Raw genomic sequence first — 72,089 nt, forward strand, 5'->3', positions numbered from 1 at the left:
CAATCATTTAACAAACATTAATTGGATGACAAAACAGGGATCTAACAAGGTGCTCAGCAGGCTGGTGTGATGGGCTGCATCTAGTAAGATAAGTAAGTTATGATTTCCTTTTTTGTCAGGGTTACTAAGCATATTATCGAGGGGATGATATATAATAATTTCCCTTAATTTCTGTGAAACATTTGACAAAATCTCAGATGCTATCGTTATGGAATAGATGGAGAGATATGGAAGAGGAGACAATGCAATTAAGTGTAATCAGACCTAGTTGAATGTCCAGACTTGAAAGTAGTGCCTAATGGTTCAATATTAGCTTAGAAAGATGTCTCTAATGGAATGCCCCAAGAATCTGAGTTTGGTCAGGTGCTCCTCAACAATTTTACCAATGACGTGGATAAAGGCAAAAGTGGAATGCTTATCCAGTTTGAAGATGACTCACAGTTGGAAAGGATTCTATGAATGACAGAATAAATATTCAATAAGTCCTTCACAGGCATGAATGTTAGGTCAAATGAAAGAAGATGAAATCTCTTTTTAATACACCCATTTTAAATAAATGTTTTACCAATGCTTTTTTTGTTTGTTTTGTAAAATACGTTACTTCAAAATAACACTCCTACCAGAAATATCCTTCATAATAAAGAAAAGCAGCTAATGTATTAACTGCATTTGATATGGTATGTGCCATTCAGCACCTATAGTCTCTGCCCTCTGCTGTGGGGGAAAGATGCCTCAGAGGAGATTCCAGTGAAGAGCATCTTCACAGAACAGGAGGTGTGGACCTACTGGGGAAAGTGGGGACCTCATGGTGGAGTTTGTGCTTTGGGAGGTCACCTTCTCTGAAAGAGACCTGAGCCTCCATGGGCAACATTCCACCCAAGAAGAAAGAGTATGTGAGTTGCTGGGGCCAGCTGGCATCTATAATACTGAGTGGGTAGGGGGAGAGAGCTAGAGGTGAGATCACCCATACCTGTTTGAGAACATGAAATTAAGTGAGGATAAATGTAAAGTCTTACACTCTTGGTCAAAAAAAATCAATTTCTTATGTATAAGATGAGGAAGATATGGCTAGACAGCAGTTCATCTGAAAGAGATCTGAGCCCTTTAGTGGACTGCAGACTCAATATGGCTAATGTGAATTTATGCTTTATTAAGAGAGACATAGTATCCACAACCTAGAAGATAATAGGTTCATTGTACTCTGCCCTAGTCAGACCATATTTGGACCATGTTGTATAGCTCTGGGCACCACATTTTAAGGACTTTGATCAGAGGAGCGTGATGAGGAATGAGGAAAGGCTTCAAGACTATGGCATATGCAAATTGGTTGAATAAACTGGAGTTGTTTAACCAACAAATGAGAAAACTTAAGGAGGATGTGATAATATTTCAAGAGCCAAGTATTTCAAGGCTGGCTTAGGTAAGAAGGAATTAGCCTTATCCCCTTGGTCCCAGAGGTAGTAGCAGTAAATAGAAGTTGCAACAAGGTAAATTTAGGCTTAATGTCAGAAAAAATTTCCTAACCATAATAATAATAATAGTTGATGTGTATATAATGCCTACCTACTATGTGCCAGGTACTGTGCTAAGTATTTTACAATGATTATTTTATTTGATCCTCACAACTCTGTGAGGTATATGATATTATTATCCCTATTTTACAGGCGAGGAAACTGAGACATGCAGAGGTTAAATGACTTGTCCAAGGTCACTGTAATGTTAATGGGGGTGTGTGTAAGATCTTCCTCACCCATTAATAGGCCTCATGTGGAGGGAAGCTCGCTTATAGGAAGGCTTGAACACCTTTTGTTCGTAAGCTAATATATTGTGAGAGATGAGCTTTTGCTTTGGGGACTCACTTATGAAGAAGATGTGATTCCCTGGTCGAGGCTCTGAGTGGCTGTATGTTCAGAAACCCCGACTCCTCAGAGGTAAAGGCTCTCTTGATTCAGTGGGGGATGTAAAGCTTTGATTCTGGCAGTAGAGCCCTGTCTGTTGGTCTTTATTTCTCTTTGTATTTTTTCTATGTAATTAAAGAAGATCATTGACCCCTTTTAAGTTGCTATAACATTAAGGCAGAATTCATGATTTCAAAGATAACCATGAAAATGCCTGAATGGTCCAGAATCACAGGATATAAGGAATTCTCTAAGTAGAAGGCAGAGGAGTTAAAGCATTTATTGAAGCTCCAAACTAGCATACCCACGGACCAGTGTCCCCAATTTGACATCCTGGCAAGAATCTTCCAAAACCAGTATGCTCATCTCACAATAATGACCAGGAGGCCACAGAAAAACATTATGGAAGCAAGCCAAGCCATACTGGTGCTTCCCACCCAATGCCAGGGCCCTCCAGCAAGAAGACCACCCACTGGCCTCAAGCCCCTGCTCAGCACTCTCCGGTCTGCATGAGGGTCAGTCCTGCTTTTTGTAACGCCTGCCACCGTCGCCGCCTCGTCCCAATTTCCAAGCTGTGTTCCTTCCCCCTACACAGTCGCCAGACATCATCACGTCAACCAGAATGTCATCTGAGCGACCAGAACTCAGGTGCCTGTCATTGGCTCCAGTCCTAGCCACTCCCCCCAGGACCCTGAGAGCAGGAATGGCTGGGAAAGATGTTCCCATTCACTGATTGCCTTTATAGTTGCTTTCCTTAGTAAAGCAGGTCTAAGAACCTGCACTAGAAGCCATCCTGGGTATGCCATTGTGGTCACTGTTACAGTCACACAGTTAATAAGTGAGCTAGGATTTGAACTCGGGTCTTCCTAATTCCAGACTAGGTGGTCTATGTACTGTGCCACCTAGTTGCCCATAGTGACAGCTGTCCCAAGTACCTTGGGAAGTAGTGGATTTGCCCTTAATTCAGGTCTTCAAACAGAGGTTGGATGATTTGTTGAGTGTGTTGTAGCAAGGATTCTCTTTCAGGTATGATATGGATGTAGTAAGCTCTGAGGTGCCTTCTAACTCTCTCAGATTCTAAGGTTACATGCTTCTTAAAGGAATAAAGGCAAAATCCTGCACCTAGGCTTAAAAAAGGCAGTTGAATAAGTACAGGAAAAAGGGAGCAAGGCTAAAGTGCAGTTAATGTGAAAAATATCCAGGTAGTTTAGTGTACTTCCAACTTAATATGATTCTGTAGTGAGGTATAGCAATTGAAAATGCTAATGTAAACTTAGGCTGCGTTAGTAGAAGCACGGTGATTAGAGAAAGGGAGGTGAGAGTCCCTGTGTGCTTTGCCATGGTCAGCCCAGGATATCACATTTTAAGAGGGGCATTAACAAGTTGGAACACACATAGAAAAGGGAACCCAAGATGGCAGGTAGAATTGAAACATGTCCTAAGAGGCTTATTTAAAGGAACTAGAGATGTTTAACCTAGATAAGGAAAGTCTTAGGGAAGATATAGTTGCTGTTTTTATCATTTGTAAGGTTGTCACATGAAAGAGAGATTACACATATCTTTCTTGGTCCTAGGGGATAGAAGTAGGACCAGTGTGTGTAAGTTTCAAGGAGGTATGTTACAGTTTGATATAAGACATTATTCTTACTCAGTAGAGCTGTCCCAAAGACAAATGGGCTCCATGGAGAGGTGGTGATTTCCCTATAAAATGGAACTCTTCAAGCACAGATAACTGCTTGTTAGGGGTGGTTAGTGATGGGCTGTCCCAAAAATCTTAGTGCCATTTTAAGCTATTAAAGCTCAGTTTTCCCGTGAGTTGGAAAGTCATTTAAATGCTGTGACTCAGCTTCCTCCTCTGAAAAATGTGGGTGTTGAATTAGGCTATTCCTAGGTCCAAATCCTATGAAACCTCAATTCAAAGTCTAAGTAGTATCTCAGTTGATTCAGAAGATAAAATTTCTCCCTGACAATCTAAGAGAAATCAGTGGTAACAAGTTAGTGAGAATATTGAATAGACATTAATTTTTTAAAAAGGTATAAGGTGATTTTCATAGAATTTTTAGAGTTGGATAGGACCTCAGAAGTGATCGAGCCCAGTCTCTATCTTAAGCACAAATCCTTTAAACAGGATGTCCTGAAATTCTTAGTGCACTTTTAAGCTTTAACAGATTTTTTAAAAAATAGACATTTTTAATCTTAATTTTTTTTTTGTAAACAACATTTCAAATGGTTAAGTTTCATCTTGCCCCCTTCCAGGTGTCAAATCAAGGCAAGCAAAAATGAATTGTGAATGAGTATTTATCAACCAGCAACGAGTCCCATAACCCAACATTATTTTTATTCTAACAAGTAAAGATATCTCTTCTTAATTACTGCCAATGACTATATCTGTTTTTATTTAAATAAGCATTGATCAGTTACAGGAAAGAGCCATTTTTTAAGAACAGTACTTTAAGTTTTAAACATTTTAAACTGCCCTAAGATTTTTGGGACATTCTTTAAAAAGAATTTATACTTTAGGTAGAGATTGGTCAAGGTCATTTCTGAGGTCCTGCTGAACTCTGAAATTCTATGAAAATTATGTTTTACCTTTTTAAAAATTAGTGTCTACTTTGTACTCTTGCTAACTTGTCACCATTCACTTCTCTTAGATTGGCAAGGAGAAATTTTATTTGTTTTTTTTCTGAATCAAATGAGATACTTACTTACACCCTGTATGGAGGGTTCATAGCATCTGGAGCTAGAAGGAGCCTAGTCCAACACTCATATTTTACAGAGGAAAAAATTGAGTTCTAGGACATTTAAATGACTCAGCAACTCACACAGCTAGTAAGTAGGATAGTAAAGAATCAAACTTAGGTCCTTCTGAATAATATTCCAGGTACAGAGAGGATAGAATGCCTGACTTGGAATCAGCAAGCCCTGAGTTCAAATCGTGCTTCAAATACTTACTGAGCTGTATGACCCTGGGCAAGTCATTTTTATCTGGACTTCAGTTTCCTTATCTAAGTTACTATTATCATCTCCCATAAAATTATTATCATTCCCCCCAAAATATAATTATCCCCAACAAAGTGGGTATAATAATAGCACCTACCTGAAAAGGTGGTTATGAAAGTCAAAGGAGATAATATATGTAAAGTGTTCTTAGAGTGCTATGCTCGTGCTAGCTCTTTACACATTTACACATTCAAATAGGATATTACTAAATTTATTAAAAGAATCTTTTCTTTAGAATGCAGAAGACTGCAAAGGCACAATGATTTAATAGTAGTAATAGTGTGCTTATACTCTAGTCCAGGAGTGGGGAACCTGTGGCCTTGAGGCCACATGGGTCTAGCCTAAGTGGGCCAAGATTACTACTGTCCCCAATAAGGGTTCTTCCAGGACTAATTCCTATGTATGATAGTCTAGATCAGGGGCTGGCAAATTTTTTTCAGTAAAGGGACAGATGGTAAATATTTTAGATTTTGCTGGTCAAGAGACAAAAAAAGGATTATATAGGTCCTAATATATCAAGAAAGAAAACAAATTTCAACAAAATGTTTATTGTTGTTATATTTTGAATTTCATCAATAACAATCATAATATAGTGCTTTTTTGTAATAGAGGTCTACTTATGAGAAGAATGGAATTTAGGGGGAGAACATTTCACTTAATTATGGTTCAAAGTTGAACTCCAAAATTGATCCCAAATGTCCATCTATTAATACTAATCTATAATGATAATTTATCCCTTTCATCTTTGAAAATGTCTCTTCACACATTTAGGCACTGCCCAATGTTGATATCAATCCACGAACATTTGATTTTAACTAAGTATCTTCATTGCTTGGAAGGCATTCATAGAATTCTATTAGATTCTTCTCTTGATATTTGGCATTTAGCATGTCATTACATTATAGATTAATCACTTTCAATTGAAGGTTAGGTGGTAGCTCCTTAATTGCACAGTTAAGGGATTTTGAAATATCAAAATTTCTTTGTTACTTTGAGGTCCCCAAAAATGCTACTGGAACTGTAGTTGGAGCTCAGAAGTATATTCACTACAAATTTGTGTGGGAATGGAAATCTTGCTTTTTGTAACTTTTGATAGCATGTAAAGTGATTGCACATTATTTATGATTCAAACAATATTTGTTGTCATCAAATTGACTTTATTGCAGTATAAGTTTCACATGTAACTGTTGTTTTACCTTGCAATTTTAGGTCAAATTCACTAAGAAAGTTTATTAAGTCTGCAGGAAAAGTTAATTCCCAGTGCCATTCATTGCTCAATAATAGTGTTTTATCTCATTCAAAACATTTGGCTCTGAATTTAAAAAAACAACAACAATAAACAACTTCTCCACCCGCCATTCTTATTTAGACATGATGGGTAGGCTCTGGTAATATAAAAAGTGAAATGTTGCAGTATGGAGATACATTTGACACTCAAAGTACCACTGAGTTATAATTACATCCTTGCTGTTCGTAGTGCATCAAGCTGTATTGTACATCAGTGAAAGTGCCACATATGGTCTCTGTCACAACCACTCAACTTTGCCACCGTAGCGGCCACAGACAATATGTCAATGAATGAGCATGGCCGTGTTCCAACAAAACTTTATTTTTGGACCCTGAAATTTGAATTTCATCTAATTTTCACTTGTCACAAAACGTTATTTTTCTTTTGATCTTTTTTCCCAACTATTTAAAAATGTAAGTCTTCTGTAACTCACAGGTTGAGTAAAAACAGGCCATGGGCATGGCTGCTATAGGCCACCTCCTGGTCTATATTCTAGGCTGAAGAGAATTATAGACTTGATGGACCTATTTCTACTCTTTTTTTTTGGCAGGGCAATTGGGGTTAAGTGACTTGCCCAAGGTCACACAGCTAGTACATGTGTCAAGTGTCTGAGGTCGAATTTGAACTCAGGTCCTCCAGATTCCAGGGCCAGTGCTCTATTCATTGTACCACCTAGCTGCCCCTAATTCTATTCTTTCTAATGGTACTTTCCCAAATGTATTCCAAAGGACTCTGGCATTTCTCATGATGTGAATAAGGGTTTCCATTAGAAAATGCCAATACCAAGGATAATTTTCCTCTAAAACATTAATTATAAAATTGGAAAGGTATGAAAATGATTTATTATATTGAGATGGGCATGAAAATGGATTGAATTTCCTCTATTTTGCTCCAAGCTTTTCCAATATTTGCCTTTATTTCCAGATATATTCTATACCACCAGCCCTTTGGGATCAGCATCTTTGGGTTTCATAAATATACTTACGTAAAAATTTGTTCCATTGGCCACATTAGTTTGGGAAATGGCACTGTGTAAGACTGGTACAATAAGAAATTGTACTCAGAATTCTTACCTACCTACTTACAGAAATATTAATAACAAAAGCAATGCCCCCCCGCCAAAGAAAACCTCAATGTTTGGAGAAATGTCCATTTATAAGTTGAGGAGAGGCAATATGACACAAGATAGAAGGCCAGCCTTGGAGTCAGGAAGACCTGAGTTCAAGTCCTGATTCCAACACAAATTAGTTGTGTGGCCAAGGGCAGGTCATTTGACCTCTCAGTGCCCCCTAAAATACTCTCTAAGATGCTAAATTACAGCCAAGTTGCTAATCTGTTATGATGCTATTAAACTGGTCTCCATACTTTTTGTTATACAGAACATTTCATCTCTCATATACATACTTTTGCTTAGGCTCTTTTCCCTGGGTAGAATGTTCTTCCTCTTTACCTCTGCCTCTTACAACTGGAGTACAAACTTATCTCCAAACCAAATATCATCTTCTTGTTTTCTACAACAAATACATAGTGAGGAGGAAAGGAAAGAAAGAAGGAAAGATGGAAGGAAGGAAGGAAAGAAGGAAGGATGAGGATGGAAGGAGGAAGGGAAGGAAAATGGAAAAAGGGAAGCAAAGAAGGAAGGGAAGATGGAGGAAGGAAGGAAATTTGACTATGTTTTTTGAATCCTGTTTCTTGGTTTTGGTATAACTGAGTGAGTTATGCAATTACAACTGGAGATGTGCAATGTTAAACGTTAATTCTACCAAAAACTCTCTTTTAAGAGCTTCTTACTTTAAAAAATTGTAGTTTAGCTTCTGTTTCTAGGTTCTGTTTCTTTTTAAGTCCAACAATAAATATAGAACCTATTTTTAAGATTTAAAATTTCATGAAGTAAGAAACTATTATTCTTTGTCACATGTTTTAAGGTAGTTTTGTTACCATGCCCTTAACTTAATCCAGAGAATCTCTGGTATTCAATTAGCAAGGTTCTTGATAGATGAAATAAGATTTCAAAGCTTCCAGTTGGTTTTCCCCACATTCTACCCTTTAGGAAAGCAGTACAATATGATGAGAAAAGAGCTGGATTTGATGTCAGAAGACCTGGGTTCAAATCCTGACTTTCCCACATTTACTACTTGCTTAATGTTGGACAAGTTACACCCTCCGCGGGCCTCAGCTTTCTCATCTGAGTTGGGTTCAATAATCTCTCAGGCTTTTTTCAGTTCTGAATCTATGATCCTATGAATCATAAGCAGGTCCTTGGACAACTCATGAAGTGTAGTCTCAGGAATGATCAGAATTAGAGAGCCATTGTTAATTTTAGGAGTGAAATTCTTGAGCCCTGTTAGTCTTACAATGTGCTTAATGGGATTTTCAACTTTAATTGCCTGTTGTTCACTCTGAAAAACAATTCTTTTCCCCCTCTCTATTTGAAAAACAACACCTCATAGAGCTCTCTCTCTCTCTTTCTCTCTCTCTCTCCTCTCCCTCTCTCTCTCTCTCTCTCTCTCTCTCTCTTTCTTCTCTCTCTCTCTCTCTCCCTCCCTCCCTCCCCTGTGTGTCTCTATATCTCTCCTGTCTTTCTGTTGCTTTCTCTGTCTCTCAGCCAGTGTGTAAATTTGTTTTGCGTGATAATCTTTTTTAAAAGCTCATTTCCTCTCCAAATTTGTAGAATTTTGTTGCCCTAGCAATGAGTTAGGTCCATCTGAGACAAGCTCATTATTTTATGCATGGCCCCAAGCAATATGTTATTTTCTTTTTGTATCAGATTGAATGATGACTTTAAGTGAATGCACAAAGCATCTTAAAGGCTAAGGAAAGATTAGCAGGCTAAACTTTGGAATTGGTTTATAGGTTCTTCACGAAGCTTTCCTTGTAATGATATTTTACAGCCTGTTGGGAAAGGAGATCAGACAAACAATAGTGATGTCACAGTGAGAAAGATTTAAATGCAAGCAAGGACAGCAATCATGCTAAGTTGAATTTGCTTTTGAAGCCAAGTTACCCTTAACCAAGATAGTTCTTAACGTGGTAATCTTAGCACGCTTAATATTGTAGTCGTTTGACTCCAGATCTTGAAAAAGACTCTTGGGCAAAGCTCAGAAATCTCTAGAATCTTCCTTTTCTGTTCAAACTGTCAAATCCAAGAGGTCTTCATGACAAGTGTAAGTACACGACTAGCTTGTGAGCGAGAAGGGACGCTGGTTACTTGAGGTAAAATGTTTGTCTCGAGACATTGCACTTCTTTTTCCCTTTCTGTTCCAAATCAAGAAGCTACGTAGTGGGAAAAGTGACATGCACTGTCAGTTGCAATGACATAACTAGATGGTTTTGCTCAACTGTTCTCAGGAAATATTCTTGGATGAGGGCTTTGTTGGGAGCATTTACTGGGAAATTTCTGTCTCATCAAAACATAATGAATTAACACATTTTGAAAATGGAACAAGAAAATATATATAATAGAATAGAATAAAAATATAATAGAATAAGAAAAAAATAGTCTATTTATCATGAAAAAGGCATTTTTACATAAAAAACAGGAGTTAAACCTCTAAGAGTCTGATGGTAAAGTAAGGAGATACGAAGTATAGCATTGTCAGCCCATCTTACAGTACCAACAAGAGAGTAATTTTCTAAAATATTGCAAAGTACTTTGAAAATAGAAGTTGATATGGCTGGTTACAATAATGTGCTTGTATTGGGAGGTCTGTTAATGACTGCATACTTCAGGCATTGTAATAACTGAAGGTGACTCGTTAAATGTCACTTTCCCCCAGTGTTACAAAGATATAGAATGATCTACACAAGGTATTAAAAAACGACTATTGATTTCCAGCTACGTTGCTCTTCAGAGAGTGTCAGTTAACAAATTTGGGGGAAGCTTGAGTGTATGTGTAGCTCACGCACATAAGTATTCTTAACTAAGTTTTGTTTTTATTTTTAACCAGATTATGGTACTTTATCAAATGCACAACTAATCTGTCAGTAGATGATCAGTGAGAAGAGGGAAAGACTTGTTTTTTGCCTCTGTAAAAATGACTCATCTGCTGGGAGTCATAATTATCTAATTTTTTTTGTGGTAGGTCTCCTTTTGATCAAGAAAAAATGAAATGTTTTGTGTTTAAAAAAAAGAAAATAGAAGTTTATCTAGAAATGCTAAGGTGTGTTGAAACATTTTTTTTTCTTGAGTTCTCTTTATTAACTTAATGTTGGTTAGAAAAGTGGGCTTTTTTAAGTTTATTAAAGAATCACAAGAATAGAGGACTACTTCCAAGTAAATTTTATCTATTCCTTGGATTCTAAATGGAAAGAAAAAAGTGTCCTAGCTAAATAGAAAGTCATTGCAAGTGTGTGGCTATCATTATAGTTCAGTATCCCATTATTATCATCAAGTTAATATATTTAGTGCTCATCTAGCTGTGACTATGGAAAAGGAACAAACAAGCCCTACTGCTTATTTTGTATTAAAGAGCTTCCATCGTATCATTCTCAAAGGTGCTTTGGTTCCATGGGCATGGGATGTCAGAGCAGCAGTGAACAAGGCTTTGGCTTGGCCACTGATTCTCAGTAGCATGCATCCTTCCTGTGCTGACTTCCTCCCTTGCTTCCCCTCCTGGTCCTCTGTCCATCCATGCCTCTATGTGGCACAGCCAACATCCTAGGCCCCCTTTGTAAAGATTTCCCTTTCCTAACCCTAATCCTCATAAATATTATAGCCCCTTTCTTTCTTTTAACAACAGGTAAACTGAAAATCAGCCACAGGGGTGAGGGATAGACAAAACATCTCTTACTATGATTGTGCCTGTGACACCCTCACTCTCCCACCTCCACTCAATGCTTTTTGTCTGAGGTTTTTTTTTTTTTTAATCTAATCACAGCTCTATGGAACAGAAAGTTTGGAACTATCTAATGTTCATCTCAATGAAAAAGAAACTTCTTAACCAAACCTCATGTACTAGTAAAATTATTTTAAAATAGCTAATTATTAGTGCAATTATATGATTAGGACAAGGTAGCACTGTGGATAGGGCCTGGAGTCAGGAAGCCTTGAGTTCAAATGTAGCCTCAAAGTTTATTAGCTGTGTGTCCCTGGGCAAGTCATTTAACTCCTGTTTTCCTCAATTTCCTCACCTATAAAATGGGGATAATAACGGCACCTAACTCTCAGAGTTATTGTGAAGATCAAATGATGTAATCATTGTAAACTGCTTAGCACAGTGCATGGCACATGGTAGATGCCGTATAAATGCGAGTTATTATTATCTCCAATTCATTTGAATATTTGTTCTTTGAAAGAAATGTATCATATTCTGCATCAAAAATGAGAATTTTTGCTCATCATGAAGACCCACTTTTTATTCTATTAGTTAAAATGAAAATTCATGGATAGCATTCCTCCTCCTATATGACAAATATTGCTAAAGTATTTTTAAAACTTATATTTCTATCATGAGAAGCAATGTGGTATGGCTACAGAACTGGCCTTGGAGACAGGAAGTCGTGAGTTCAAGTCCCTCTTCTGATACAAACTGATTGTGTGACCTTGGACAGGTCAATCAACTTGTTAATGCCCCCCAGGCAACTATTTTTTGGGGGAGGGATCAGGGTTAAGTGACTTGCCCAGGGTCATACAGTTAGTAAATGTCTCAGGTAAGATTTGAACTTAGGTCCTCCTGACTCTAGGCCCAGAGCTCTATCCACTGAGCCATCCAGCTGCCTCCCAGATAACTCTTAAGATCAGCTGCAAAACAGGTACAGGTCTCCATTGTCAGGGGGAGTCTCCTAAACTCACATTTCCAGACCCCTCCTCAAAATGTGTCAAATTGATATGAAGTGCACTTTTTTCTGCAACCACATCGGTGATTTCACTCATATAGGGGTTGCCTGGTAAGGAACTTCTAGTGATGCAGATAATAATAGTAATAGCAATAATGAAAAGAATATTTATATAGTGTTTACTATGTGCCACGTACTCTTATATTGTTATATCATTTGATCCTCATAAAAACCCTGGGAGGTGGGTGATATTGTGATCCCCATTTTACAGATGAAAAAACTGAGGCAAACAGATGAAATGACTTGCCCAGGGTCATGCAGGAAGTAAGTGTCTGAGGCTGGATTTGAACTCAGGTCTCCTGACTCCACACCCAGCCTATCTTCTCTGCAATTTATAATTTTAGAATTGCTTGCAGCACTGAAAAGTTTCTATGGTCAGTCATCCAGCCCCAAAACTCACGGCTTCCAGCACCAAGGCCAGTTTTCTACCCTCTACACCAAAATACCTCTGTAAACAGCATTATCGTAGAGCGTGGAGTTCTCAAAGCAGGAAGATCTGACCTTCAGACATTTACTGACTGGGCAGCCCTGGGCAAGTCACAGTTTCCTAGCCCAAGTTTCCTCTTCTATGAAAGGAGAACAACGATGGCTGCTACCTCACAGGGTCGTTGTGAAGATCAAATAAGATAGTACAAGTAAAGTGATTTGCTAACCTTAAAGTGCCATAGAGATGCTATCACCACCATCGTCATCATCACCACCATAATCACCACCACCACCATCATCATCACCATAATCACCACCACCATCACCACCGCCATCACCATAATCACCACCACCACCATCATCATCATCACCACCACCATCACCACCGCCACCATATAAAATGTAGAGAGTGAAAAGGTTTTGGATTTCCATTGGAATCCTTCAAACCCATAACTCATAGACTGGAAGAGACCTTGGAGATCAGATGAATATAGATGAGGAAGTTAAGACCTGGAGAGGTTCACCAATTTACTCAAGGTAATTGATACCTGTTTAATGAGCGAAGGTTTCTTTTTTCCATTTCCAGTGTAACATTTCTTGGATGTGCCCCACCCTCTAAACTTCAGGACAACAAGGAGAGGTCTATCGGCAATGAGCTTCTGGGAGTAAAAGAGGTGAGTAGAGGAATAATGTTCTTTCCACATTAATGGACTTTTGAATCACAGCATCTGGCTATTTTAGAATAGTTTCTTTATTTGCTTTGATGCATGGCACCTTCACTAAAGTCTTCCTCCCCTGCCTAGTCCCAGCGTGGAGACGACCCTGAATTCTTAAAGGCTATGATGACAGAGAAGAAGCTCAGGCAGATCCTCCTGGGCTGGAGATGACTGTAAACTGGAGCCCAGAGGTGGGCTATTGTCCAAGAAGTAGCCTAGTTAAGTAAGACACGAATTGTTGTTATCATTCAGTCATGACCCCATTTGAGGTTTTCTTGGCAAAGATCCTGGAGTGGTTTACCATGTCCTTCTCCAGCTCATTTTACAGGTGAGGAAACTGAAGCAAACAGGGTTAAGTGACTTGCCCAGGGTCACACAGGTAGTGTCTGAAACTGGATTTCAATTCATGGACATGACTCTTCCTGACTCTAAGCCACGTGTTCTGTCCACTGTGCCACCTAGCTGCCCTACTAACTAACTAATGGAATAAAAAGGAAGGCTTCGTTATCAGCAAAAATTCTATCATTTTTGATGCAGAGCCTGACGCGTTTCTTACAAAATATGATATATTGGAACAAAGGTTCAAATGGTTTGGAAATATTGTCATTGCACTAATAATTGCCTATTTAAAAATAATCTTACCAGCACACAAGCTAAATCCAGCCTCATCCCCACATTGATCCCACGGGATCACTTTTTAAGCCGCAACAATTGATAGTTGACCATGGACAAGGTCATTTAGGCATTCTGGTCCCAGTTGGTGGAGCGATGACCTCTACTGAATAAACTACAGTTCTTACAGCATTTAAGTAAAGATTGGGACATATTTCTAAATAAAAATAAAGCATTTGAGGGCCATTTCCAAGAATTACATTAAAGCTTATTAAAGCACTCTTGGTCTGTCACTTAGCATCTGAGTAGCCTCAGACTTAACTGTTTTAGATGAGGGCCCAGTTCATGGGTCCGGACCTGTTTCCCCTTCTGTGAAATAAAGGGGTTAAAATAGTTGATCCCTAAGATTTCTACCAGCTCTTAATCTAGGATTCTTAGGTCTAATGTGACACGACAGTGATAATTCAATGCTCACACAACCTTTGTCAATACTCTATACAAATGACCAATTTAGTTTGTTGCATTATAAATGTACCCAATGCAGATGTGGATTGAAATGTCCTGTAAACTTAGCCATTTTCCATACATTAAAAAAAATCTGGTGTTATTTTAGGCCCCTCTGGTCATCTTACCCAAGGAACTACGTATTTACCTGTAGTGTCTGGGAAAAGCAAGAATCCAGCTTTTTTTTTCCCTGTCAGTTATTCTTTTCCTGTATTTTATCTCTGCTAATAAAAGTATCTTCATTTGAGATGCCAAACATCTTTCTCTTTTCACCTTCTCTCTGTCTCTTTCTTTCTTAGTTATTTGGCAGGAAAGTTGATTTTTGTCACATTTCTTTCTAATTATAGATATATGAAGCTAGCATCATTGCTATTTGGAAAGCTAAGCATAAAGCATTGTAATTATGAAGTTGGTTTGGGGTGCTTTTCTAGCTTTATCTTTTTTAAAAGTGAGAGATCCGATTTTTAATGTGCACAAAAACTTATACACAATTGCAGAATCAGAGAATTTTAGAATTGGAAGGGACCTTAACAGCCACCAATCAACAAGCATTTATTAAGCACCTACTGTGTACTAGACACTGAGCTAAGTGCTGGGGATAAAAGTACTAGGAATAAAACAATCCCTGGGTTCAAAGATATTTTATAAGGATAGCTCAACATTCTAATGGGAGAGAAGAAGACATATAAAATGTCTACAGTATAAATACAAAGTAAGGGGCAGCCAGATGGTGTAGAGATAGAGCATTGGCTCTAACAATGTAGATAGGATAGAGCATTGGCCCTAGAAGCAGCAGGACCTGAGTTCAAATCCAGCCTCAGACACTTACTAGCTGTGTGACCCTGGGTAAGTCACTTAACCCCAATTCCCTCCCCACCAAACAAACCACAAAATAAATATAAAGTAAATAAATTCAAATTAGTTCAATACGATGTAATTTAGGAGGGAAGGGCACTAGCAGTTGAGGAGTGGGGATCAGGAAAGGCTTTATGTAGAATGCCCCTCAAGCTGCATCTTAAAGAAAGAGAAGGATTCTATGAGATGGAGAGGAGGAAGCACATTCCAGGCACAAGGGACAGCCAGTACAGAGATGTAGACATGAGAGATAGAGTATGAGTTTACTTAAGGGAGATAATACCAGTTTGGAGGGATAACAGAGTGTAAGAAGGGAAGTACTGACCAATGAGTCTGGGTCCAGGTTACAAAGGGCAAGGGTAAACAGAAGAATTTACTTTTGGTCCTAGACACTAGTGAGCCAGACAATAGAATGGATTGAGTAGGAGAGTCACAGTCAGAACTGTGTTTCAGTAAAAAATTACTTTGGCAGTATTGTGGAGGACGGCCTGGAGTGGGAAAATATTTGAAGTAAGGAGACCACTTAGGCTGTCACCATTATCTAGGTAAGAGGTGATGAGGGACTGAATTGAGGGCATAGCTGTATGAGTGGAGAGGAGTTGTATGTAAAAAATGTTGGGGAGCTAGAAATAGCAAGATTTGGCAACTGATTGGATTATGGGATAAGGGGCAGTCAGCAGTCTAGGGGGACTGAAAAAATAATTCCCTGCTACAACATATACTAGAAGTGGTCCTCCAGCAACAGTGGAAGATCTCCATAGATGGGCAACTCACTAACTCATGAGGCAGCTCATTCCACTTTTAGAAAGTTCAAAGAAGTTAGCAAGTTTTTCCTAAGACCAAGACTAAGTTAGCCTCATCGCTACTATTTCTTCCCTTGGGGACCAAACAGAAAAAAATATAATCTTTCCTCCCTATTAGAGCCTTTCAAATACTTCAAGACAGCTATCATGCCCCTCATGAGTCTTCTGCAAGTCACGTATCTCCAGTTTCTTCTGGTGATCTTCATATGATATGGACTCGAGGTCCTAGAAAAACATTAATATGTAAAATAAAATATGAATCAGGTTTTTTAGTTGATGAATGAAACCTTAAACAAATGTGTAGGACTTGCCATAAAAGTTATTAGTAGATCATAAATTTAGACCTAGAAGGGAACTTAGAGGTCATTTGACTTACCTCCTTCATTTAACAGATAGGGAAACAGGCTCAGTGAGGTTCAGTGACTTGACTAAAGTCACATAGGTAATAAGTGAGGATTCTAAAGCAAGTTCTTTGGTTCCAGGTCAATATTCTTCTACTTTGGTACTATTATACTATGCTGCTTCATCTTTGAGGAATAATTATATGACACACATCTTAAATTAAAACCCCTTAAAATTGTACTCTCATTTCAATGTTCATTTCTCATTACTGGGAAAATCTAATAAAATATAAGCAAATAGAAAGCTGAAAAAACAATTGGAGAATTTATAGCTGACTTTTGGTATCTTCAGAATGGGAACATGGAAGAATATACATATTCTCAGCATCATGTAGTACCTTTAAAAATAGAGCATATACTAGGGCTCAGAAAAATTATAAATAAATGTAAAGGAGCAGAAGTATTGAACACATCCTTTAAGGACCATAAGGTAGTAGAAATAGGAATTGATACAGGTAGCACAAGTAAAAGATACAGACTTAAGTGGAGATAATAATGACATCTAAAATACTGAATGGATCAAAGGACAAATTGGAAAAAAACAGATATGTTTCTATGTGAAAGAGAATAGTAGTAATGAGACAAGAAAAGTGTTTCCCTTTAGCATTATTTTATAAAGTTTTGCTTGTTTTCTTATATCCCAAGAACAACAGAACTTCTTGGAGTTATTGGGATGTTTTCACAAGTTGGAATAGCAGAACTCCAAGGTCCTGTCCAACCAGCTCTGTGATTGTGATATTCTGTGAGATGGCCATTGAATGCCTAGCCACAGTTTTAAAATTAATGTCACTATAATTATGTAATTCCTGAACGAGGCTCAGCCCAGCTACCCCAGATCTTCTAAATAGGACTGCTTGGATTGGACCTTGGCCATGCCCAAAGCCAGACTGATTTTATTGAATTGTCTCAGTACTTTGCAATACTAGCTAAAATCTAAAGTGAGTCAGCCAGACACCAAGATGGTGATTTATTTATTGGCAGCTACTTTTAGTCCGTGAAGTTTGCATCCTTCCACTTCTGTCTTAATTAGTTGAGACAGAATTAGCCTTGGTTGAATCCTTCTATCATCTGCCAAAAGGGGTTTGTTGAGGGTAAGGCTTTAAAGACAGAGATTAATTTATCTTCATCCTCCTAATGTGCTGTACATCCCAGATTTGAGACATAGGGTCAGGGGAAGCCCTATACAAATGCAATCCAAACAACTGGCCCAGTTCCCTTCAAAATCCAATCATCTTCCTAACTTCCTATTTCTGTCAAGGACATCACCATCCTTCCAGTCTCCCAGGTTCACAACCTTGGTATCATCATTAGAGTGTAATGTCCCCACAAGTAGGGACTGTATCTGTGTCTTTGTATCTGCGTCTCCAGTGCCTGGCATATAGCGGGTGCTTAATAAATACTTATGGATTGATTCTCAGCTTTTCACTCTTTATAACTTCCCACATGTCCAAATAGTGGCCAAATTATACTTTCTACCTCGATATCTCTCCCATCTGTCCCCTTCTCCCCATTCACAGGAGTTCACTCGCTTGTTTAGCACCTCATCCCCTCTTTCTTGGTGGACTACAGTAGCTTGTTAATGGGTCTACCTGCCCCCAGCCTCTCCTTTCTCTAATCCAGTCTCCAAATAGCTGCCAACAGGTTTAACCAACTTCAAAATTACAATGACAGCCTTACTTTACTTCTTGTTCCGGGTCAGGGTGCTGAGCTTGCCTAGCATGGTGTTTTGAACAAATGCTTGTTGAATTGAATTGGATCAATAATAAATCAATCAGTCAGTCAGCAGGTATCCCTAGAGCACAGATCTGATGATGTACCGCCTTTAACAAAGAAACTCCGGTGGCTTCCTGTTGACTGCTAGACAAAATAAAAATTTCTCTGGCATTTCAAGCCATTCGTAATGCTGGTGCCAACTTATCTTTCCAGACAGATGTTAGCATCTGGAAATGTGTTTTACACCTCTCATGCCATATCCATTTTATTTTCTAGCCAAACTGGCCAACTTCCTGTCCTGCTATACGCAACATTCCACCTCTGTATCTTTGCCCAGGCTGTGCCCCCTACCTGGAATGTGCCCCCTCCTCAAGCCTCTGCCTCTCAGAATCCCAAGTTTCCTTCAAGGATGAGCTTGAATGTCACCTCCTACATGAAACCTTTCCTGATCACCTCAGTTAGAAGCAATACCATCACTCCTAAATTACTTTCATATTAATTTATCTGTGATAAATGGCATGTCAATAGAACGTAAACTCCTCAAGAGCAGCGGTTGTTTTCAGTTCATCCTAGTATCACCATCCCCTGGAATATAGGAGGTGCTAGTCAAAATGCCTGTTGAATCCATTTGAATTCCTTCCCTTTGGGATTTGTGAGACAGGTTCTCCAGAAGGGAGCAATGATATTTTTGGCAAAGGCATTTTCCCCTACAGGTCTCAAAGTGCTTTTGGTTGCACATTAATATTGTGAAAATCACTGATTGCCTGAAGACAGCTCCAGTAACAGAAGAGCCCTCATTTGTCCTCAGGGGCAGCAGAGCATGAACTCCAAGGAACAGTGGGTTTGTGAGAACCTTGATTTAGAGTTTGAAAGGCAGGCAGGAAGGCTGATTTAAGAAAAAAAAGGATCTTTTAAGCAAGGGATTATTCCACAGAGAAGTCTGGGGAGGGAAACACAGACTTTCTCAAAAATCTGGGCAACTTGACTTTTTTTTAAAGTTAACTCTCACATTTAAACTGTCGGGCCAAATTGGTCTTCTTGCTGCTTTTCACACATGACACCTCTGCACCTTTGCCCAGGTTGTATCCCATGCCTGAAATACATTTCTTCCTTGAGTCAGCCTCCTGGAATCCCTAGGTTCCTTCACGACTCAGCTGAAATGCTGCCTTCTACAGGAAGGCTTTCCTGATATCCCTGGTCCCTCCTCCATTTGCCACTGCCTCCCCCACCCCCATCATTTCATATTTATTTTGTATATTCTTACATATGTACGCAGTGTCTCCTCTGCTTGAGTGTTAAATAAGCTGCTTGGGGGCCTCGTTGTCTTTCTGCGGCCAGCACTTAGCAAAGTACTTGACACATAGGAGGTGTGACAGGGCTGAGACCTTTGTCCCTTACCCCAAAAGAGTTTGGGTCCCATTTGTCTAAAGGGCCCTGGAAAACCCCGCCTTGAAATCTCCTTGGATTTCCCCACTTGATCTGGTGTTCCCTTGAGGCTGTAAGCCTTTCATTACCGCCATGCCCAAATATCCGTTCAGCGTCTTCCCACCCTTAATCCCATTCTCCAGGCTACTGGCCACTCCCATCAAAATCCTACCTTTAGTCACGCTAAGATACTAGTCATTCCCATCAAGATCTTCCCAAGATTCAACCTCTCTTCACCCCAAGCTACTGACCACTCCCATCAAGACCATCCCGGAAACATCCAGACTACTTAGCCACCCCTGGATTCTTCCCTCAGTCTTTCTGTTTATACCATCCATCTCGTGTCCATGAAAGTTCTCAGATTCTATCTAGCCTGCTTACATTAACGTTACAAGGGCTCTAGGTTCAATCTGGCCGACTGGCATTAGCAATACAAATGCTCAGATCCCTTAAGAGTCCCTAGTATGGCGGATCTTTAATAAACTTTGTTTTTCTTCATTTGAAAGAAGGCTTGGGTCAAATTCATTCAGGCAGGACCTGGTATGTTGCTATTTCGGGGTGCTAGCACCCCTAAACCTCAACAGGTACTTAATAAATATTCACTGATTGACTGATTTATTGTTGATGCAATTCAGTTCAATGAGCATTTGTTCCCAACACCATGCTAGGCAAGCTCACCCTGACCCAGACCAAGAAGCAAGGTAAGGCTAAATACTGACTCCAGACCCCAGAGCTATCTCTAAACTGCACTGTCGAAAAGAGACAGTTTGTTGTCCCCCAGCCCCTCTCCTCAGGGGTGTCCCACTCACTGGCCAGGGTCTGCTCTGCCTGGCCTAATACCATAGAACTCTGCCTAGAGTAGGATTCAAAAATATACTTTGGAATCTTAGGATAATAGTTGTGGGATTGGGAGGGCCTTGGAGACCGTCTAGTCCAGTCCTTTTGTTTGATACATGAGGAAACTAAAATCAAGCACGGTTAAGTAACACAAGGAGTGAGTATCAGAGGCAAGATCTGAACCCAGATCCTCTGATTCCAGAACGGATCACAAGAGACATAGCTTTAGGCCTTGGGTCTGATACTTATTAGCTGTGTGACCTTGGCTAAGTCATGTCTCTGAGCCTTGGTTTTTTTCATCTGTAAACAGAGATAATAAAACGGCACTGTCTGTCTGATGGGGTTGTTGTGTAGAAAACCTTAAAGTGCATTATAAATGTGAATTGTCATTAATTTATAATTATTATTATCTCACTTTTCCTTGTATCGTAGGTTTTTGTGTGTGAATTTTTCCCCTCCCCCATTAGATTGTAAACTTCTTCAGAGATGGGCCTAGAAAGAGCCCTGCATTAGTCCGAAGACTTGAATTCAAATCCACCCACTGCCTATGTGACCCTAGACAAGTCACTAAACCTCCCTGTGCCACAGTTTTCTCATGTGTAAAATGAGGGAGTCAGACCAGATCACCTGGAAGGTGCTTTTTAGCTCTAACTCTCCTATCCTATGAGTCATATCCTATTGCCCTGTGCATGACCTTGTGCTGCACCTGTGGTAGAGCCTTCTGAGATCATACTGTTCTTATTAGCCACGGTTGGACACACTGTACCTTGATTGCAACATAGTGATGTCATTTGGGTCCTCTTTGACAATGAAGGACAACCACCAACCAATATGAATTATTCTCCTGGCTTTGCTCTGTTAATTCTTCTTCAGTTTATAAAAGTCCTCACAGTTGTTTATTTTTGTAATATTGGTGTAATGGCATAAATTGTTCTGCCTTCCAAAAGACTGGCTAATCTGATGAATATATACCAATGTACCAAAGAAAGAAAATGGAAAAAAAAAGGCTAAGCAAAATTCATGCTTATTATTCTAGAGATAATGCCCACTTTGGAGGGGCTCTCATTGATGACTAGGCAGTGGTATGGAAAGGTGTGGATGAGTAATGGGTGGACAGTGCCAGGGAAATATTGGCGGGAGGGGAGGAGATGGGTTATTTGTGCCTATTCATCTTACACGGTATGGTTGGCTGCCTGATAGCATCAGTAGTTGTGTCCCTGGTTCTAGATATCCTGGTGAGTTCTGCACAAGCCTTGGTTTTCAGAGAAAGAATGCATTGAAGACCCACCATTAATGCAGTCATGTCATGAAGGAACAAAATACACTAGGTGGTTTTCATTCTTCTCTTGAGTTCTTACTGACCTATTAGATTTATTGATAATCCCAGGGGACAAAATCCAGATGTAGAACTGCCCAAAATGACTCCTGCAGAGCATCTCAGAAAGCTGTCTCTCCTTGGAGAAGCTGGGACATTAGAAGAAAAGAACTTGTATAGATTAGCAAGTAGGATGACAACAGGAGGTAAGTCTAACACCTTAGCAATCCAAATGGACTGGCCCATACTGATTTTTATTGATTTGTTTTTCTAGTGTACCTAACAGCACATAGGTGGCTTTTTCTTTCTTGATAGGCTATCTTTCTTTCTCAACCTCTTCTCCCTTTGCCTTTATTTTTAACAAAACCTGATGTGTGGTCTAGTGGAAAGAAAGCAAACCTGGGAGTCAGGAAGACCATGGGGTTCAAGTTTTCTCGACCCACAATGGCTGTGTGACCCTGTGCAAGTTACCGAACCTGTCGGCATCCCAGGTAACTCCAAGACTATGAGCTGCAAGATAGTTGGTAATCTGCACAAGTAAAGGAAGTGGGCTCATGGGGAGTTACCAACCCAAGTCTTACAAAAAAAAATCTAATGCAATATAATTATATTTTAAGTCTTTAGAGATCTTGTTGTGGCTCTAGAGTGAGGATAAAAAAAGTGAATATTCTACTAGCTGTGATTCCCACATGTAGAAAGATTCTATTCAGCATGAGATAGATGACAGCTGAGTAACTTTTCCAAAGTGGCATACCAGATTGCCAACCTCTATTATGGTGTACAAGAAGAGGTAGGCAGAGGTATGGTTTTATCCAGGTTTTCTTTTTTTTTTTTTTAATTTAAATTTATTTATTTAACATATTTGGTTTTCAGCATTGATTTTCACAACAGTTTGAATTACAAATTTTCTCCCCATTTCTACCCTCCCCCCACTCCAAGATGGCATATATTCTGGTTGCCCTGTTCCCCAGTCAGCCCTCCCCTCTATCACCCCCCTCCCCTCTCATCCCCTTTTCCCTTCCTTTCTTGTAGGGCAAGATAAATTTCTACGCCCCATTGCCTGTGTATCTTATTTTTTAGTTGCATGCCAAAAACTTTTTTTTTTTGAACATCTGATTTTAAAACTTTGAGTTCCAAATTCTCTCCCCTCTTCCCTTCCCACTCACCCTCCCTAAGAAGTCAAGCAATTCAACATAGGCCACATGTGTATCATTATATATAACCCTTCCACAATACTCATGTTGTGAAAGGCTAACTACATTTTGCTCCTTCCCAACCCATCCCGCTTTATTGAATTTTCTCCCTTGACCCTGTTCCCTTTCCAAAGTGTTTGTTTTGATTACCTCCACCCCCATCTGCCCTCCCCTCCATCATCCCCCCCCTTTTATTTTTTTTTTATCTTCCTCCCTCTTCTTTCCTGTGGGGTAAGATACCCAACTGAGTATGTATGGTATTCCCCCTCAGGCCAAATCTGATGAGAGCAAGGTTCACTCATTCCCCCCTCACCTGCCCTCTCCCCTCCTCCCACAGAACTGCTTCCTCTTGCCACCTTTATGCAAGATAATCCACCCCATTCTATCTCTCCCTATCTCCCTCTCTCAGTATGTTGCTCTCTCATCCCTTAATTTCATTTTATTTCTTTTAGATATCTTCCCTTCATCTTCAACTCACCCTGTGTCTGCTCTCTCTCTTTTACATATATATATATATACACACATATATATATACACACACATACATATACACATAGATATATACATACATACACATTCACTTATATATATACATAAACATATATATACATATATATGTATATATATGTATACATATTCCCTTCAACTACCCTAATACTGAGGTCTCATGAATCATACACATCATCTTTCCATGTAGGAATGTAAACAAAACAGTTCAACTTTAGTAAGTCCCTTGCAATTTCCGTTTCTTGATTACCTTTTCATGCTTCTCTTGATTCTTGTGTTTGAAAGTCAAATTTTCTATTCAGTTCTGGTCTTTTCACTGAGAAAGCTTGAAAGTCCTGTATTTTATTGAAAATCCATATTTTGCCTTGGAACATGATACTCAGTTTTGCTGGGTAGGTGATTCTAGGTTTTAATCCTAGCTCCATTGACCTCTGGAATATCGCATTCCAAGCCCTTTGATCTCTTAATGTAGAAGCTGCCAGATCTTGGGTTATTCTGATTGGGTTTCCACAAAACTCAAATTGTTTCTTTCTGGCTGCTTGCAATATTTTCTCCTTGATCTGGGAGCTCTGGAATTTGGCGACAATATTCCTAGGAGATTTCTTTTTGGGATCTATTTGAGGAGGCGATCGATGGATTCTTTCAATTTCTATTTTGCCCTGTGGCTCTAGAATATCAGGACAGTTCTCCTTGATAATTTCTTGAAAGATGATATCTAGGCTCTTTTTTTGGTCATGGCTTTCAGGTAGTCCAATAATTTTTAAATTATCTCTCCTGGATCTATTTTCCAGCTCAGTGGTTTTTCCAAGGAGATATTTCACATTGTCTTCCATTTTTTCATTCCTTTGGTTCTGTTTTATAATATCCTGATTTCTCATAAAGTCGCTAGCTTCCACTTGCTCCAATCTAATTTTTAAAGTAGTATTTTCTTCAGTGGTCTTTTGGACCTCCTTTTCCATTTGGCTAATTCTGCCTTTCAAGGCATTCTTCTCCTCATTGGCTTTTTGGAGATCTTTTGCCATTTGAGTTAGTCTGTTTTTTAAGGTGTTGTTTTCTTCAGTGTATTTTTCAGTATTTTTTTGGGTCTCCTTTAGCAAGTCATTGACTTTTTTTTCATGGTTTTCTCGCATCCTTCTCATTTCTCTTCCCAATTTTTCCTCTACTTCTCTAACTTGCTTTTCCAAATCCTTTTTGAGTTCTTCTATGGCCTGTGGCCAGTTCATGTTTTTCTTGGAGGCTTTTGTTGTAGGCTCTATGACTTTGTTGTCTTCTTTAGGCTGTATGTTTTGGTCTTCTTTGTCACCAAAGAAAGAATCCAAAGTCTGAGACTGAATCTGGGCGCGTTTTCGCTGCCTGGCCATATTCCCAACCAACTAACTTGACCCTTGAGTTTTTCAGTGGGGTATGACTGCATGTAGACTAACGAGTTCTATGTTCCACGTTTGGGGGGGAGGTGCCAGTTCTGTCAGACCAGCACTACTCCTTCCCCAAGAACCCCCAGCCTGGGCTGGGCTTAGATCTTCAGCAGGCTGTTGCACTCCTGCTCTGATCCGCCACTTAATTCCTCCCACCAGGTGGGCTTGGGGCCAGAAGCAGCAGCAACTGTAGCTGCCCCACCTCTGCTGCCCCCTGGGCTGGAAGCCGAACCGAGAACTCCTTCCACTCCCGCAGCTTTTCCCACTAACCTTCTCCGCAGTCTTTAGTGTTTGTGGGTCGAGGGGTCTGGTAACTGCCACAGCTCACATATTCAGGGTGCTAGGGGCCCCATCTGCCCGACTCCAAGTTTGGTTGTTCCACGTCGCTCAGGCTGGGCTCTGCTCCACTCTGTTCCCAGCTCCCAGCTCCCAGCTCCCAGCTCCCAGCTCTGTGTGGAATAGACCTCACCCAGAGACCATCCAGGCTGTCCTGGGCTGGAGCCCTGCTTCCCTCTGCTGTTCTGTGGGTTCTGCCGTTCTAGAATTGGTTCAGAGCCATTTTTTATAGGTTTTTGGAGGGACTCGGTACTGAGCTCACTCTAGTCCCTGCTTACCAGCCCCCATCTTGGCTCTGCCCCCCTATCCAGGTTTTCTTGGGGAAGAGATGAACAAGTGCCAACTTTCTTCGTGTATTGGATAGAGCGCTGGATTTGGGGTTAGGAATACATGAATTGGAATCTTGCTGTATGACCCTGAGTGAGTCATCCAACTATCTGATTCCATTCTCTGATCTGTAAAAGAAATACTATAATGAAAAAAAAAAGCAATACAGGAATGCCCTACCTCATAAGATTATCATGGAACTCAGACATGATAATATATATGAAGCCATCATCAGCCAACATTTTTATTGGGGATGGTGATGTCACTGGGAAACAGGGATGTCCAAATTAAAAAGGGCCGAGGTGCCATCTTCAGCATGGATGTCATGCTCATTGCAGAGAAGAATCAGAGGTTCCAAAATGGCAGCCAACCCCACTGCTTGCATTGTAGTCTTGTTGTGGGCAGAGTCATAATGTGTTTCTAGTGGACTCTGCAGCATGCCAAGGTGAGAATTAAATCTTGGGATCCTTAGCATCCTTCAACTGATGAATCATGCAACTTCCCAAGTGTTTATTATTTAGCTTGCCTGGAGTAGCAAAAAGCTATTTCATACCTAGTCTTTCTAAATACAGAAGCCTCTCCTGACATCTGAAGGGAATTTGACGGTAGTTATTGTTTCTGGGGTGGGTTTTTTCCTAAGTAACAAGTTGATCTGGTTTCTACTAGAATTACACCAGCAACAAGAGGTATTGATGAGAAATCCTGTGATGACTGTCAACCCACCTTTGATAGGGTCGGGACCACAGAGAATCCAATCTGTTCCCCCACAATTTGAAGCTCGGTTTATGGACAGGTATATTTTTCTCCACTATGATATTTCATCTAAACACAAGCTAGAATGGTTCTTGAATCTGTACAGAATCACAGAGTCTCAGATTTGGAAGGGACCTCAGAGGCTATCAGGCCCAGTTGACACCTGAACAAAAAACCTCCCTAGGCCATCCCTAACAAGTGGGCATCCAGTCTTTGTTTGAAACCTGGGGAGAGGGAATCTACTTACCTATTCTACTTTGAAATAGCTCTAATCGTTAGAATTTTTTTCCCTGATATTAAGCCAAAATTTACCTCTTTAAAACTTACATTCATTGCTCTTTTGCCCTTAGGGGCCAAGATGAATCAGCCATTAAAAAGCATTTATTAAGCTGCTATCATGTGCCAGGTACTGTGCTAGGCACTGAGGATGCAACAAAGAATGAAACAGTCCCGTTCTTTAAGGACCTTATGTTCTAACAGAATAAAGTCTAATTTTCTTCCTCAGGATCCTGCTTCAAATACATGAAGACAGAACTCTTTGGCTCTTTTCTTGCTTAATACGATTTCAATTTTATTTTGGCCTCTAAGCCACCAGGGCCACAGCTCTTTGCTCTGCTAGAGATCCATTTCAAAGCTTCCTCACCAGATGGAAGTGACCATTATTGGTTCTCAAATGGCCAACTGCCCACAGAACATGAAAGCCTACACATTGCAAAAAAATTGGCTTCAGTTAATTGCTAATGAACCAAGCCATAGTCTGTTGCCTGAAGGCCAACCAACTCTGCTTGGAGGGGCCCATCCTATGACTAGCTAGCTTCAGGGGAGTGAATTTGGGACTATAGAAGCTATCCAAAAGCACTTACACAGAGAGGGATAAGGGTCTGAGCTGGTGGAAGGAGTATTCACACTGAGACCTTGAAGTAAACAGGTACAAGCACAGAATCTGTGTGTGTAGAGGTCAGCTATTACCTGCGTGGTGGGAGGATGGGGGAAGTGATCACACATTTCTCCCCAGCTATCTCCCTGGTCTCCATGGCAGCAGCTGTTAGAATTGTCAAATCTGACAGCAAAGTGCTCCATTTGTCCCACCCTTAACACTCCTCACTTTTGCTCTTTTGAGAGTGGCATTCCTTCAATGAACAAACATGGACTAAGCAGTTAGTCAGTCGACTGGCATTTATTAAGCACCTACCATGTGCCAGACACTGTTAGGTCTTTGTGCATGCTGATACATATAATATAGGATAGATATAAGTACATCATGCATGACATATAAGATATATTTCATATATGATTTATGTGATATATCGTGTTTAGGATATATGGTGTATCATATATGATCCATGTGTGGAACATATGGTATATATGGCATATTGTCTTGTGTATTATATGTTATTCAAGCTCATATATATCATATATATTAAGCATATGGTAGGTGCTTAATGAATGCTAGTTGACTTGTACATGTATATACAGGTACATATACATATATATTTAATAAATACTATTTTGTGTCTATATATACATACATATACAGACACACATTTGTGTATTTATATACACTAGTTTTATATGTGTGTATAATGTGTAAATATTATGTGTAATATGTAAATTTTATATATACATATATAATTATAATTAATATATAATTTTATTATAATAGTATGATATATTATTATATTACATATATTATATATTGGTATAATAATATAATATATGTAAATCTCTCAGTAGATTTGATGTGGATTAGGTTTCCATATCACTTTCTGGCCATTTCCAAATCATGCCAACATGCCAGCCCCCCGAGTTTCCAACTCCTTCTAGGGGCATGTGAGCATGGTTTGGAAACATCCAGGAGATGTGGAGATCTGATCCCTGGAAATATTAAGCAAAATAAACCCATTACAGCCCAGCACCTAGGAGCAGAGTCCGAGTGGCCCCAGTGGGAGGGGTTTGAGGAGGATGACCAGACTGCAGATCAGATGAGTTTGATAGTATTGAGCTTGAATACTGCCTGTAATGGTCTGAAAAACAAAGATATAAGTGTTGAGAGAATGTCCTTGAAAATAATGACTTTGTGTAATCAGTCAATCAAACATTAGACCCAGGGGACCTTTAGTATTGACCCCCAAATGAAATTATGTCTGTTAAATGGGAGGGGGGGCATTCTATGGTCATAATAGTGGAAAACCCGAGAATAAATCCAATTAGATGCTCTTATTGATAGGTCCCCAGATGTTGCACCTCTACCCTTGGCCACTTTCCATACCAAGTTAACCATTGGGCCAGTCCTTTCTCACTCTAAACCTTCTTTAATAGATTCCTTTATTAAACTCAGGAAGGAATCACAGGCATTCTTATACTTCTGATGAGGGAAGAGTGCTCTAAATCTACATAGAAGCCAATGCCTCAGGAACAGCAGAAGAGGGATAATCCACATCTCACCTTAACTTCCTCTCTTCACCTAGAGATTCGTTGCCTTCTGTTGACATGATGGCTCCACCTGACCCCAGACAAATCCACATCCCTTCCCGCTTGGGAGCATCAGTTCCACCTCATGTGAATATGCCCCACATTCTGTCTAACACCGTCTACCCAGGTCTGAGCATTCGGGGATGCTGTCATGTTCAAAGTGACTGTGGGATCATAGCTATTGGTTACCAGGGTGTTTTTTCTTTTTTGTTTTCCCATGGTTTTCAATGGTTCAGTGGGTTTTTTCAATGGTTTTTAGTGGTTTTTTTTCCTCAGGGTTCAATGATTTCAATTGTTTTTCCCCCAATGGGGTGTTGGTGGGAGGAGGGCAGTGAAGAGAAAATAAATGTTTGTTAATTACAAAAAATAAAATAAATCACAAAGTACCTGTGGAATATGGCTGCTTAGTAGGAACTCACTGAAGAATGTTAATAACAGAAACAGTACTAGCTAAAGGAAAGGGAAAGACTCCATTGCCCCCTTTGTCCTTGACTTAGAACTTGATAACAATATCACATACCTAATGTCCAAGCTCTTGCTCTTATTATTAACTAAAGAGGTTTTCATGGTCACAGGGTTAGACAGACAGCTTAAAGTAGTAGACAGAGCACTGGACCCGAAGTCAGGAAGACTTAGGTTCAAATCCTGAGTTTGAAAACTCCAGGCAAGCCACTAACTTCTCTGTGCCTATTTCAACTGTTAAATGTGGGGGTTGGATTCAGTGATTTCTAAGGTGTCTTCCATCTTTAAATATGTGATCTCTTAAATGGGATCCAGCCTCTGCCATTGAAGGATGAAGATACACGGAGAGAAACTTTTTGAATATCTCCTATTTCGAGAGCTCCCATTTTCATCAATTATCAGGTGTGCCAGTAGAGCAGGAGGAGGGCAATTGCTTTATTAAAAAAAAACCTTTTTAAATGGTCTTGCATTGTACCCATGGACTTCAAATCTCCTTTCATTTTTTTTGTCTTTTGAAGGATGGAGGAAAAGCTATTTCTAAGAAAGGAAGGAAGGAAGGAAGGAAGGAAGGAAGACAAAGAGAAAGGAAGGGAGGAAGAAAGGGAAGAGAAAGAAAGGGAAGGGGAAGAAAGAATGGAAGAAATAGAAAGAAAAATAAGAGGAGAGAGGGAAAGGAAGGGAAGGGGAGGGGAAGGGAAAGGGAAGGGAAGGACACAGAAGGGAGGAAAAGGGAGGAGAAGGGAAGGGAAGGGAAGGAAAGGGGGAAAAAAAACCAAAAGATTTTATCCTCCAGTCTATCCCATAGCCAATAAGATGCTAAGGGCATCATCCTGCTGGTAGGATGGTCCACCACATGGTTAGGCAGACTTTGTCTTTGTTCTGGTTCTCATACCACAAGTTGCTTCTGCAACCATATTTTATTTTTGTATGTTCCATTGTGTATTACTCACTTTGGGCTTGGTCTGTTTTTGCTTTTCAGGATACAGCTTTCTGCAGCCTGAATCCGTGGAAGCAGTGGCCAGAAGGCAAGAGTTGGTGCAGAAACAGAATCTAGTCAGGTGGATGATTGTATGGTGGTGCCCGTGAATCTATAGGGTGTAAGGAATATACTTGCCCAAGGCTGGTGGTTACCCACATAAATGCAGACTTTGGAGTCCCTGTTGACTTGGGAGGGAGTTACCCTGGGTGCCTTTGCAATTCATTTTAACATCTCTGTTTCAAATGCCTTTTCTGTCTCTCAGCAATGTGCCAAACTTGGCTGTCCCTCTTAAAGTCTAAAATGCTTCAGGTAGATCTTACTTCACCCTATAAGAGGATGTCACTGGTTCCCCAGAGCCCCTCACTTATGGTGGCTGGAGAAAGAGAATCTGGGTAGTAGTTCTCAAGGTCTTGACTGCTCACAGAAGAGAGGAGGACACATCATGCATCTTCACTTGACTCTTGGGAGCCCAAAGGAATGACTCCTGTGAAAAACAGAGTAAACAAAAAATACTATATAGCCCTTGTTCCCTCCCTCCTCACAACTGGAAGATTGCGTTGTTTTGACTTTTAATTAGTATTATTTTGTTGATTAATTAAGATCCACACATTTCCTTCAAATAATTTTTTTTACTTCTTCTATTTTAAAAGTTTTATTGCCAGTGAGCACTCTGATGGTTTTATAACTCAACTCTTGTCCTAGGATTTAATTCTTACCTTGATGTACTGAAGAGCCTTCTAGAAAAAAAACCACAAAACTAACCAATGCAGAGAGACTGTTTGACAACATGTACAACATTCTGTACCCATAGGTGCCCACCTCTCTACCAAGAGGAAGGAAATGTGGTACATCATCAGTTCTCTGGCACTTAGTCATTAAAATTAATCAGTTCACCAATTAGCATAATGACCAAAAACAATCCCAGAAGACTCAAGATGAAGCATCCGACCCAGCTCCTGATGCAATAGAGTTGGAGAACAGACTCACATATTTTTTGGGAGGTGGGGGAGAAATAAATGACCGATACGGGAATCTATTTTGTTTGATTATACATGTTTGCAACAGGGATTTGTTTTTTTTCCTGCCTCCTCATTGTAGGGATGAGGGGAAGTAGGAGGGAGAGAATGTGGATCTGAAAATTAAAAAATTTAATTAAAAAAGTTAATCAGTGTTCAGCTGACATTTAGTGCTGTTTTAATTTACCTTCTATAGTTGTAACACTCCCTCTAGGCTACTTTCCCAGACTGTCTGCTCCCTTTGGGTTCTTGGGACCCCTGTGGGTCTGGAACTCCCAGGACTCTAGCTCACCAGCCTTCGCTTCCCTCCAGCACTCAGCCAGTAGATAGAACTATCTCTTGGCAAAGGCATTTCCTAAAATGGCATAATAAGAACAGGAGCTATCAAATATTCCTGCCTGGGGCTTAGTCCCTGAAAAAAGTTGAGGCACTGAATCTCCTTCCTTCTTTTCTTGGGGAAAGGGAGAGGCCCTCGAGGTGTAGAATATTGTATATACTGTCAGATATGGTAGATTCATTTGCTGGTTTTGCCAAACTGGTTATTTATCTTTTCTTTAAATCTTTCTTACAAGAGATAAGCCATTGGGTAGAGGCAGAAGAGTGATATATTCCAATATTTAGGTGGCAGTAGAGATAAAATATTGGACCTGGAGTCAGGAAGACCTGAGTTCAAAGGCATCTAACCTGTCTGCCTCAGTTGTCTCATATGGAAAATGAAGATGAAAAATAGCACGTAGCTCCCAGGGATGCTTTGATGATCAAATGAGATAATATTAGTAAAGTGCTTTGAAAAGTTTAGAGTGCTATATAAATGCTAGCTATTACTACTAAAATAAAAGATCAATAAAAATAAGGTTTTGTTTTCTAAAAAGACAAAACAACACACTTCCAGCAGTTTTCAAATTTTTAAAGATTAACCTGTGACAATGGTCAGTCCCTAAACCTTCTCCTCACAGTGCCTGCTTCTTAAACAGGGCTTTTCTATACCAATAGTATGGTTCCCACCGTCTAAGAGAATGTCTTGCGATTCTCCGGTGAAGTCCATTGGAAGGATTCCTCCCCTATGACTCTGTAGGGCCTCAGCTATTATAAACATGAAGTTTAAGGAACAAGTAGAAGGCAGCTAGATAGGACCTTATCTTGGGAATAGATGTTCATATTTTGGACGAGCATTTGGCTATTCAAATTCTGTTTCTATTATGTTCTGTTGGGTTGTGTATGAATTTGTGGTTTTCTTCTTACATCTTTAGGATGGAGATGGAAATGGGTGCCACTTTTCAACAAAGGGAGATAGGAAAAGCTCAGCATAAAGGACTGATGGGTTTGGGTTTGGAGACATCATTCCTGTACCAACATGGTATCCCAATAAGCCCAGTTGCATTCCGAGGAAGGAGCAGGTTTCCTGAAGTGCATCTTCCCAATGACCTCTATGTCCACAGAAGCTCTCTGGATGACCTGCATGGTAACACCAGGCTAATGACAACTGGTCCATACCCACCAGTTAGTAGCTGGCAAAAGGAGAAGGGTCGCCGGCTAGGGAGAAGAATGGGAAATCATAAAGCTTCTGGTTGTAATGCCAGGAGTTCCAAAAACCAAGAAGAAGACAGAAATTCAGATCAGACTCTCACAATTTCAGCTGCAGAAAAAGAGGATAAGAAAGACCTTGACATTGAACCACACCCTAAATATGAGCCAAGCCAAAGTGATGGGGAGCCCACCATTATGCCCACCAAGAGTTTCAAGGAACACAAGCACAGCCCCCCAAAACCCTGTGAAGAACATGATTGGTCCATTGAAACAAACAACAGCGGTGGTGGGAACGTGAAGGATTTGTGTCATTCTTCAACAACCTCGGATGACAAATACCTTTTTCACTCACCAGTCTCCCTCCCTCCCCTGCCATATGGATTTCCAGTCCTCAACAACAGCTCATTGCTCCCTCCAGGTTTGTGAGTCCCTTCAATTACAGTTTGAGAATACTGCAATTTTGCTTTCCTATTTCCTTTTCTTAATCCTACTCACATTGTCCATTCATGAAGTAAGAGGATCTGATTCAGGCAAGCAAGCGTTTAGGGTAGGTTCTTTAAACTAGATTACATGAAATTCAGTGACCTCTCAAGTCTATGTTCAGTTGCAAAGATTGCTTTGTTTTCCAAATCTATGCTAACAAATGGTTTCATAGTAGGTAGATGTCATGTAAAGCAGTCCAATATAGAAGTGGTGAGAATATTGGGTTTGAAGTAAGGTTTCTTAACCTGGAGGTAACTCCTTAGGGGTCTGTAGATAGATTTCAGGGGTTCTGTGAACTTGGATGGTTAAAAAAATTACACTTTATATTTACTATTTTGGGTTTGCTTTGTAATCCTATGTATTTTATTTATTGAAAGATATTAAATTAAATTTTAATTAAATTTTAAAATTAATAAATTTGAATTTAATTTGAATTTTAATTAAATTAAAATTTTAAAAAATTTCTGAGAAGGGATCCATAGTCTCTGCCAGACTACCAAAAGTGTTCTTGACCCAAAAAAAGGTTACAAATACTTGGTTTAGAGTCTGGAGGCCAGGGTTTGAACTCTGGCTCTGCCAGTGATGACTCATGTGACATTGGCCAAGTAACTTCCTTTCCCTGGGCCTGTTTTTTTTCATCTGTAAGATGGGAGCTCATGGGATCATAGACTGAGAGATGATTAGGGACTTTAGACATGTTGAGTCTAACCCACTCCTTTTATAGATGAGCAACTGGTCTAGATGCTTTTCAATTCCTCTCCAGCTTTCCTCTATCTGTCCCATGATCAGTGTGAATAAGTAAGATGAAATCTATTGAAGATTAGGTTTTTATTGAATGTACCTGGGGATCCCACCCAGGCATAACCTTTCCCCACCAGGTGCAAGATGCTTGTCAAGGAGACACAGTGAATATTTAGTAAATAACTATATTATCCTATTGAAATTAATCTGTTTACCTTATTTATTTGTATATTCCCAATAAACTCTAGAACTGATTTCCTTTTATATTCAATAGAGAGTACACTAAGATTTACTCAAAGCCATCCCGAGATTAGACCATTCCCCATCTGGAGCCACTCCTTCATCTAAGTGGGGAGGTGCCTTTCATCAGCAATCCAAGGAGCGAGCTTTCCTCTTCTAGTGCCAAGGATTTATTTCCTCAAAATTCAAATTAGGCATAGGTGGTTGATTCTTTGCTTTTTCCCCCCATTTAAAAAAATAAACCTTGATACCATTTTTAAAAAAAGAAGCTAGGAAACCCATTTCCTTGTTAGTGAGTGCTATCAGGCTCAAGTATATTTTAAACCAAGAATATGAGAAGAGACAGATGCAGCCTAGACATAACAATAAACCATAATCAGAATTCTTCTCTTGTTTTCTGGGTGAGTGACTTACAGCTCCTGAAATTCTGAGATTGACTGTTAGGGAAGAATATTAACTCCTTCAGACAATATTGCTCCTGCAGTATACAAATAAATGCCAATTGACCCATAAGAGAGACACAGCATGGAGTAGATGAGAAAATTAAGGTTTGGAGGCAGGAAGAACAGAATTTGCATCTGACCGCTGATATGTTATCATTGGTCAAGGATTCTTAGCCTTTTTGTATGTCCTAAATGCTTTGGGCAGTCTTGTCAAGCCTATGTATTCCAATGTATTTTTTGTTTTATGTGTGGTGGTGGGGGGCAATAGGGGTTAAGTGACTTGCCCAAGGTCACACAGCTAATAATCAGCAAGTGTCTGAGGCCAGATTTGATCTCAGTTCCTCTTGACTTGAGGGTCATTGCTCTATCCACGGCACCACCTAGCAGCCCCTCAGAATAATATTTTAAAATGCATAAAATAAACTATGTAGGCTAACAAAAGGAACCAATCACATGGAAATATAGTTATCAAAATATTTTTTTTAAAAAACAAGTTCATAGATCTCAGGTCAAGAGTCCTAAATATAGATAGTAGTTAACGTCTCTTAGCCTGTTTCCCCATCAGAAATATGGTAATAATGGTACATCCTTCACAGGTTTGTTGTAGGGATCCAGATAAAGTTCGCTTTGCAGTCCTTACAGCATTAAATAAATGTTAGCAGCTATCATGACCAAAAAGTAATCAAACATAGATGGGGGTGGGGTGCTGTATAAGCTGTCAGATTCAGTTGATAGTTTGGTTAGTTGGGCTGAATTACATTTTAAAATTCTTTGTTATGAATTTTAACATATTCAAACTATTTTTAGTTTGTTTAGTTTAGTTCTCCCCTCCACAGAAGAGAAAAAGGAAGAATATATTTGGAAATGCAAGCAATGCAAAAATTTTAAAAACCTATTAATTATTGTCTAAAAGAGGTGATGAGCCTACCTTATAAACAGAAAGCAATTTCTATGATAGAATAGGTCACTGTTTGGGAGTTTTGTTTGGGGTTGCATTTTGTGGTTGTTGACATCATCGTGACTGACAGTCTTCTTTATTTAGCAGATATTTGGAGGCGTATTTTTCAGGTCCTAATCACCATGACAATTTCTTGCATTTTGTCTTTCTCAGAAAGTTCAGAAAGCTAATAGACTAGCTATGTGCTGCTACTGAAAAATGGGTTTCATCCAATATCTTAGACAAATCGAGTGCCCTAAGGTGAACAAGGCAACTCAGAGGCAAGATTCAGCACAGGATGCTCCATACTGTTAAAGGTCAACTTCATTTGAGTCTCATAAAAGTTTGTTTGATGGCCCATTTCTTCACCTAGAAAAAAGACTGTCAAGCAGTCAGTCAACTAGTACATTTATTAAACTCCTACTGTGCGCCAGGTACTGTGTTAAAGACTGGAGATACAAAAAAAAAAGGTTAAAAGACAAGTCTCTGCTCTCCATTAGTGTTAAGTGAGAAATGTTAAACCCCCAAGCAACTGCTGCCTAATGAGGACCTCTGAGTAAGGCTGAAGTGCTATAACAACTCATCTGTCATCTCTTCAGTTGAAATGGTATATTCATTTGATTCAGCAAATGTTTCAATATGTCGCCATGGAGAAAAGAAGTTGTTCACTGGTTTCAGTTGTGCCCAACTCTTCGTGACCCTATTTGGGGTTTACTTCACAAAGACACTGGAGTGGTTTGTCATTTCCTTCTTTGCCACATTTTGCAGATGAGGAAGTGGAGGCAAACAGGGGGAAGTGACTTTTCCAGGGTCACACAACTAGTGAGTGTAGAGGTCACATCTGAACTCAGGGACATGAGTCTTCCTGAGTGTGGGGCCATAACTGCAGACTTTATGCACTGTGGCACCACCTAGCTGCCCAATCAGCGGACTTGGGTTCAGATCCTGTCTCTGCCATTTACTACCTGTGTGACCCTGGGAAAATCACTTTACTTATCTGGGCCCCAGTTCCCTTATCTACAAAATGAGGATGTTGGTCTAGAAAGCCTTTAGGGTGGCTCCTAGCTCCAAACTTATTATTATTCTGTGACCTACCATGTTCAAAGACATGTGCTGAGCAATGGGGCATACAGAGATAACCAAGCCACAAGCCGTGCCCCCATGGAGTTTACAATCTAATAAGGGAATGCAGCATATAAAGCAATAGCTATAATACAAAATATTCTGATCAATTTGGGCATTCCCTCCAGTGAAGCAGACTGTGACCCACCCAGGCTTCCTTGTCTGCCATGTGTGCATCAAACTAACGCCAGATTTCTTTAAAGATATAACAGCAATAATTTTGTTCGACACCTCTCTAGGGTCATTAATATCAGGCAGAGCATAATACGAAACAGACCAAGGGAAATCTAATAGGGGAGATAAGGGAAAAAGTAATGGAAAGTGTGGTGCTTAGTTTCAGCCACTAAAGATTTTCATAGCTAGAAGGCCCCATAGCATGGGGGTGAGGGAGAGAGAGGCAGAGAAAGAGAGACAGAGAGAAAGAGAGAGAGAGAGAGACAGACAGACAGACAGACAGACAGAGACAGAAAGACAGAGAGACAGAGACAGAGACGCAGAGACAGAGAAGAGAGACACAGACACAGAGAGAGACAGAGAGAGACAGAGACAGAGAGAAAAGGAGAAAAAGAGAAGGGAAGAGAAGGGAAAAGAAGAAAAGGGAAGAGACAAGGGCCAAAGTGGCGGAAAAAGAATGTTTTTGCAGAAAATTGTGTACTAGGCACACACTGACCAGGGAGCAAATAACAATGTTGGCAGCATATACAGTGGAGAGGGAGAGGGAGGTTCTGATCCCGGGCAAGATTCAACTCCTGAAGGGCCTCAGGCAACTCACTAAGACAAGGGCTTTTGGTGGTTTTTTTTTTTTTTTTGGTATCATGGGCCCCTTTGCAAGTCTGGTGAAACCTCTGGACCCGTGCTCAGAATCATGTTTTTAAGTGCATAAAATAAGATGCCTAGGCTTACAAAGGAAACCAATTATAGTGGAAATAAAGATGGCGTTTTTCCTATCCAAGTCCATGGACCCCAGCTTAAGAACACTTTCTCTAAGACTATATTGCAAAATAGTTGCCCATCAGCATTGGTTCCCTCCACCAATAAAACCATAGGTCTGCACCCCCCACCAAAAAAAAGAGTAAGAAAGATTATTCTGGTCATAGTCAGTAAGGTGGATTGCCAGGAGGAGAGAATGTTGGTGGGAAGACCTGTCTATATTCCTTGAGGTGAGCCTTGAAGGAAACCAAGCATTAGAAGAGGAAGAATTGAGAAGAGGGCTTATCCTAAGTATGGGGGACATCTAATAAAAAGACAGAGAGATGGGTAGTGAAATCCCATGTATGAGTAACAGCAGATAAGTCAATATTGCTAGACTATCAGGTATAGAAGGGAAAGGAACATGTAAAATATTGGAAAGATAGAAGGCGGCCATTGGGCAGCTAGTTGGCACCATAGTTCACAGATCACCAGGAAGACTCATCTTCATGAGTTCAAATCTGGCCTCGGACACTTACTAGCTATATGACCTTGAGCAAGTCACTTCACCCTGTTTGCCTCAGTTTCCTCATCTATAAAATGAGCCGGAGAAGGAATTGGCCAACCCCTCTGATATCTCTGCCAAGAAAACCTCAAATGGAGTCATGGAGAGTCAGACACAACTAAAGGACAATAACAACAAAAGAAAGGGGCCAAGTTTTAAAAGCTTTAAATGCCAAATAGAGGATTCTGCATTTGATCCTAGAGGTAATAGGGAGCCATTGTGCTTTACTGAGCAGAGCATTGTAATTGCACAGTTCTAGGCAGGAGTCAATGAAGGCCTGACCAGTGCTGTGTAATGAAAATTACGAGGAGGAGACAGCCTCCAGGAAAGGTTGTAAAGATGGAATTGATAAAACAAACAAAAAACCCAACAACCTTCAATAACTCAGTACTTGTATGGGGCTAAATGTGGAGTTCTTTGGAGACGACAGAGTGAAGAAGTTGTTGACCGTGAGAACTCTTTACACCATTTACTAAGTCAGAAAAGGGTTGAGATCTGCAGTAGTGGAGACAATGCCCACACCACCAAAAGAACAGTTCCTTGATGTTTTAAAGTAGAGATTCTGAACCTTAACTCAATGAATTTAGTTTTTCAATATTTAACTGTATTTCAACATAATTGATTTCCTTTGTAATCATATTTAGTTTAATTTATGCATCTAGAAATATTATTTGACTTGAGATCCACAGTCTTCACTGAATGACCAAAGAGGCCCACGACACACAAAAAAGGTGTGTGATGTTTAAAAAGTTCAAGAGACCCAGTTTCTGGGTAATTAGTAATTTTATTAATAATGCTAATATTTTATTAATAAAAGGGTCAGTGACACTCTCAAATGCCAAAGACCAACCATGTTGGTGAGCTCACTTATATGCCCTTGGAAGAGTGGGTGTTCCTCAGGTTAGCAATCAACTCTGATTGGTTAGCAATGAGAGCATGAAGATTACAATGAGATGTGGGCTCAATCTGATGAGGGTGTTGGGGGTACTGATTTGGATCATCCAAGTCTTGCTCAAAGAGACCTATCTATCTATCTATCCAGATATATAATATATATGTATATGTATATATCTATATACATCTACATATACATATGATATATATATACACACACATTATATATATTTACATATATGTATATATGTGTATATATTTTCATATATATATATATATACACACACATACACATATAAGGGAATCCACTTCTATCCCAGACCTGTCTGACTAAACACAATGAACGGGAATCCACCCATTCTCCTAAACTTAGAATTTCTTTACTGTCTTTGATTAGATCTTAGCTTGGGTATGTTGTTGCCCAGGATTTCTCACACTGGTTGATTTCTGGATGAGGAAGTGGAAAACTCTTTAGTCCTAATTTAATAATTAGTTATTAAATACAAGAGAGAAATCATCATTTTTTCTCAGGTGACAACTCCTGTTTTAAAATATGTGAGACTGTGATAGTGGTGAATGAGGTATGTATAAATATATTTTTTAAAAACACTGTACTAACTATTTTCCTTATAAAATGTATCTTTCATCACAAAAGAATATCGTTTCCATTTAAGTTTTATTGATGGTTTTTGTTTGCTGAGCTGCAGTTATTTTCTCAAAATGTCATCTTCATCGTTTATACCTTTCCAAGTAAGGAAGAAAACTGGTTAATCATTTACTAACAAAAAAAAACTTCATCTGACAGCATATGTAGCTAGTCACTCCTGAAGCCCCCCACATCTCTACTAAGAGAAGGGAAGTATATTTCATTCTATCACCATCTGTTCTCTGGGACCAAAATTGGTCGTTGTAATTAACTTCTGTTCATTTCCTGTTCGCTTTAAAGGAACAAGTGACCTATTTTTAAATGGGGAAGATCTTTCTTCTGTTGAAGATATTCGGAAATGGGCTGTGGATGATGTGTATGACTTCATTACTGGGCTCCCAGGTTGTTCAGACTATGCGCAGGTGACTTATTTTCTTTATCAAAATAAAAACTTAAACTGGGCATGGGAGTATATGTTTGTAATCTTTGCTACCACGGAGGCTGAGGCTAGAGGACTGCTTGAGCTCAGGAGTTGTAACTTGATCGGGTGTCTTTGCACTGAACCCAGTGCCAATATGGTGAGCTCCCTGGGAGTGAGAAGCCATTGGGTGGCTAAGGAGAAGTTGCCATGCTGATCAGCAGTGGGATCAGCCACTAAGTGGACTCTGAACTTCTAACCTGGGCAAGATAAGGAGACCCAATCTCCAACCAATCATTCATTCAATTGGTAAATAGATGAAATAAGCTTAAATGTTATCTAACAATTAAGGAACTTTAGAATATATTTCTGTTGACTTACTTGTCTTTTAAACCCAGGATATTAGAAAAAGAGAAAAATATATCTTTTCAAAGCCACTTTTAATTATAAAGTGAGTGGATTGCATTAGTCTAGGAGACACCTTCCAGCCCTAAATCTCTGATCCTATGAAAGGCAGACATTATAATTTATTACAAATTTGAGTCCTCTAATTACCCAGGAGGCTGTGTAAAAGCTAAGGTCAGTAAGGTTATCACTTGGGGAATGTCCATTGTTGATATCTTTACTCTCTCACTAGTTGAAAGAATCAGGCTTTAAGCACAACCTGGTAATGGTTCAGAGATTTTGGACTACTCAAAGATTCAAATGGAATTGTGGAATAGTTCATTTAGTCTGAAAAAGAAAAGGAAGCTATAGTAAGACAGTGGATGCTAAAAGCACCAGATTTGGAGACAGAGACTTGGTTTGGAAACTTGTTTCTGCTACGTATGGACTAATTGAGCAAGTCTCTTTTTCGTCTTCTGGGCCCATGACATCTAAGGTCCCTGACAGCTTGAAATCCTACAAAACCTACATAAAACCTAAAGAAATTAACATTTCAAAAATTGATGCCTTTTTTTCATCTCATTCATTTTCCAGTAAGCCTTCCCCTTCCCTTCAAGGGTAACAAGGAATTAAAAATAATAGTAAAAAACAATAATTCAGTAAAACCAACACATCGACCATATCTGACAGTAGACAACTTACCATACTCACAGTCCTCCCCCTCTTCAATGAAGGTAGGGAGGTACATTTTTCCATCTTTTCTCTTATAATTACACAGCTTTGAATGAATGAGGAAATGAATGAAAAAGCATTTATTAAATGCTTACTATGTGCCAAGAACTGGAGGATATAGATAGAAAAGTAAACTCCAGCTTTATCTTATTGGTTTTTTTCCCCTAATATTAAAGGTCACAGTATTACAGAAAATTTGAAGATAAGTAGATCAAGGGCCTTTCCTAGGCCTTTTCACAAAAGGCCTTACCTTTTAGAGGAATTCTTAACCAAACAAGGGATAGAGATGATCACAAAAGTTAAAATAGCTTAGTTTGATTACTTGAAATTAGAATTTTTTTTCTAGAACAAAATCAATGCAACCAGCATCAGAAGAGAAGTCATCAATTGGGGGTGGGGAACTAGGGAAATCTATGCACCAAATATCTCTAATAAGAGCCAAATATCCAATATACCAAGAGAAGTATAGCCGGTATAGAAGACCAAGAGCCATTCTTCAATGTATAAGTGGTCGAAAGAGACGTAGTTTTTTAAGAGCTGGAGATTTTGATCCAGAAGGTGTATGAACATTTGATGAAAAACATGCCAAGGAAATTTTATTATTTTTTGAAAGCAAATACATGGGATATTTATTCATAAAATACATTTTTTATTCAGCAAACCAAAGAAACTAAAATTTAATTAAACTTTTAAAAAATTAGTAACTAAACTTTACTTAATTTTTTTAACTTAGCCTATAATTTTACCAGTAGAGGAATCTCCCAGTAAGGAATTCCCTCTACTAATGCTCATGGTAGGAACTTAATAAATGTTTTTTGGTGGATTGAATACAGATTGATACCTTCTTTGCAACTTACAATCTTAGATAGTTGCTAAAGCTTTGAGAAGCTAAATGTCTTGCCTACAGTCACATGACCAATATGTGTTAGAGACAGGACTGGAATCTAGATCCTTCTGACCCCAGGGCCAGGTCTCCATCCTCTATGCAACATTGCCTTTCATGGTGAGAAAAAGTACAAACTTCTAAAATGAGATATAAAATACTAAATTTTCTTAAGACAGTAGGGTGTGCCTAAGGATGCTTAACTATATGAAAGATAAACATACCTCACAAACTACAGGGTGTTCCTAAAGTCTGGACACATAGGCAATTGATAGCAATGTGGAGTTATTGCATCGAGTTCACATGAATATTGCCAAGTGCATCAACCTTTGCATCAAGAATGATGGAAATCATTTTGAAGAAGTTATTTGTTAATATTCCAATTAAATAAAAATTTCGTTCATTTCATTTCTTGAAAATATGCATTTTTGCCTATGTGTCTAGACTTTTGGAATACCCTGTATAAGAAACGAAATGTTATATAGTCATTTATATTTCATATTTTTATTTATTATATTGTATTTAATTTATTTAATTATATTATTATATTTTTATATTCATTTATATTCATTCATTTCTGCAGAAATGAGTGAGATCTTCTCTTCATTTTAATAATAACAGTTGATACTTATAGAACCCTTTTCAAAATACAGCCATCTTTCTTTACAACCATCCTCGGAGGTAGCCAGGACTAATGTTACCTAGGTTTTATAGTCAGAGAAACTGAACCTTTGGGATATATTAATAGCAGGTAGTGGAACTGGGTCTTTTGACAGTATGGCGAGTTGGAATGAATGTTGGATTTGGAATCAGAGGTCCTTTATTGGAATGTTGGCTCAGCCACTCACCACCTGTATGACCTTGGACAAGTCATTTTATTTTCCTCTGCTTCAGTTCCCTTAATTGTAAAATAAAGGGATTGGATGTGTAGGTCTAGATGCCATAATCTCTAAAATGTAAAAGTTTGGCCAGATTGCCTCTAAAGCCCCTCCCGGCTCTAATTCTAGGATACAATTTAGCCGAATCCAGTACTCTTATCCTACACCGTTATACTTATGGTTCATAAAGCTCATTTCTCAATGCTTTGATCACAGGATGATGCTGGCCGTTTACTTTCTCCCCCAGCACAGCAGGGAGGAGCGTCTGCTTTGATGTCTCTAGAGCCTTCAGTCTCCCAGCTGTCTGAAGTGTTTGGAGGAAAGTAGGAGTGGCTGTGTCCACTTCAAAGAGAGATTAACTAGGCGGCGCAGAAAAATCACAGGAAAGCCAGTTGGGCAAGTTAAATGGAGTCAACAAGCTTTTATTGAGCTCTTACTATGTGCCAGGCACTATGCTAAACACTGGGGATACAAAGAAAGTTAAAGGGCCATCCCTTCCTGCAAGTATAATGGGGTAGACAACATGTAAATAATCAGGTGACGGAAGATAAAGCTAGCTAGCCAGCTAGAGTGGATGGAGGACTCTGCAAGAGAGAAAGGCATTAGCAGATAGGGGTAGGAGGGACAAAAGCATGAAGTCCCCTGGGTAGTTTCTTCCTTTTCCGCCTATCCTAGAAGTGCCCAGATGCCCAATATGATGAGCAGAAAATACTGAACAGCGGGAAGCGAACCAGAAGCCCTTCTTCCTTCTGCTCGTTTGGAGGAAATACTGTCCCCGTGGTTCGTTCCCAAAGATGAAAATTACTATGAAGAAAACAAAATGACATTAAATAACATAAGAGACTACTGGACAGAGTAACATGCATTTCTCTTTTATTTCTAAGATATTTAGAGACCATGCAATTGATGGTGAAACCTTGCCTTTGCTCACAGAGGAGCATCTTTTGGATACTATGGGCTTAAAACTTGGACCAGCCCTTAAAATTCGTTCTCAGGTATGGTCACTTAGTGACACAAAATGTCAAATAATGAAACCTGAAGGCTGCTGTTAGTGGGTGTCCTTAAGATAAATGAGACCTTTTCACCTTTGATGTTTTATGAATGTCATCTTCTTATCAAAAGTCTTAGGAATTCAGTTGTTCAGAAAATATAATCTGTGTTTCTTCTAAAGACCTACTTTGGGAATTCTAGTTTGTTTTTTAAAGCTATTTGAGAATATAGCATTTCATGTTTTAATGTTATCCTATACAAGCTAACATGTTTCATATTTTCTAGATATCTGATAACATTTCTAACTTATTACTGAATAGTTACTGGCATTGTGGGGCAACGTATAGAGAGGTAGTACCAAAACCGCGAAGACTGGATTCAAGTTTCACCTCTAACACATATTGGTTCTAGGATACTGAACAAGTTAATTACTCCCTTGGTGTTTCAGACAACTGTTTAAGACAGAAAAATGTAGGACTGTCATTGGTGGAGAGAGTTTTCACATCTGAGAGTTTGATATGCCAGTGAAATCATAGCTTCAGTCTTTTACCCTCATCCTTATTAGAGGAACAACTATAATACACAGAACATTGTATCATATATATATATATATATCTATTTTACATTATATGATAACTATTCTGTAATAATGAGCATAAGGTATTTAGGTTTCATAGTGGATAGAGTGCTGGATCTGATAGTCAGGAAAACTCAAGTTCAAATACAGCCTCAGATATGTACCAGCTGTGGGACACTGAACCAGTCACTTAGCCTCTGTATACCTCAGTTTTCTCATCTGTGAAATGGGTATCATGATAGCACATATATCTCAGAGTAGTTACGAACATAGGCTGAGATCATATTTGTAAAATGCTTGCAAACCTTAAAGAGCTATATTGAACTTCATTAAGAAAGGCATCATTTCCAAGAATAATGAAGCAGTCCTACTATACCCTGCCAGGTCAGAGCACATCTGGAATATGATGTTCAGTTCTTGGTGTCAATTTAAAGGATGAGACTGATAAGTTGGAAAGTGTCCAGAAGAGGGTAACCAGTTTGGTAAAGGGCTTTGAGTTCATGCTATATGAAAACTGATTGAAAGAATGAGGATACTTTGCCTAGAAAAGAGAATGCTTAGTGAGGATATGACAGCTGTCTTTAATTATCCAAGGGTTAGTATCTAAGTATCTAAGCATTGAAATATCCTGCATTATAACTAAGGGTCAGATGGGAAAGTTTAATCATGTGTTTTCTTGAGTAATAATGAGTTTTCTTTTCGAGTAAATGAGCCATTAATTAATATAATGGATAAAAGAGTAATAGCTAAGGTAATTTCATATGAGACAGTTTGAGCTTCCCCATAGGAAAGAGATTAAGCTTATATTGCTTGGCCTCCAGAGATCAGGACTAGGCACAGTGAGTGTAAGCTAGAAAGAGGCAGATTTATGCTTTTATAAAAGGAAAGATTTCCTGACAATTAGGGCTCTTCCAAAGTGGAATTGGCTGCCTCAAGAGGTATTAAGAAGGTTTCCCCTCATGCTAGGACTTCAGGAAGAGCTAGATGAATCCTTGTTGGATATGTTGTAGGGGGTTTCCTTTTCAGATATAGTTGCACCAGATGGCTACTGAGATCCCTTCTGACTCAGAAATTCCATGATTCTGTGATCTGCAAAGATGATAACACGATTAAAGAAATTGAACCACCTCCATTTTTTTTAATATTCTCACTACAAATGGAAACAGAAGACTTGAAGATGTAGAAACATAAATGGACCGCTTACAGACTCTCCTCAGAAAGGCAAATGAAGGATTGAGCAGAGGTTATGGGAGTCTGTTTTATCATGAAACCAAAGGCAACCAGAAACAATCATTTCTTGGACACTTGCCCACCTTGTTTTTCAGTGTTTGTTAATGATAAATATATGCATACAGACCACAATGATCATAGGCTCATAGCTTCAGAGCTGGAAGGTATGTCAAAGGCCGTGGAAAAGAATGAAGTAGCCAAGATCCTACAAAGAATTTGATAGAATCCATTAAGTCAACATATGAGTGGAACTCAGTGGTTCCATTGCAGAAATGGGAATGGCGAAGATGATGAAGACAATCTTGGGAAACACAGCTGTAGATTAGTAAATGAAACAGGTCAAAGGTTGGTTGACTACACAGAAGTGCAATGTGTATATATCATAAATACTCTTTAAGAAGAGTATTGGGGGGCAGCTAGGTGGCACAGTGAGTAGAGCACCAGCCCTGGAGTCAGGAGGACCTGAGTTCAAATCCAGCCTCAGACATTTGACACACTTACTAGCTGTGTGACCTTGGGCAAGTCACTTAACCCCAATTGCCCTGCCTTCCCCCCTCCAAAAACAAAACAAAAAAAAAGAGTATTGGAAGGCATTCAACATGGCTTAGAACCAAGCAAAATCACAAAAAGTGAAATTATATATACATATATATGTATGTAAATACGTGTTTTTAATGAACAGAAAATTATTGTTTACATTATATTTTATTACCAACAGCGATGATTTTAGAATCAGCTGTCTGTGCATGTCAAATTGAGCAAGTTGAAATCAATACTAAATTAGGGTGGGGGAAGATAAACACAAAAGCAACACAAGTTGCTAGTTATTGAAACTCCAACCCAATCTGTTCAAACCAGCTCTTGACTCTGGAAAATATTAAAGGAACAAAATTAAAGATGTAATCTAGAAGATGCCTTCCATTTTTCAATCCTCTGAAATTTCTTAATGCGGTAGACTGGCTAACAACATTTCTTAGAGAAATTTAATCAATAGACAAAAGTTGCCACAGCAACGAGGCTAAAAGAGCCTAGAAATCTCAGCCAGCAAGATCTTGATCACGTTGCCAGATAAAAGGATATGGAAGCCAAGTGCAACAACAGGGTAGAGCACAAACTCATCAGTAAGACATCACAAAGAAAGGGGATGGAAAATTACAGGCACTATTGCCAGTAGAAAAGCCTAAAAAAAATATCTAAAGGAAAATGATCCTATGATGCCAATTTGACATGAGTCTTAACTAAGCCAGATTATCTCAAGAGCATATTTAGTTAAAAATCAAAGGATAAGAAATAGATGTGAAGTTGAACATATCTTCTAGTATTTCTACCATGATCTAGTCTCATTGGTGACTATAATAAAAATGACCATATTTGGAATCTACCAACTTGGTAACCAACATGCCAATCAGAAGTGATGCATGAATTTGTTTTGTTTGGATATACTTACATGTTTCTTGAAGTGATGATTGTACTGAGAACAGCTGGACCCAACCAAATGTGGATAACAGAAGAGATCAGTGTTGGAGGCAACACAATTTTAAAGTCATTCAAGGATCGACGCCTAGTGATTTCCAAAAGGAGAAGGTTACAAACAAGAGGAAAATATCGCAATTTTCTCAGAGTATTTTCTATAGGAGGTAAAATCTTTACAATCACATAACTGAGTGAGAGATGTCAAAAAAAATAGAAAATGGTCAAAGATAATTACATGCTCTTGGGAGGTGGTGGAGATTTCATATATTTATATGTACATACATATATATTACCACACAGAACATGATTGCTTACATTACATTCATTATACTGCCAACTTAGCAGCCATTTCAAAATGATCTATCTCGGTGTGAAATGAAGCAACAGAGGTTTAAAAAGCAGACTTGGATGGCCACTTTTCAGGGGTGTTATATTCCTTTTCAAGTACTGATTCTCTGAAGTTCTTCAGTAGTGTGACTGTGTGAACACAGGAAGGCACTGTGCCTGTTTATTGATTTTTTTAAAGTGTTTGACTAAGAAGTAAATATAACCTTGAGTGGTATATTCAAATAATGTGTTTCTTCTGTGCATTTTAAAATCATATGGGAGGCACACGGTGCACTGTCTGTGAATGCATGAATTGATCTAACTCTAGAAAGTCATTTGGAACTATATCCCCAAAGGCATTGAAATGTGCTTACTTTTCGACCCAGAGATACCATTGCTAGGCATAAATACCAGGGACAAATAAATCCAAGACAAGGAAAGGACCTTATGTACAAAAATATTTATAGCAGCACTTTTTTTTAACAGAAAAGAACTGGAAACAAATTGGGTACCCAGAAATTGGGGAATGTCTCAGTAATTATGAGATATGAATGTGATAAGATATTGGTGACATAAAAATGACAAAAATGATTGATTCAGGGAAAATGGGTAATAATTTTGTGAACTGATATAGAATGAAGAGGAACCAAGAGAATAATTTATATAGAAACTACAATAAGGCAAAGGAAAACAATTTTTAAAGATTTAAGAACTCTGATCTACACAAAGATCAATCAATCCACATCACCTAGGCAACTAAATAGTATAGTACTGGACTTGGAGACAGGAGTTCTGAATTCAAATCCTGATTTAGACACTAACTAGCAGTGTGATCCTGGGCAAGTCATTTTGCCTCAGTTTCATTAGCTGTCAAATGGGGTTGTTGTGAGGATCAGATAAAATAAATGTAAAGTATATTACAAACCTTAAAAGCACTACATAAATGTTAGCTTTAATGATGATGGCAATGATGATAATAACCATGATGATGATACTGATTGCAGAAGTCTGGTGATGAAATACACTTCCTACTTCTTGACAGACGGAAGAACATGACCGATGCATGAATTTGTTTTGTTTGGATATACTTATTTGTTACAAAGGAAAGCTTTTATTTTTGGCAGGGAAAGCTGTGGGGAGGAAGTAGGGTAGGCTGGGAAACAATGCCAGAAAAAAGAAAAGAACAGCAAAAAAAGGATTGAGAAAATACACAGAAGAGGTTGGAAGGAAGTTCAGTAGATACAAATAAGCAGAGAAGTGTTGCTACTATTTATAATCTGTCTCTCTCACTGCCTATCCCCATTTAAAAGACAAAAATAAATAAATAAACCCTCATTAGAAACATTCACAGTCCAGCAAAAGATATTCCCACATCACCAAAAATATGTCTCTGCATTTAAATTAGTCATTGCTCTAGTTGGAGGTGAGTGGCATGTTTCATCTTCAGTCTTATGAGCTTATGGTTTGTCATTCCATTTATCTGAGTTCTCAAATCTTTCAAAGTTGTTTTTTGTCTATAATGTTGTTTTCGTTGTATAAATTGTTTCTTAGTTCTGTTGATTTTTCTCTGCATCATTCAAAGAGTTTTTGCTAGTTTTCTCTAAAACTGTCCATTTTGTCATTTCTCATGACAGTAATATTCCGTTACTTTGTTATAAGTTGTTAAGTGGCCATTCTCTAAATGAAGGGCAGCCCCTTAGTTTCCAATTTTTTGTTCAGCCATTTCAGTTGTATCTGGTTCTCTGTGACACCATTTGAAGTTTCTCTTTTTTATTTATTTTTATTATTTTTAATATAATAAATTAATTTTTAATTTTCAACATTCACTTCCACAGATTTTAAGTTTTAAATTTTCTCCCCCTTTCTCTCCTCCCCTCTCCCCAAGACAATGTGCAATCTGCTATAGGCTATACTTACACTTTCGTATCAAACGTATTTTCACATTACATTTGGAGTTTTCTTGGCAAAGATACTGCAGTGGTTTGCTATTTCCTTCTCCAGCTCATTTTACAGATGAGGAAACTGAGGAAAACAAAGTTAAGTGACTTGTCCAGGGTCACACAGCTAGTAGTATCTGAGGCCAGATTTGAATATGGAAGATGAGACTTCCTGACTTCAATCCTGACACACTGTCCACTGTGCCCCTGATTTTTGAATACTGTGAAAAGAGTTGCTATAAATATTTTTGCCCACATTGGCCCTTTTCTGTTTTTCTGATCTCTTTGGGGGTAGGTCTAGTAGAGATACGACTGGGACAAAGTGTACTCATGGTTTAGTAACTTTTTGAGCATAGTTCCAAATTGCTCTCCAGAATGGCTAGGTCATTCAACAGCTCAACCAACACTACACTACTGTGCCTGATTTCCTGACACCCCTCCAATATTTGTCATTTTTGTTATTTTATCATCTTTGTCATTTTGTCATCTTTGCCAATCAGATGGGCATGAGGTGGAACCTCATAGATGCTTTAGATTGCATTTCTCTAATTGTAAGTTTAGAGTATTTTTTTCTTCATATAGTTATTGACACCTTAGATTTCACACAATCTTTTTTCTTCTTTGTATGTGGAAGTGTTTGTTAATTAATATTTGTGGATTTTATAATAAAAAAGGAGAAAATATACAGAATAATGTTTTTAAATCACAAGGGAGTCTTTTACAGATGTGACCACTGAGATAACTTTGTTTAATGATTCATTGACTAACAAGGTCAAACAAGGCATAAAACAAGGAGACATATGCTTACCTGAGCCCTCTGAGACATCCAATTAAGATTACAGCCTGGAGGGTCATAGAGAAACTCAGTTTTTCTACAAAAAGCCCATCTAGATAGCTAAAAATGACCTCAGAAAGACTAATGATAGAGATCTAACAGAGAAAAACCAAAAGAAATAGAAGAAAGCTTTTTTATCCAGCCCAGAATGATATAAGAAGAAAATCAGAAGCTACTAGAGGTGGGTACAGGGGTCTCACCCTACAGAGAAGCCAGTAGAGGAGGAAGGACAGCCAACATGAAGCCAGCAGCCAGTGTTCTGAACAGAGAGGTCAAAATTAATCATGAGCTCCAGTAATTGATGATCTGAAGCCAGATACTGATCTTAACCTCTCAGAACAGAACCAGATCCCATAGATCACTGCCCAGGGAGGCAGTGCTTAACTGGGCACAGGAAACCAGAGAAGATAGGACCAACTCAGCACCAGGATGCCAGCCAGTTCCAGGGAGCCTATGCAGGAGGCCTGAGGTTATCATGATAAGTAGAAATCCTTCTGGAAACCTGTCAAGAACCCAGCAGGGGGACAAAACTGACTCTGGATTAGAAACACTGCAAGAAGAAGACTGCATCTAGCTGAGATCAGAACCCACAGAGGACCACCAAGAGAATGAGACAGAAGTCTGGGATTGAGGCAGAGGTGGGTGGGGCTAATACCAACTACCCAATCCAGATCAATGGAAGTGTCAGCATCCAAATTAGGAGAAGAGACAAGATCAATCAAGGTCTATTCAACTCATACAAGAGGATAAGAGGGAACTGGCTTGAACACAAAATGCCAAACCAAGAATTGAGGCTGAAATTATGAACAAACAGAAGGAAATACTAAACACAATGAGCCAATACTGTGGTTTAAGATGAATATTATGGCCCAAGATGTAAATCAAGAAGAGGATATCACTGTAATAGCTCCAAACAGAATATCCAAAAAGAAAAAGACTTAGTTAAATGGGTGGTTGGAAGAAATAGAGATAAAAATTAAATTAAAAATGAAATGAGAATCTAAGAAGAAAAAAATAAAAAAGAGAATAAATACAATAGAACGTGGAAAACCATTCTCAAAAAGTGGACCTCCTGAAAAAAATAGAATGAAGCAAAAATCTTAGAACATGGTCAAAGATTGAAAAAAATAAAAGGAAATGTAAAGTATCTTACTATCAAGAACAACTGACATGGAAAACAGATTGAGAAGAGAGAATTTCAGAATCATTGACTCCCTGAAAATCACTATCAAACATACAGCTTGGATATCATATTTAAGGAATCATAAAAGAAAACTATTCAAATCTATTACAATCAGAAGGCAAAGTAAAATAGAAAGAGTCCACCAATCACCATTTGAAAAAAACCTGAACTAGAATACTTAGAAATGTCATGGCCAAAATCTAGAGCTTCCAAGTCAAAGAAAAAAAATATTTCAAGTAATCAGAAAGAAGGATTTCATGCACCAAGTACCACAGTCAGGATCGCATGAGACTTGGCAGCAGCTACTGAACAGGAGAGATAATCTTGGAGTATAATATTCCAGAAGACAAAAGATTTTTTTACAATCAAGAATAACTGAGTATAATCTGACAAGGGAAAAAAATAGATCCTTAATAGAAAAGCTGACATTGGAGAGTGCCTCAAGAAAAGCCTAGGAATGAGTAGAGACTTTGAAATGCAAACACAAGAAACAAGAGAAATCTAAAAAGGTAAATATATCACCTGAGAGTCAACTCTGGGAGACCTGGATTCAAAGCCTGCTTCTAACACATGTGGGACCTAGTAAAGTCACTTAACCTGAGGCAGTTTTAGAAGATTACTAGTTGCAGAATAGATACTAATTTATATAGAAAGAAGGAGCTTCTTCACTGGGAGAGCCCTATTTCAGTGAAATCATAGATTTCTTCTAAATTCTGCTTCTTCACCCCTTTGAAAAAAAACCAACCCAATAACTGTGAGATTGCATTATTTCTCTCAGAAACACAACTTAAAACTCTAAAGCTTCCTACAAGTAAGGAATGGTTTTATCTCAGTTGTAAATATAGCTCTACAATTAAATCCACTTCATGCAGTAGATTTTGCCTTCAGGAGAGATGGAGAACTGCTCCCTATAATATCCCTTCTGCTATTCATTAATGTCATTCAGCAGTCTTCTTTCCTCTGAGCTAAATAATCTTCATTCTTTCAAGGTTTCCTCACTGACCACAACTTTTTAAACATATTCATTGCTCTCATCTGAGCATACTCTACTTGTATTCCTTAGAACAACATAAACATAATGTTACAAAACCAGGTTAACCCAAATTTTCTGTTTTCTAAAGCATTATATTAATGGAGTTTTTGGTTTTTGTTCAGAACTTTGATTTCTTTAGTATAGAGAATTCTCAAGGAGAAAATAATTAGTCATGACACATTTATTAAATGCTTGCTATATTCCAGGCATTGTGCTAAGCACTAGGGATATAAAGAAAAGTAAAACTAGTCCTTGCCTTCAAGGAGATTACCTACTAACAGGAGAGACAACGCTTAAATAACCCAAGTGCATAATATATGCACAAAGTAGAGGGACAGAGGGGAATCTCAGAGAGGAAGGAACCAATAGCAAAGGGACTAGGAAAGGCTGGTGATATTCCTACAAAAGGTGATTCTGGTGAGCTGAGTCTTGAAGGAGGTGAGGAGGGAGAGAATTCTAGGCTTTGGGAACAGCCAGTGGAAATCTGCAAAGTTCAGAGCTGGAATGTTGCGTGAGAGGAATAAGAAGGCTATGAAGCTGGATTGTTGAGTGTGTGGATGGGAACAAAGTTTAAGAAGCCTGGAAAGGTCAGAAGGGATGGTGTTATGAAGAGTTTTAAATGCCAGAGGACTTTATATTTGTACCTGGAAGCCATGGGAAGCCACTAAAGTTTGTTGAGTAGGAGGAGGGGGGCAGGACATCATCAGACCACTTTGGTAATTGAGTAGAAAATGGATTAGAGTGGGGAGAGTCTTGAGGCAGAGATAAATGAGGCAGCTATGGGAATAGAAATACCTTCTGCCAATGCAGATCAGCTACTGTTTTGCAACTTTTGTTGTTTTAGAGAGTTGCCTGAAGCACTGAAGGATTAAATGACTTTCCCAGAGTCACTTGTGAAGGATGTGTTAAAGATGGGACTCAACTCAAGTTTCTGTCCCCTCTGCTTTACATATAGTAGTAGTAGTATGATTACCCTTATAGCATTGTGCTCAGTTCTGGGTGTGTTTCAAAAGAGGCATTAAACAACTGGAGCATTCCAGGAGAGAGTAAACAAGGGGGAGGGGGTGAAGGAATTTGAAAACATGGAAAATATAGCAGAAAGAGCCCTGAATGTGGAATTAAAGGCATAGCTCCAAATTTCTTCTCCATTTTTAATTTCTTATGTGACTTTGGACAGGTCACTTAACTTCTCTGGGTCAGAGTTTCCTCCATTGTAAAATTATTGATCTCTGGTAAAAACTAATCCCTTGTCTAGTTCTGAATCTTGTGTTACTATACAATAATGAGACAACCATAGTCTTAGCCTGAAGAGAAAACTTTGGCAGAGTGCTGGGAGGAAGCCAAGGGGCCTGTCTTCAAATATTAGAAGGGAAGGTCTTCTTGGTCCCAGAGGACACAGTTGGAATTTGTAGGGAGGCAGATTTCAGTTCAATATAAAGAGAAACTTTTGAACAAGGTGTTAGAACACTAAATTTGGAGACAGAATAGTTACCTTGTGACCCTCAGGCAAGTCAGAAATATATCTATGCCTCGACATCTTCATTTGTAAAGTAAGAAGTTTGGACTTATTGACCTCCAAGATCCCTTTTAGCTTTGACATTTATGATTCTAACTAGAGCTGTCCAAAAATTCAAAATGAGTTCCCAGTCACTGGAAATCTTTGAGTAAGCGTTAGATGGCTATTTGTTGGTAATGTCTTAGAGGTGACACATGTTTTGAGTAGTAATTAGACAAAAAGACTTTTAAGTTTCCTTCCAGTGCTAGAAATCTATGATTATAAGCTATAACCCTACCTTAAGTAAGAAATTGTAGAATTAAAGGGGATTATTGGAAAATATTTCAATTATAAATCAAACTCTTTCCCACAATCTCTTTGACTTTATTAATTCTCTCATTTAAAAAAATCATATTACTTGGGTTTCCTTGATGCTTTGCAGCTTTTTAATATTTGAACTGTTATGGGGGGATGAAAATAAAGATTTCACATCTGTGATGAAAAAAATAGCTAGATGGATTTTTTTCATTTAATTCTGCTTTTTCTTTCCCTAGGATAATACTCTGAACATGAAAAAAGAAAACTATTAGTCAACTTGAATTCTCAGTAGATTCTCCAACCTCTCTTTAGCCAAATCAAAATTATTTTTCACCTGTATTTTCCAGTCATGATTTCAGCATTTGTGTTTAAGATATTACTAAATATAGAAGACTCATAGTTGAAATGTTTTATTGGGTCCCCTTACCTCGTAATGAGTATAGGTTTCCTTGGCTTTCATTTAATCTATTAATTTGGCTTCCTATTTGTTTCTTGTCTTGGCCCAGGTCTTTCTTCACTCTTTCTCCATTTGCTTTTTTGTTTCTTCCATCCCTGCCCTCACCCCACCCCTTTCTAGTTTTCTTTTCCTATATATTCATTCATTTTTAGTACTCCCATCAAATGTGATGGACAAACACAAAATCAACTAGGAGGGGCTCAGCCTCCCACAGTTGGTACCATGGTCAGCGACTTTGGTGACCTGGAGCAGCTACCTGGTTTACTACTAAAACAATGGATTTACTTACTAGCAGCTAAGGGCCATTGTTCCACCTTTGCAGTGGATGTGAGAACAGGGTGACCAAGAATATTAAAGAAAGAGAAAGAGCTGTTAAAAGAGCTAGTGGATTTAATTAGACTGGCCAAATTTGGAATCTTTAGGTGGTTTAGACTAGCCTCAGAGTGAGAGTAAGATCCAGGTAAGGACACTGGGCATGGGAATGGTGCTTGTGCATTATGTGAGTTTCTCCAAGGAGAAGTTTCCCCAGTATGGACATGTCTTTTTATCTCTGTCCTGGTGTGCTAATCAATCAATCTATTGAAAGGTACTTATTAGTCATAGGCACTGTCCTAGAAACTGAGGACACAAAGACAAAAAAAATTAAACAATCCCTGCTTTCAAGTAGTAAATTGAATTCTACCAGAACGTAGTAACTGATGGGGGAACAGCTTGCAGAGAGGATGTCTGTCTATATGTTCTTTCCCCAGGTGTCTGGCATCTTGTGGCAGCACTTGGTACTGTCTCTATGTGGCAAGGGGTCAGTGTTTGAGTAAGGGTTGATTCTGTGATAAGTAGGTCTTTCAGAGTGAGTTTTGGCTGCATTTCCTATACATCACTGCTCTGACATTCCTCCCCATCACCCTAAGCGTATATTTTAAACAACACCCAGGTATAATACCCAAAGAAAAGAAGTACTATTTCCATACTGAATACAGAATTCAGTGTGCTAGATTGCTAATACTAGAAGATGAAGTTGAGCCTCAGCAAAATTGAAAAAGAGTGTTAGATAATGAATGAAGGAATGAAGCATGTATTATGCACTTACTGTGTGCAAAGCACTGTGCTAAGTGCTGGGAATTCAAATCAAGTAAAAAATTCAAAATCAAGTAAAAAAATCCTTGCTTTCAAGGAAGTCCCATTTTAATGGGGAAGACAACATAGATAGAAACTTTCAGCTGCAAGTCAGACAGAAAGGATCCAGGGTCCTTAGGGTGCAGTGGCAAAGCAGATAATACCTCTTTTAAATTGTCATTTCCACTTAAAAATCTTATCAATTTCTGATGTTGAACCATTTTGCAATGACAAGGACTTAGGTGACTAGAACTTTCTTTTCTGAATCATCCAAAGATGTGGCTATAGCTCCCATGGGAGTCATTCCTGGGCTGTATCTTTACATGGGTTGCTTTCTATGATGGCTGTAGACACTGGGCTGAGATCACTGCCATTCTAAAGGCTTTTGGGTTCAGGGTCCTGGGATATCTCCATCAGCATCTGAGGGAAGATGGCAGACAAGGTGGTGATAGTGATCACAGGGCACTTTCTGTCTTCTGTCTCTCCCCTAGGCCTCTGATAATTGGCACTTTGGGGAATTTCCATTACCCAGTCTTAATAGTCACAGATATTGAAAATATGTCCAGTGAAATAAAGAACAGCTCACATTTTTATGTCACTTTAAGTTCTGCAAAACCCATTCCCTTGCTACCTCTGCAAGGTGGGTATTGGCAGTATTACTATTATCTTCATTTTACAGATTAAAAAACAGACCTTGAGAAGCTAAATGACTGGTCCAGGGTCACATAGTAAATGTCTCAGTAGGGATGTGAACCTTGGTCCCTCTAGCCTTTCAGCCAGAGCTCTTTTCATTGAAAACAGCAGTGTCTCTCTGCATCTACAGTGCCTCTCAATGAGAGGGAGAAGCAAATGAAATCTAAGGAATGGTCCCTCTAACTGTGGATCCAAAAGTCCCACAGCAAATTGGTTTTGTGAGAAACGTGGTTTTGGGGATCACCGGACTTCCTGGGTGGGGCCAAAGCCCTGAGGAAGAACCAAGTGATGGTCCCTTAGTCTATGGGGATCACAGGATCTCCTTAGGCAGGGTCAGTCCCTGAGGAAGACCCAAGTGATGGCCCCTTAGAACGGTTGTGGGAATCACAGGGCTTCCTAGGGTTGGACCCTGAGAAAGACCTGAGTGATAACTCCTAGGGAAGGCTGTGCAGACCACAGGACTCCCAGAGGAGAACCAAGTGGTAGCCCCACTTTATCTGTGGGGATCACAGGGCTTCCTAGGGGTTAGACCCTAAGGAAGACCCAAGTGATGGCCCCTTAGAATGGCGGCCCGAGACAGGGCCAGAAGACCCAAGTGATGGCCCCTTAAGAAGGCTGTGCAGACCACAGGGTTCCCCAGGGAAATCCCAAGCGGTAGCCCCCTTAACACCGCAGTTGGGATCACACGACTCCCCAAGGCAGGGTCAGGAAGTTAACCCAAGATGTGATTCTGCAGCTCTTCTGCTTAGGAAGATCCATGTGATTTGACCATTCTCACCCAAAGAACTCAGGACCAGAGTGGGCAGAGGAAGGTGTTTATTACACTCTTCGAGAGAGCAGGTGCAGTGCTCACTAGGAACACTCATCCCAATACAACAGAAGGAGTGAGGGTAACTAGCTCCTCCACTCCTGTTTGAGTTATGGTTAGTTTACATTCTTTACTTTTTTACATAGTTTTCTTAAGTTATACAGTTCATATAGGTAGGATAATAAGGATACAGAAGCAAAAGTGAAGTTAATTAGTTCTATCTTCCTTATCTGAGTTAGGATTAGTCTACATTCTTTACTACCCTACCTTCCCTCTTTAACATATGTAAATTATGCAGATTAGTAGACCTGGACACTTGACCAGGACCTAACCCTTGAACTGACATGATAAGCTTAGACAGATTTCAACTGGTTTAGCTTCTCTAGCTTCCCCGATCCCAGCTGGCCATTGTCTTGGTAGGTAAACTTTAACTCAGCTATATGGATAGCTTCTGTGGGAGCAAAACCAGATACCATATTATCTTTTCTTAGAGTTTGAAAATTGTTTTTGTCATTGAAAATATTTAGAGAATTAACTATTATAATAACTTCTATCTTTAAAGGTATCTCAACGTCTGGGAAGCATGGTTTATGTGACAAGTCTTCCTCTCTCTCTTCACTTTTCTTCTTCTACAAGAAAATCATCAAATCCACCAACAGGTACAACATCACCTCTGAATTGCACCAGTGGTGCTATGTTGGACATTTCTTGCTCCCAGGATATGGCAATTCCTAAAACAGGAAAGGAGATAGTGTCAGAAGCTAGAAACAATCCAGGTGTTCAAACAGACTTACAAATAATCAGTTTTCCAAAGAGCTGAAGAACTTCAAAATAAAATCACTATAAAATACCAGATGTTTCTTCCTCTCAGTTAATGTAGCCTTGAGTTATTAAATAACCAAGATGTAGATTCTTAGAATATGAAATATTATGTGTATTTTATTTTTGTATTCACCAGAGTATTCAAAGTATACATAGTATAAAGTGACATATATAGCTTTATATCTTTGCTTTTGAAGGTCATGCACATTTTTGTATATCACATGCATAAATGCAAGACATGAGACTCTTTCATTTGTGGGAAGGTCTTTAAGGTTGCATTTTCTTCAATGTCTCTTTATAAATCTCAAGAACAAAAGAAACAACTTCTCCCACTGAGTAATGAGGAATAGTATATGTGTTTGTTTCTATTCCTTTCCTTTTCTGTCTTTATGCAGACAAGGCTTGTATTCATAGGGCAAATGTAGGACTGGAAGGGACTGTGGAGGTCATTTAGTTCAACCTCCTCATTTTACAGAGGGGAAAACTTAGGCACAGAGTATTTAAGTGACTTGCTTAACACATAGTAGATGCTATATAAATGCAGTGCTATATAAATGCTTATTCCTTTCCTTAGCCTCTTTCTCTTCTCTTCCCTTCTGTTGCCTAGGCTCATAGTAAGTGTTTGAGACAGGCTTTGAACCCTGACCTTTCTGACTATTGATCCAGTCCCTTATCCACTAAGCCACTCCCAATGTGTTAGGAGCATGTAGTTCTTAGCATAGTACTTTGCACATAGTAGGTACTTATTAAATGTTTGTTGAGTTAATTTGAATTGCTTAGCAACTTTGGGAAAATACTGTACCATTTGGGGATAATGAGATGGCACTAGGAGTACGGAAAAGAGAAAAAACATATTACCTGTCCTTTGTCATTTCTCTCTCTTTTCTTTTCTTCTTTACTCCTGGATCTACCCCATTCTCCTCCCCACCAATTGCCACATCTCTCTTGTTTGTCAGGGGAAATTAACTTGAAAAAATAGAAAAGAAAATTGTGATGAAAAATTCTCTCCTCCAAAATAATATTTGAATTGAGAGGATCACTCTGGGACCAGAGTGAACATAGTGCATGTTAGGAATTCAAAATGCTAATGATTGTTCTGAAAAGACATGGGACCAGGAAGGGGTGCCTGCTATAGTAGATGTCACAGGATGACTGTAGAGAGCCAAGACGGAATATTCAAAGGCTTGACTGTAAGAGAGGATTCATGTAAAGGCATGAAGGAACTGGGGGAGAGATGAAGGCTTAGAGATGGGAAGAGTAAAAAGAAAACTATTTTAGAATGTAAGCTCCTCGAGGGCAGGAACTGCTTCTTTTTTGTCTTTGCATTCCCACGGTCTGCCATACACTAGGCAGGTAATAAATACTTTCTGATTGATTGGTTGTCTGATTGATTGATTGGGAGAAACTAGACTACACGTGCTTATGACAAATAGAGTCCATTTTCATAGAGTGGTTATTATAATATAAGAAACTGGAGCTGACCAAAGTAATTCTATCAGGAAAGAAAGAAACTAGGTCAATATTTTTGAAATAAAAGACCAGGTTAAAATGACGTAATCATCATGTCATGTGGCTATGAAGAGAGAGGTGTCAAGGCATGGTCAATGGGGATAATAATATTACTGCCTTCCTCCATGTTGTAATGAAGGAGGCATTTACTAAACCTTAAATTGGCCTATGAGATTCTGGTTTAGAGTGAGAAGCCATCCAAAAGACTGGCCAATTCAACCCCATCATTTTACATGTGATAAAACTAAAGCATAGAAAGATATGCTCAAAGGTAGTGAAGGGCAAGGTAGGGATTTGAACCTTGGTCTTCTTGCCCCTCATCCAGTACTCTTGCTGCTTTTGCTGCTGGTACCATGATCCCACACATAAATATAGAGTATTACTACAGTGCAACTTCATCTGACATGTTTGGGGGATGGTGTGTCCTGGTTAACTATCAGGCTCTGATTCTCACAGGATCAGATACCGTACATAGCCCCAGGCTGACGCTGTGGAACACATCCCTTCTTTGATATGCTCTGTGTCTCAGACCTGGAGAAGCACCAGACGTAATATGGAACCCCCACGAAGGCAACTGGGAGAACGTGCATGCCATATGAGCTCCTGGCTGCCTCTCCTAGAGAATAAATGAACAGAGTCATACAGAATGGGGAGGAGCTCCTGGCCACTTAAGTAGGGCATTATAAGCCACTGAGGGCCTCCCTGTCTATTCACTTGGATGAGTTCCCACACTGTATATACTCGGAATCTCAAAAAAAGATGAACTGGCTTTTGATAATTCTACATCAGCTTTGACCTTGACTGAAGACTTTGTCTTCCCCGACAGAGGTCAGGGCCAAGCTTCTAGAGATCATCTCTAATACAGAGCCCCAGTTATGCTCACATACTTTTTCTTAACACTAATCAAGTATTTTGTCTAGAAGAGATTTGCCACCATTTTTCATGTCTGTAATTCTTTTTTTTTAGATTTTTTTTGTTTTTAGTTTACAAAACTCAGTCCCACAAATTTTTGAGTTCCAAATTTTCTTCCCCTTCCTCTCCTCACCTCTCTCCCCCAAGAGGGCATGGAATCCAATATATGTTCTACATATACCTTCACATTAAACTTATTTACACAATAGCATGACTGTAATTCTTGCAGAAAAGGAAACTGGAAAGAGTGGCTGTTCAGGTACAAAAGCTATGGAAGAAAGAAGGTGAAGAGAGAGTTAACACTTATCTGCTTGGTCATCATTCCTCCCTTGGTCTTGCCGCCAGAGAGATTCCTGGGAAGGCTGATTCTTACTTAAAGTGGACTAAATTCTCTAAGGCTATATTCCCCCAGTGCCTGCCTACCAGACACCCTCCTCCCCTCCTCTCCTCAGCTTAGAAAGCACCTCTTTCTTCATGGGAAAGTAAGCTCTTCTCTGCCCATAGGAAAGGCAGGGTGGTACCATGGAGCTGACTTCAGAGCCTGGAATATCTGAGATCCAGTTCTGTCTCTGACACATACTGGCTGTATGACCCTGAGCAAGGGTGCTAAACAACATTGGTAAATGGCAGTTCCTCCTCTGGGAGTTCCTTATACCAAAGAAATCACAGGTCTACCCCCTATTCCAATTCCTGTTCTACCACATGCATATGCTTCATATAAATTTCCAAATTCTAAGAAATTAGAATATGACATAAAATAGACATAATGCTTAAAAGTTACTGGATATAATTTACCCTTTCCCTGCTGATTCAGAAGATTCTTCTGGATCATTTGATAGCTCAAATTCACCATTATCCACATTAATTAGCATTGCAGGGGAGGTGTGTGGAAGTGTGGCTCAATAAACTCTTTTTGATAAGTAGTTTCAAAGACCACAGAATATTTATTATATTTCTCTGATTTCCTTCTCTCTTTTGCCTAGTCCTTGAAAAATGATTCATTCTCCTTGGCACATGGGTTACCAACATGAGATCTTTGAACACAATCGCAATGAACCATAAGATGTCATTGTGGAGCTAGGAGAGGTTAATTAATCTTGAAAGACAGACAAAGTCTAGATAGCACTAGCTGTCATTTTGTAAAATCTGAAAATGTTTTGGCAATGCCTATACTAAAAGACCAACATTTCTGAACTTCTTCCTATAGCTGGCTCCCTGTCATTCATAAGTTATTTTGTTTTTACCTAGAAGTAAGGTTCCACTTTGAGAAACTACATTTTACTGAAATAAAGAGAGAGGGCATGGTAGAGCAGCTTAGTACAGTCAAGAAGACCTTGGTTCAGACCCTTCTCCTGACACTCAGTAACCATGTGGCCGTGATGAGTCACTTAGCCTCTGAGTCTGTTTCCTCATCTATAAAATGGCACCTACCTCATAGGGTTATTGTGAGGGTCAAATGGATTAAAGTATATTAAATGCTCTTTGAATATTAAAGCTGTACATAAATGTTACATAAATGTAACAAATACCTATAGATATATCCTCCCCACTATACTAATTCACTTAGCAATCTCATCAGCTTAGATTTAGTTACCATCTCTATGTTGATGATGCTCAAATCGACCTTTCCTAATCCAGCTGTCTGCTGACCTCCAGTCTCACATCTCCAATTACCTTTCTGCCATCTCAAACTGGATGTCCAATAGACACGTTAAACTCAATATATCCAAAACAGAACTCATTATCTTCTCCCCTAAACCTTCCACACACACCCTCCAACTTCCCTATTACTGTAGAGGGCACCACCATCTTCTCAGTCCATCAGACCTCCAACCTAGGTGTCTCAACCCCTGCCCCTCATATCCAAGCTGTTGCTGAGGCCTGTCAATTTTACTTTTGTGGCATCTTTTCTCTGACACTGCCCCCACTTTGGTACAGGCCCTCATCATCTCACATGTGGGCTATTGCAATAGCCTGCTGGTGGATCCGCCTGCCTCAAGTCCCTTCCCACTCCAATCCATCCACCATTCAGCTGCCAAAGTGATTTTCCTAAAGCCCAGGTCCAACCATGTCACCCCACCTCCACTTAATAGACTTCAGAGGCTCCCTATTTGCTGCCAAGATCAAATACAAAATGCCCTGTTTAGTATTCAAAGTCCTTCATAACATAGCTTTCTCCTTTCTCCCCAGTTTTCTTACACTTCACTGCCCACCATGTACTCTTCAATCTAGTGACATTGACCTCTAGGGTATTCCACAAACAAGACACTCCATCTCTCAGCTCCTGGTATTTCCTCTGGCTATCCTCTATGCCTGGAATGCCCTCCCTCCTCCGCTCTGAATATTGACTCCTCTGGCTTCTTTTCAGTCCCAACTAAAGTCCCACTGGAAGCCTCTCCCAACCCCTCTTAATTCCACTCCCTCTCCTGTTAATTATCTTCTATTTATCTTGTATATGGTTTGCTTTGTGTGTGTGTGTGTGTGTGTGTGTGTGTGTGTGTGTATATGTATATATATGTATATATATATATATATATACACATATCTGTCTATATGTTATTTCCCCCATTAGAATGTGAGCTCCTTGAGAGCAGGGACTCTCTTTTGCCTCCTTTTTTATCCCCAGTGCTTAGCACAGTTTCTGGACCATAGTAGGACCTTAATAAATGGTTATTGGTTGAAAATAAATGCATCACAGAATTTGAGCTCTGCAAGGGACCTCAGTGACCATTAAATCTGACCCTTACCTGAGAAAGAGTTCCCTATACCACATACCTAACAAATGGTTATCTTGCCCCTACTTCAAGAGCTCAAAGGAGCAAGAACCCACCCCCTCTCAAGTCAGTTCCTTCTACTTTTGTACAATTCCTTTGGCCTCTTGGCAGCTTCCCCTTCCACTCCATCCTCCTCCACTCCATTTCTTCTAGTTCTGCTCTCTGGGCCTAACAGGACAAGCTTAGTCCCTCTTCCACAAGACCACCCTTTAGATACTTGATCATAGCTATCCCCCCATGCTTAAATAATCATAGTTTTACTCAATGCAAGGATTAAACATGTATACTGTCTTGGAAGACTACAAATCTATAATTCTTTTTTTCTAGAAGTATTGTTCACAATTTCCCTTTCCAATCCAACTCCTTCCTTCATACTGAGGGACTTCACATACATGATGGTGTACCCCAACCTTCCAGTTCTTAACTCCCATAACCTACTCCTCCATCCCCACCTCTGCTACACACAGAGATGGCCACACCCTTCCATAATCAAGAACTCTGAAACTTTTTATCCAATCATAATCTCCTATTGCTCCATCTCTCCCTATGCATTACTCCTCCCAAACCTGTTCTACATCTTAACCATGACCTGCTATCTCTAACCCCTTCAGTATTTTGCCAGTCCATCACCCCTGCTCTTGCTACACTCCGATCTCTTCTCAGTCCTGACCATTAGGTGAATTGATACCATCATCCACTCTTCTTTCCTTTTGAACCCCTTGCTCCTTCACCCTATTGCTGCTCATATAGTGCCAAATCCCAACCCTAGGTTGCTACCTCCAACTGCCTTTTCTACTCCAATTCTAATGCTATTGAACACTACTAAAAGTCAAACAACTATGCTTACTGGGTTCACTATAAATATATGTTATCTATTCTCAACTGGACCCTCTCAACATGGGAATCCTTCCATTCTTCCCTTATTTACTCTATTATACTCCCATCAGCAACTATCCCAAACCTTCTCTGCTTACCTTAAGCCACCTCCAACACCCGTTTCCACATTCCTCTCAGCAGAGAATCGCACTAGCTAAGAATACAGAGGATGTCAAAGTCTCCTTTTTCTCCCTGGTGCTATACTTCAAATCTCCTCAGCTTATGAGAGGGAGCATATTATAGTAGAAAGAACACTGAATGTGGTGTCAGTAAATCTGAGTTAAACAATCCACTCTGATTTTTACTACCTGTGTGTCCATAGGCAAGTCAATTAACTTCAATAGGCTTCAGTTTTCCTATCTGTAAAATGAAAGGGTTTGCTGAGATGGGTTCTTCAATCCCTTCAAGCTCCAGATGTATGATCCCATAATCATCTCCTATTCTTTGCTACAGTTTCAAAGGAAAAGGTGGCCCTTCTACTTGCCAAAGTCAACCCATCTCATTATGCCCTTCATTCGGTGATCTCCTTTTTCTTCCAGGAGCTTGCCCCTTTGATCATCTCCCCTCTCATTCTATAATTTGGGATCTCTCTCTCTTAATCCACTTATTTATTCCTCCACTGCCTAGCCACGTATTGATCTTCTACATTCTGAAAAACCTTCACTTGACCTTGCCATCCTCTGAAGCTATAATCTTCTTTCCTCTCCTTCACAGCCAAACTCCTAGAAAAAGAAAAACAAGTTTTCTTCCACTTCCTCCCCACCCTATTCACTTCTCATACCCTTGAAATCTGGCTTCTAACACCACCGCTCAACTAAAATTGCCCTCTCCAAGGTTACTAATGATTGTTTCATTGAGCATTTGATACTGTTTACAATTCCTTCCTCTTGGACGTTCTCTTCTCCCTGGGTCTTTATGACACTGTTCTCTCCTTGTTTTCATCTTACCTGTCTGACCACTCCTTCTAAGTGTTCTTTTCTGAACCAACATTCATGTCCTGTTCCCTAAGCATGAGTTAAATCCTGGGCTCAATCCTGGCATCTCTTCTCTTCCTATGTATTCATCTCAGTGATTTCATCAACGCCCATGGATTTAGTTATCATTGCTAAACAGATTATTCCCAGATCTCTGTATGCTGCCCTCATCTCTCTCCTGAGTTCCCACTCCAGACCATCAACTGCCTATTGGATATTTCAAGCTGGATGTTCCATGGATAATTCAAATTCAACATGTCCAAAACAGAACTCATCATTTCCCCTCCAAACTCACTCTTCTTCTGAACTTCCTCACTTCTGTGGAGGGCACCACCATGCTTCTAATCACCCATATTCACAACTTTGGATGGTCTTCCCTCTTTTTTACTCATTTTATCCAATCAATTGTTAAATATTATCGATTCTACCTCCACAACATCCACTCACACAGCCACCAACTAGTTCAGATTATCATCAGCTTTTAACCAGACTATTATAATAGCTTCCTAATTAGTATTTCTGCCTCTCTCTTCTCTTTTATTTTTCCATCTATTTATTAAGGTGGAAAAACTATTTGTCAAGCATTGTGCTAAGCACAACTGGAGATACAAAGAAAGGTAAAAACATATCTAACCCTTCTAAGTTCTGAGAATCCTTAGCCCATCTCCTATTCTGATGAGTCAGATCCCACAGAGCAGAGCTAACATGGAACCCACAGGGACTATGGTGCTTCTTCTCTAATGCCATTGGCTCAAGCCCCCATTATCAGTTACCATTTACCGATAATATTTCCTTTATATCACGGATACCCTATAGTAGCTAGGGCCCCAGTATCATTTAACCAATTAGCATCTGCAAGTTTTTACAAAGGGATGTTTCCTGAAAAGATAAAGCAAGAACAGAAAGTCCACAGCATAACCACTCTCTCTTGGGCCACCTCAGTCCCTAAGGGCCTCCCTCCTCTCCAATTCATATTCCACACAATTGCTAAATCAATATTCCTAAAACACAGATATGACTAGTGGTCTCTCTGCTGAAAAGGTTTCAGTGGTTTGCTGTTACCTCTAAGGAAAAAAAAAACAGACTCTTGGTTTGGCCTTTAAAATCTTCACAATCTGGCTACTTCCTGCCTCTCTGGGCTTATTTCATATGACTTCCTTTCTACATTTTACCTGATCTATCTGCTGTTCCTTATAGATAACATTCTATCTCCTGCCACCATCCTTTTATACAGACCACTCCCCATGTCCTCCTCACCTTTGCCTGTTGGCGTTTTTAACCGTCTTCAAGACTCCACTCACGCATTGCCTCCTGCATGTGACCTTTCTTTTCCTTTGTTGTTGTTCACTTGTTTCAGTTGTGTCTGACTCTCTGTGATCCCATTCAGAGTTTCCTTGGCAAAGATCCTAGAATGCCATTTCCTTCTCCAGCTCATTTTACAGATGAGAAAACTGAGGCAAACAGGGTGAAGTGACTTGCCCAGGGTCACATAGCTAGTAACTGTCTAAGGCCAAATTTGAATGTGGGAAGATGAGTCTTCCTGACTCCAGGGTTGTTGCTCTATCCACTGAGCCACCTGGCTGCCCTTTCCTAATCTACTCAGTTGTTGGTGTTCCTCCCTGCCCCCAAATTATTTTTCATTTATTTAATTGATTTTGTTATTTTTTTAAAAATTCAATTTTATTTTATTTTCAGTTTCATATTTTTCTGTCTCCCATCCATTAAGAAAGAAATACAAAACCCACTTAAAATTATTTCATATATTTTGTATGATTTTGTATATATGTTTCATCACCCAGGAAAATGTAAAGTGTAAATGGCACGAGGATTACTTCATTTTTGTATTTGAGTCTCTGGAGCCTAGCATAATGCCTGGCATGTAGTAAGCATTTAATAAAAGCTTGTGGCATTGAATATGGCTCTTATTTAATTTATTTTTGCTCGGGGGGAAAGGCTCCACGGAGGAGATGAAACCTAAAGTGGTCTCAGAAGAATGTAAACAGGATGGCCAGGCACAGACGGAGTTGGTGGTAGGGCTAGGTCACATCATTCATTCTTGCCATAGAAGATAGTATAAACAAGAGGCAGGGCCAATTCTGTGAATGGTTTACTTTGGTTTTGCCACAGCATATGTGGAAGGGAAGTCATGTGAAGCAAGGATGAAGTGCCAGTCTGAGGAGGGTCAAGAATGCCAGACAGGGCAGTGATAATGCTGAATCACAAGGGCAGTGACGACTGCATCCTTCACAACACTTTTTTCTGCTTGTGACTGAAGACATTGGGGAGCCCTTATAATCAGAGGTCAAAGGACCCTGGCATTTACTACAGATGTCTCTCCTGCCTCAGAACACCAGAACATTCTTTGACTTTTGCTAGTTGTCTTCCAAATTCACTACTTTTTAGTGTCTGTGATATTATACAAAGATGGGGCATTAGGGAATGTCAATTAGTTTGGAATCCCTCAAAATGGATCTTAGCTCATGCAATCATCTTGGCTTTTTATGCTATTGATTAACTCCTACTGGTTTACCATTAAACCTGTCCATGTAATTTAGCAAGCATCAGACTCCTCAGGAGGATGATTCACAGCTCTGTGGGACTCACTGCATCAACAAACACCAACGATGACATCTTGGGTGTGCTCTATGAGAAGACTCAGAAATTCTCAAGGCTGACACTCCTTGGACAATATTTCTGGTGCCTAGGAGCGTGCAAGAATCTTGTGGTTTTGCTGATGAAGCATCTGGAACTCTAGCTCTGAAAAAAAACACAGCTCCCAAGACCAGTGGTATGGAAGGAATCAGTCAAACAATTCAACAGCCTTCCCCTGTCACCTGGCATCTGCTCCAACAAGTGCTACTGATCAACAGCAGGAACTCCTTCTCCACACCTTCTTCCTCATTCATAAGCATTCCTGACCTGAGATTACCTAATTAAAATGTTTTCTTCTTCTAATTATGATGAAAAATCATGGAGGCAGCAGAGTACAATGGAAAGAAACACTGATTAAGTCAAAAGACATGAGTTCACATCCTGACTCTGATATTTCCTACCTGTATAAACCTGGGCAAGTCACTAGAACTCTTTAGGCTTCAGTTTCCTCATCTGTAAAATGAGGGATTTGGACTAGGTTGTGTCTACAACCCCTTCTAGCTCTAAATCTGTAATCCTTACTGCAAGCAAATGATGTATCTCAACCCACATCATTGAATGTGCTGTGAGTCCGGAAGGGAGCTTATGTTTCTTTTGTCTGTATTCTGCTGTTTTTCATTTTAATTTCCTATTTCCCCTATGTACCTTCTCATTCTAAGTAATTCCCTTATTGCCCAATAGATACTAGATAAATGTTGACTGAATGAATTTAGATAATTACATGGAGCAGTGGATAAAATGCTTGACTTTGAGTCAGGGAGACCTGAGTTCAAATCTTACATCAGACACACACTTAGCTGAACAGAGACAAATCCTTTAAACTCCCCAAGCCTTAGTGTCCTCATATGTAAAAATGGGTCATTTTCTTGTCATTTGTTCGTTCATCCATGTCTGACTCTTCACGACCCCCTGGACCATAGCACTCCAGTCCCTTCTATCTTCCACTGTCTTCCAAAGTCTGTCCACGCTGATGTTCATTGCTTTCATGACACCATTTATCTATCTCTTCCTCTACCATCCTCTTCTCCTTCTGCCTTTAATCTTTCCCAACATCAAGGTCTTTTCCAATGAGTTCTGTCTTGTCATTATGTGGCCAAGTAGTTAAGCTTCAGCTTTGGTATTTGACATTCTAATGAGCAGTCTGAATTAATTTCTTTAAGTGTTGAATGATTTAATCTCCTTGTTGTCCAAGGGACTCTCAAGAGTCTTAGCATCAATTTTGCAGTGCTCAGCTCTCCTTATGCTCCAACTCTCACAGTCATATATAACTATTGGAAAAGCCATAGCTTTGACTACGCAGACCTTTGTCAGCAGGGTGATATCTCTGCTTTTTTGGTATGCTGTCCAGATTTGCCACAGCTTTCTTTCCAAGGAGTAAGAGTCTTTTAATTTCATGGCTACAGTAGTCATTTGTAGTGATCTTTGAGCTCAAGAACATAAAATCTGACACTGCTTCCATTTCTTCTGCCTCTATTTGCCAGGAAATGATGGAATCAGGCACCATGATCTTAGGTTTGTTTTTTTTAATGTTGTCATCTTTTACACTCTCCTCTTTCACTTTCATCAAGAGGCTTCTTAATTTTTCTTTACTTTCTGCCATCAAAGTGGTATTGTCTGCTTATCTAAGATTGTTGATATTTCTCCTGGCAACCTTAATTCCGGCTTTTGATTCATCCAGCCTGGCATTTCACATGATGTACTCTGCATATAAGTTAAATAAATAAGGTGACAATATACAGCCTTGTCATACTCCTTTCCCAATCTTAAACCAATCAATTGTTCCATGTTTGGTTCTAGCTGTTGCTTCTTGGCCCACATGCAGTTTCCTCAGGAATGATAATCTGGCACTCCCATCTCTTTAAGGACTTGCCACATTTTGTTTTGATCCACACAGTCAAAGGCTTTAGTGTAGTCAATGAAGCAGAGGTAGATATTTTTCTGGAACTCCCTAGCTTTCTCCATAATCCAGTAAATATTGGTGACTTGATCTCTAGTTCCTCTGTCTCTTTGAAAACCAGCCTATACTTCTGGTAATTCTTAGTTCCCATATTGCTGAAGCCTTGCTTGCAGAATCTTAAGCATAAACTTGCTGGCATGTCATATGAGCACAATTGTTTGGTATCTGAACATTCTTTGGCATTGCCCTTCTTTAGGATTGGGACGTAAATGGATCCTTTCCAATCCTGTTAAATTTTCCAACCTTGCTAGCATATTGAGCATAGCACTTTTACACCACCATCTTTTAGGGTTTTAAATAGCTCGACTGGCCTTCAATTACCTCCACTAGGCTTATTGTTAGCAGTGCTTCCTAAAACCCACCTGACTTCATTCTCCAGGATGTCCGGCTCTAGATCGGTAACCACACCATCATGGTTATGGGTGACATTAAGCTCTGTCTTGTAGAGTTCTTTCGTATTAGCTCATAGTTTCATTGAGCTATGCAAGACCCTCCACCATGACAAGGCAGTGATCCAGAAGGGGATAACAGCACCTACTTCACCTTGTTGTAAGGATCAATGAGATAACATGAATGGTACTTTGCAAAGTGTCATATAAATGCTAGCATTATTATGAGGATCAGTGAGACAATGTTTACCTATAGCCTATGTTTTATTGTGAGGACCGATGAGATAACATGCTTGCAAAGCAGTATATAAATGCTATTCTTATTGTAAGGATTGAGTGAGATGATATATTCAAAATGCCTTGTCTGAACAGTGCCACATATATTGTTACTTGTTATTGTAGTTATAAGAACTTACCTCCAAAAGAGAGGAACAAGGGGCCAAGTCAAACCTTCTCAGCCATGAAACACATTGTTATTGTCTCTTATTGGATGCTAACTCAGGCAAAGGAGATGGTGGATAATGGAAAAATGCTGATTCAGTCAATCGATCCACAGAGAATTCATTGAGCACCCACTATGTGCTAGGGTTTGAAACAGTCCCTATTCCTAGGAGTCTACATTCTAAAATGTAAGTCCAGTTTTCCCTTATCAAATAATAATCTTAATAATAGCTAGTATGTACATAATGCTTTAAGTTTTGATAATGTCATCATAATGTCATCATATCACAAATGTCCTCACAGCCATATGAAGGCAGGAAGCTGGGCTGCTGATAATTTCATATCATTTACATCAGAGCCTTTTACCAATAAAAAAGGTTAAGTAGACCTCTGGAATATACTAGATAAGCTAGAACTAAAAGTAAATTCTCATATCATTTCAATAAGCCTAGGAACATAAACTGCTGGGGAGACTTCTTATTTCACAAAAACTCGTCAGGAAAACTGGGAACCTGTTAAAAAAAACATAAAATAAAAACCAAACAAGTTTACATTAGTATCTTGTACCTTCTACCTCAACAAAATCCTAAATGAATAATAGGGGTCATTAAAAACTCACATCAAAAGAACTAAACATGTTTACAGCTATCTAATTAATACTTTAAATATATTTTTAATTAATATGTAAGCTTCTTGAGAGCAGGAGCTGCTCTTTCCACTTTTTTGTATTCTAAAACTTAGTAAGTGCTTCATAAATGTGTACACTGGTTTTTCTGGTTCTGCTTTCCACAGTTCTCTTATTTTTCAACTTGGTCATTCTTCATTGTGTTACATTATTCCATAGATTCATATGCCCCTGTATGTGATACGCTCTTTAGAATCTCAAGTGACTTAATTTTGATACTTTGGGGGAGCCAGGATTTCATCAGACTGGGTACTCCTGCCTAATCCTCTCACTGTGACTATGGATTCTCATCCATGTCCATGGCAGCGTGGAATGCATGGGGGTTACATTTGGAGCCAGAAAGACTTAGGCTCAAATCCTTCCTCTGACACTTTCTAATTTTGTGACCACAGGCAGATCTCAACCTCTCTGAGGTTCAGGCAGCTCTAGAAAACAAGTTTTAGAAGGACTACAATCTGCCTTGGCAGAGGGAGTTCCCATGCCAAGAAAGTCACAGATCCTTGACCTCCTGATGTATAAAGAATCTCCTAGGGGTGGCAGAATAAGTGAGGTAGATAATTGAGGAATAAAATTGCCTGGTTAGGTGCTGGGATGCAGACAGGTGTCTGTGGCCACACTAGATCAGGATCTTCTGTGGAGCCATTTATTTCATTTTAGACAGGACATTAGTAAGCTACAGAGTATCTAAGGGAGAGCAGCCAGGGTGGTGAAGACCTTGATTTCACGCCAAATGTGGATC

At 39.3% G+C, this 72,089-nt stretch overlaps 1 protein-coding gene across 1 annotated transcript; it reads left to right on the forward strand.

Annotated features, from left to right (window-relative positions):
- Positions 1-26,098: 26,098 nt before the first annotated feature.
- Positions 26,099-55,560, forward strand: SAMD7 (sterile alpha motif domain containing 7). Its single transcript, XM_036755677.1, has 7 exons — positions 26,099-26,199; positions 28,628-28,758; positions 30,073-30,151; positions 32,669-32,901; positions 39,896-40,017; positions 43,775-43,885; positions 55,495-55,560. The coding sequence occupies exons 1-7, from the start codon at positions 26,099-26,101 to the stop codon at positions 55,558-55,560; spliced, it is 843 nt and encodes a 280-aa protein (XP_036611572.1).
- The last annotated feature ends 16,529 nt before the right edge of the window (positions 55,561-72,089 follow it).

This window comes from Trichosurus vulpecula, chromosome 4, assembly GCF_011100635.1.
Source record: "Trichosurus vulpecula isolate mTriVul1 chromosome 4, mTriVul1.pri, whole genome shotgun sequence".
In the NCBI taxonomy this organism is placed as follows: Eukaryota; Metazoa; Chordata; class Mammalia; order Diprotodontia; family Phalangeridae; genus Trichosurus; species Trichosurus vulpecula.

Excerpts from the sequence above, each read along its gene's own strand:
- SAMD7 (XM_036755677.1), top strand. The coding sequence starts at position 26,099 with ATGAGAAATCCTGTGATGACTGTCAACCCACCTTTGATAGGGTCGGGA. Across the intron at positions 40,018-43,774 it reads GTTGTTCAGACTATGCGCAG|ATATTTAGAGACCATGCAAT; the intron begins GTGACTTATTTT and ends TTTATTTCTAAG. Across the intron at positions 43,886-55,494 it reads CCCTTAAAATTCGTTCTCAG|GTGTCTGGCATCTTGTGGCA; the intron begins GTATGGTCACTT and ends TTCTTTCCCCAG.